Source organism: Triticum aestivum, chromosome 2B, assembly GCF_018294505.1.
Source record: "Triticum aestivum cultivar Chinese Spring chromosome 2B, IWGSC CS RefSeq v2.1, whole genome shotgun sequence".
NCBI lineage: Eukaryota > Viridiplantae > Streptophyta > Magnoliopsida > Poales > Poaceae > Triticum > Triticum aestivum.
The window spans coordinates 38,319,716-38,389,160 of NC_057798.1; the positions used below are offsets into that span (position 1 = coordinate 38,319,716).

The 69,445-nt window shown below is 41.7% G+C and overlaps 3 protein-coding genes across 4 annotated transcripts; 2 read left to right on the top strand and 1 right to left on the bottom strand.

Annotated features, from left to right (window-relative positions):
• Positions 1-19,576: 19,576 nt before the first annotated feature.
• LOC123043332 (G-type lectin S-receptor-like serine/threonine-protein kinase LECRK2) lies at positions 19,577-22,251 on the bottom strand. The gene has a single exon (XM_044465750.1). It carries the CDS (start codon positions 22,249-22,251, stop codon positions 19,801-19,803), a length of 2,451 nt encoding a protein of 816 aa, XP_044321685.1. The 3' UTR covers positions 19,577-19,800.
• An 11-nt stretch (positions 22,252-22,262) lies between these two features.
• On the top strand, positions 22,263-23,763 carry LOC123043333 (uncharacterized). The gene is made up of 4 exons (XM_044465751.1): positions 22,263-22,536; positions 22,848-22,910; positions 23,051-23,136; positions 23,302-23,763. Exons 1-4 carry the CDS (start codon positions 22,421-22,423, stop codon positions 23,337-23,339), a joined length of 303 nt encoding a protein of 100 aa, XP_044321686.1. The 5' UTR covers positions 22,263-22,420; the 3' UTR covers positions 23,340-23,763.
• A 4,919-nt stretch (positions 23,764-28,682) lies between these two features.
• On the top strand, positions 28,683-31,717 carry LOC123043334 (peptidyl-prolyl cis-trans isomerase FKBP19, chloroplastic). 2 transcript variants are annotated; one of them, XM_044465752.1, is made up of 10 exons: positions 28,683-28,960; positions 29,619-29,729; positions 30,171-30,256; positions 30,342-30,392; positions 30,467-30,547; positions 30,674-30,718; positions 31,088-31,143; positions 31,227-31,302; positions 31,384-31,490; positions 31,576-31,717. In XM_044465752.1, the coding sequence occupies exons 1-9, from the start codon at positions 28,684-28,686 to the stop codon at positions 31,480-31,482; spliced, it is 882 nt and encodes a 293-aa protein (XP_044321687.1). In that variant the 5' UTR covers position 28,683; the 3' UTR covers positions 31,483-31,490; positions 31,576-31,717. The 2 variants fall into 2 exon arrangements, 1 of the variants encoding a protein (XP_044321687.1); XR_006419144.1 differs by lacking the exon at positions 31,227-31,302.
• Positions 31,718-69,445: the final 37,728 nt, after the last annotated feature.

Genomic DNA, 69,445 nt, shown 5'->3' on the forward strand with positions numbered 1-69,445 from the left:
TGAAGCTTTTTTGAACTACAATGGAAGCTTATTCTATGGACGTTTGGAACTGTTTTTGAGCAGTACCTGTTTGAAACTTTGTACATCTTCATGTTGAAGCTTTTTCCATCTAAGGTTGAAGATTCTTTTCGTAATGGTTGCAACTCTTTTCCTATTTGACAATGCTGGTTGAAGCTTTCCCTGTTGGCGGTTCAATGTTTTTGATCCAGGCTTGAAGCTTTTTTGTCAAAGGTTGCAACACTGTATGTGTTGGTTCCAGCATCGCGTCATCGGTCGCTTGCCAACGCTCGCCGGTGCCCGGTGGTTCCTACACAAACCTACAAATCCTTGGCATGTCGAGTCTCTGTTTCCAGCACACGACCTCAGTCGTTTGCAGCCAAAAACACCGCAGCTCACAGTTGGTTCCCCTGCATCTCCATTGTAGCAAAATATCAGCCGATTCCAGCCAAAAAAAAGTTGGTTCCAGCAAAAAAGTTGCTGTGGTCTCTAGGTTGCAGCAATTTAGATCATCGGTTCCAGCAAGTCCGAAAAATCAGCGGTCCAGCGATACCAACCTCCTGTCGTTGCAGCCCACTACGCGCAGTCGTCGCAGACATCGGTTTGTGCGGCGACCGAGGTTGCAACATCGCCGCAGCCGGCTTCAAGCACGTGAGGGTTGCGGTTGCAACTCCGCAGTTCCTGCTCAACGCATGTACGTAGCATGATGGCGCGGTTGGTTCCAGCAGCCAAAGCTCTGGTTATAGCAAATCGGTGGCCCGTCGCAAGGGGGTGGACGACAGCCATCAGCACGGCGACTCGATGCACAGCAGCTGAGAGGATTCAGGTTCGTGCACCCGACCAGTGGCCCACCGCGGGGGGAGGGGGGTGGGGGTGGATGGCAGCCATCAACACTGCGACTCGGTGCATGAGAGGAATCAGGCGCACACATGCTTCAGGGGAGAAGACGAGGGTGGCAAAAGCAACAAATTTGACCCGTAGACGAAAAGAATTCACAAAGTGAACTGTCACTGAAAATTTTCGCTCTGCTGACCCTTTCGTGTGGCGCTCGACAGCCAGGCACCACACTACACTATACAACGTCTGACTAGCAGGTGCTACACGCCTAACCAGTGTTGCACTCCGGGCTATCTAAAAATTGCTATGTTGTGTGCAACGCCTGAGAGCTAGACGCTACACTATACAGTATAACCTCTAGTGTCTAGGCCATGCACTAGTGTCTAGTGCAGTGTGCGACCCGATGCGCCATTCTTAGAGCATCTCCAGCCGCGCCCCCAAGAGGCCCTCCCCAGGCATTTTTTTCGCGCTGGCGCCGAAAAAATGCTCCAGTCGCGCCCCCAAGACGCTGAATTCCGCCGACTTGACCCGTTTTTGTGCCCGGTGATCGCAGGACGAACCCGGCACACTGGGGGGTGCTCGGGGGCTCTGGTGCAAGGGGAAAGCGCACCTGGGGCCACACTGCCAGGCAAAAAGTCAAGTCGGCCGTCCATATTCGCCTCCGACCGCCCCCTTCCCCCCTGCCCTCGGCCGCCACCCTGCCTATCCCGGAGCCGTCCACCACCCACCACAGCTAGATAGACCATTCCCCGCCAGAAAAAAGAAGAGGTTTCACCGAGGCAGCCTCTCCACCGCCGTCCGGGCAACTTTTCCGGTTTTCCGGCCGCGCAGGGCCTGTACACCGGCGAGTGTGCGCCCACCTCGCCCACAAGGTGTTCGGTGATTTGCCCGGCCCGGCGATGGACTTGGAAGACGAGGAGGCGCTCGCGGCGTTGCTGGAGGAGGAAGCCGAAGCCGACGTCCAGGAGCAGGAGCATCTCATGGTGCTCGCCGCCCTCGCTGGCCTACTCGCGAGTAGTGAAAAGCCGCGGCGAGGTGGCTCGGCACCGCGGCGGGTGAAAGCAAAGAATCGGCATCGTCTAGAAGGCTACTGCATGCTCTACTCCGACTACTTCGCCGACGCTCCATTGCACGGCGAGAAAACATTTCGGTGCTATTATCGGATGAGGCGAAAGCTTTTACTCAGGATTGTGAATTCCATCCGAGAGTTCGACGGCTACTTCAAGTTCAAGAAGGATTGCATCGGCACACTTGGATTCACCTCAATCAAGAAGTGCATGGCAACTATGAGGATGCTTGCATACGGAGCTCCCGGTGATTCACTCAACGACTATGGGCGCACGGTCAAGCCCACCACCATTTAGTGTTTCTACAAGTTCTGCAGGGCAGTGGTGGGAGTGTTTGGACTGCAATACTTGCGAACACCCAATGCGGAGGACACTGCTCGGATCCTAGCACAGAATGTAGCAAGAGGATTTCCTGGGATGCTTGGAAGCATCGACTGCATGCATTGGAAATGAAAGAACTGTCCATTTGCTTGGCAGGGGTTGTACAAAGGCGCCAAAGGCGGTTGCAGTGTGGTACTTAAGGTAGTGGCCACAAAGGACCTCTGAATTTGGCACTCTTACTTTGGGATGCCAGGAACTCACAATGACATCAATGACCTGCAGTGCTCCCCTGTCTTTGCCAAGCTTGTTGAAGGTCATTCTCCTCCGGTGAACTTCGAGGTCAATGAGCGGCACTAGAACAAGGGGTACTACCTAGCTGATGGCATCTATCCGAGATGGTCGACATTTGTGAAGACTATCTCAAACCTTGTGCCAGGAGGCAAGAACGCCTTCTTTGCGAAGGTTCAGGAGGCTTGCAGGAAGGATATCAAGCGGGCATTTGGTGTGCTCCAATCTCGATTTGCTATTGTTCGGTTCCCTGCTCAGACCTGGTCGAAAGATCAAATGTGGGAGATCATAACTTGTTGTGTCATCTTGCACAACATGATCATTGAGAGCGAGCAGGAAGAGACAGTCACTAGTGCAGAACCGGGCAATAGCACCGGTTCGTAAGGCCCTTTAGTGCCGGTTCCATAACCGGCACTAAAGTGTGGGCACTAAAGCCCCCCCCCCTTTAGTACCGGTTCAGCACGAACCGGTGCTAAAGGGAAACCACGTGGCACGAGCCAGCTCCAGGGGCCTGGAGCCATTTAGTACCGGTTGGTAAGACCAACCGGTACTATAAGGTTTGGGGGTTTTTTAGTTTTATGATTTCATTTTCATTTAATTTTGTGTTTCCATTTTAATTCTTTTTCGTTTGCTGGTATTTTACGATACTACACATTGTACACGTTATGCATATATATATATATATATATATATATATATATATATATAGAATTTTTAGTAGAACCAATCATGCATATATATATCATGAATGTCTCACAAACCATCATATTAATTAATTCACACATACACACATGTATAGCTATATATAATTTCTCCTACATATGCATGTTGCCTTCGGAGCCAGTGGCATTAGCCTAATTGGTGCCTTCGGAACACGATGACAATTGGAAGTGGTTTTCATGGGGGCGGTAGCGAGCAAAAATCCCGCTATTTCCTCTTGAAGTGCTTCTACGCGCTCCGTTTCTAGGAGCTTCGCCCGCACCTCTCTGAACTGTTAAGAAAGAGATCAATATGCATGTGTATTAGTTATGTGACTAGATATCGATAATGGTGTAAAAATTGTGAATAGTGTTTTGACAAGTGTACCCATTCCTGTCTTTGAGATCTGTTCCTTTTGGACGCCATCATGCGAATGTTCTCGCAAACGCAGAATGCACACAGATCAGTCCTCTGCGCCTGCTTCAAGGCCTTTACGAGAATGGAATTTGATCAGATAATAATTAATCAAGCATGATAATTAAAGAGATGGCAGCTAGCTAGCTAGCTAGTACTACTTAATTACTTACCTTGGGTCTTCCCCATTTAAGCTTTTCTTTCCATTCGCCTTCCGTGACGCTGATGAACCTTGCCCAAGCCCTGCCCGCCGACAAAGAAAATGAATAAAGGGGTTAATAAATAGTTCATATCATGAAATGACGAACTAAATAGGCCGAGATATATAGTTAATAATGATTGAAATTACCTGTTGACTATCCCAAACAAGATGTTATAGTCAGTTTTTTCTTTGAGTAGTGAGTCCAGTATTTCAACTGTTCCGGCGTCAACTTTAATGATACACAAGACCCAGTGAAACCTGCATGCACACACGTTTGCATGTCTTAATTAAGCGGGCATATGTAAGCAAAAACATGTAGCTAGCTAGTAGGCAAAAATAGAGAATTTGTAGTACAAGACAGTGTGACTCACTGGAAGTTGTAAGGAAGTAGTATATCTTCATTGTATTTGAGGCGCTTCAAGAACTCTAGCATGCTGTCCTCTACGGCCTTTTGATGACGTGGATCTATTTTCCATGTGTATTCATTAACGGTGTTTGGGTCAATGAACCCAATGCCAAAGCGTCCAACTTTTCTCATTTCATTCATCTTCATCCTGCATATAATACCACAGAAAAGAATATAGTGAGGATAATTACAGGTAATGATTGATCAAAAGGATCACTACAACTATCTTGAGACTTAAATTACAGAAAGAAATCACTTACAGACAATAGCAACTGACGATAGATTTGTCGAGTGCGTCTTGATTGTATAACTGAAACAGTTCAGAATACTCAACGGACACAGCTTTCTCATGGTAGTAATGCTCCTCCTTGACATTCACCGTGAGGGACAATCGATCGAAAATCTTGGTAATGTTCATGTACCATTGATGCAATTCATACATTCTCATTGGGAGGTTCTTGACCTTGTCTAGCTTGACCAAAGGTTGTCCCTGGACATATTTCCGTTTTATTTCATCCTCTCTAAGCACAGGCATGGGCACGATCTCAGAGGAGTTGTCCAATAGTGATTTTGAGAATTTCAGCCTGCATTATATGGTCCACCGTTATTACCACATTGCCCACCTCAGGAACGTAAACTGTTTGCCCACAAAAATATTGGGCGCGCGTACTGTCACGTGTTGTTGGCACAACAAGCGAGGGGATCGATTGCGCCGCCTGTTCTCCCAGCTGGGGAATGGTTTTCCCGCATTTTTGACAGCTGCTTCTTGTTTGCTCGATCCCGAGCTCGCCTCCTTACGTAGACATGCTCGATTTAACTTCCTGATGTGGCGCTCATAGTCTGTGTCAACAGGCTTGGGAGCTGGTGGTTGAGCCATACGAATGAAGTGGTCAATCGTTTCCTCAGGCACTTTCTCCCTTGGCGGCGGTGGCGGTTTCGGTGCAAAATGGGCTTCCACCTCGGACTTCGATATGGCTGCGATTTCCTCCTCGGACCTGTCATAAGCCCTCTGCGGAAGAGGCATGAGGCTTGGACCATATTTATATCGCTTGCCTCCGCATGTACTTCCTGTACTACCTCGACTCGTACCGCTATGCACCATAGCTGCGGGGTGTCTCTTCTGCGATTGCTGAGGCGGCGGAGACGGCTGACGGGGCTGAGTTGGACGAGGAGGAGTGGCCGCCTGAAGCTGTGCCGGACTTGGAGGAGTGGCCTGAGGTTGTGCCGGACTTGGAGGAGGAGTGGACGTCTGACGATGTGGCGGACTTGGAGGAGGAAGAGTGGCCTGACACTTTGCCGGACTTGGAGGAGGAGTGGCCTGACACTTTGCCGGACTTGGTGGACTTGCAGGAGCGGGAGACTGCTGACTCGGTGGCGGACTTCGACGAGGAGTCGGCTGACGTGGTGTCGGTGGCCTTCGAAAGATGATGCAATCCTTTTTCCATAGGATGATACGATGGTTGGCGTCTCCGAGAAAGCGCTCGTCGTCACCTCCAGGAATGTCAAGCTCTAGCTCCGAATATGGGTCCACCGCCTCATCAACCAAGACACGAGCATAGCCCGCTGGAATCGGGTTGCAATGGAAGGTTGCCTCGGGGGGATTTGTAAAAGCAACGGCATCCGCCACCTTCATGGATATGTTCTTCATTTTGACGAGTAGCTCGCAGCTAGTGTTCTCCGTGATGTCATCCACGGGGTATCTACCCAGCATTGCACCGTCCGGGGCGGAACCCACGCTGCTTCTTGGCATGGATGGGGCGGTGCTATCCAATGTTGGATCATTCGCTAGCTGCTGCAGCTGCTGAGACCCCCTTTGCTGGGTAAGTGAGTCGATCTGCTCCTACTGCCGCTGGAATTTGACGACCAATTCCGCTTGACTTGCTTCTAGGCCTTGAAGGCGTTCATAGTCTCGCTTCCTCTGCTCCTCCTCCATCTTCCTCTTCTTCTCCTCCGCAATCTTCTTTCTCGCACGGGTTCTGTAGTCGGTGTTCCAGTCTGAAAACCCCTCATACCACGGAATAGCTCCCTTGCCTCGTGTTCTTCCCGGGTGTTCAGGGTTTCCAGGTCACGCGTAAGCTCGTCGTTCTCTCTGTTGGGCTGGAACACCCCCGATCGTGCCTCTTCTATTGCAACAAGTATCGCATCGTCGGCTCCCTTCAGACTTGCCCTCGTCGAAACATTGCCTGTCTTCGGGTCCAACTCCCCCCCATGCGCATAGAACCAAGTCCTGACCCTGGGGGGCCAACTCTTTCTCAGACTTATCCCACTTAGGCATTCCCACCGCATAGCCACCTGGCCCCAGCTTATGGAACTTATCCTTTTTTCGGCATTCTTCTTGTTTATTCTCGACCGTTCCTTAGCTAATTCCGAATCCTTGAATTTCACGAAATCGTCCCAATGAGCACGTTGGTTCTCTAGTGTTCCCTCGAATACTGGAGTCTTCCTTCCTCCCTTGACGTACTTGTCCCATTCACGATTCTTGTGGTTCTTGAATGCAACCGCCATCTTCCTAAGAGCAGCGTCCTTGACTTTCTGCACATCTACTTCTGTGAAATGATCTGGTAGGGTGAAATGTTCCATGAGAGTATCCCAAAGCAGATCTTTTTGATTCTTGTCGACAAAAGTAACATCTGGACGTGGAGCAGCGTCCTCTTTGCCCTTTTGTCTTTTGTCTTTTGCTGGCTCTCTCCATTCTTGAAGGGAGATCGGGAGTTGGTCCTTCACAAGAACTCCGCACTGACGAACGAACTTGTCCGCAATCTTCTTAGGCGCTAATGGTTCGCCATTAGGTCTGACTGCCTCGATATTGTACTTTACGCCCTCCTTCAACTTTTTGTTTGGGCCTCGTTTCGTCCTTTTGCCTGAAGATTTGCTCGATCCGGATGGCTGAAAGAACAAAGATCGATTCGTTAATATATCTTCAAGTCATTTAAAACATGTGATGATCACCAGATACCTGCTTATATAAATATATATACCTCGCCGGTCTTTGTTGTTTCAGGATCAACATGTTCTTCGTCATCGTCATAATCGTAGTTCATGACTTCATCAATTCGGTCGTCGCGATCGAATATCATATCACCCTCTCCGGTGTTGTTTAGAAATTCGGAGCCGTCATAATCTTCTTCATTCTGATCATCATCTGGCCCGCGTATCATATCGAACATGGTCTGTTCTCCCTCTCTGTCGGTATCGTCTGCCATAGCTTTTATTTAACTAATTCAAAAGAAATATAAAACAATTTAGTATTCAAATTACATCGTCTCGAATAATAGATATAATCTCGAATACTTCGTCTAGAATAATAGATATAATCTCGAATACATCGTCTCGAATAATATATAATATTGAATAGTACATCACTGGCTAGCTAATAAAAGATCGAATACTACAGAAGAATCTAGGACACTCGCGGTTCCTGCGGCGCGGGCGGTGGACACCCAAAGAGAAGGAACCCTCACACGATCATAGCTGAAGTGAGATCCCCGAAGATACTGCCAGGTATTGGAGAACCTGCCGCCCTCTAACGCAACCATGTAGCGATGGAGGTGCTCGTCCTCCTCCCTGACATGGCGACGTACCACCTCCGGCGGGGCCGGGTCCCTCCGCACCGAAACTGGCCCACGCGAACGCCACCAAACGAGATCAGGGTCGACGACGGGACCCGGGGCCGGGTTCCTCATCAAGCAGCTCGCCCCTCCAGGCAGCACCTCCCAGTGCCAGCCCGGCGGAGCCCAGTCCCGGACATGGGTCGGCTGGACGTCGTCGCGGACGGGTCGACGGTGAGGATGCGGGCCGGGCATCATCGAGAACAAATACTAGCTATATGCCCGTAAAAAGTAATATTTTTTTAATGATTGGATTTTGATAACTAAAATTTCTAACATTTCTACTATTTCAAAAATCTATATACTATTTCATACTAATTAATCTAAATTATATACTAATTAAACATAAAAAATTCCATACTAATTAAACACCAATTTCCATATAAAAAAATTTGATAACTAAAACAATAATAATCTAAATAATCTAAACTAATTAAACATACAAAATATGTATATACTAATATATACATGCATTAATTCATACATATGTGTGTGTGTGTTCCATATAAATTTTTTTTGATAACTAAAACAATAATAATCTAAATAATCTAAATTATATACTAATTCATGCTTGTGTGTGTGTGTGTTTTGATAACTAAAACAATAATAATCTAAATAATCTAAATTATATACTAATTCATGCTTGTGTGTGTGTGTGTGTGCTCGGGGCTGGGAGGGGCGGCGCCCATGGTGGCCGCCGGGGGCGAGGGAGAGAGGTTAGAGGGGGAGAGCTCACAGCGGGGCGACGGCGGCGACGGGGACGGGGGCAGCGACGAAGACGAGGGCGGCGACGGGGACGGTGGCGGCGACAGGGACGGGGGCGGGCCCGGGGCGGCGACGGAGACGACGACGGCGACGGGGACGGGGGCGGCGACGGAGACGAGGGCGGCGACGGCGACGAAGACGACGGAAACAGAGGATGAATGAAAATTTCGTAAGTCGAGTATATATAGAAGGCACCTTTAGTACCAGTTGGAGACACCAACCGGTACTAAAGGCCTGTTTTGGCCAGGCCAAGCGGCGGGAAGCGACCCCCTTTAGTACCGGGTGGTGGCACAAACCGGTACTAAAGGACCCCCCCCCCTTTAGTACCGGTTTGTGCCACGACCCGGTACTAAAGGGGTGGCGCTGCCACCCCAAAGTTTAGTCCCACCTCGCCGGGCGAAGGGCAGCCGCACTGGTTTATAAACCCAGCCATGGCTACCACTTCGAACTCCTCTATATAGCTAGCAGGCCTGTGGGCCTAAATTCTGCGCGCTGCCCTGTGAGTCTGCTGGGCCTTTAAGGCCTGTAATTACACACCTGTGGCCTATCAGGCCCACAGGGCAGCGCCCCAATTGTTTTTATAGTTTTTTTCTTTTCTGCTTTATTTTCTTCTATTTATTTTTGCGTAGTTTTTTGTATAGTTTTTTATTTTTTGTTATATTTATTTTCTTCTATTTATTTGTGAGTAGTTTTTCATCTAGTTTGCCAAAATTCAACATTTTCAGAGTTCATTTTGTAGTGATTTTCAATTTCACGGTCATTTTGTAAACGATTGAAAAATAGCAAATATAATTTTTTTCTTTTCTGCTTTATTTTTTCTTCTATTTATTTCTGGGTAGTTTTATTTTCTGCTATATTTATTTTCTTCTATTTATTTTTGAGTAGTTTTTTTATATAGTTTTTTTCTTTTCAGCTATAGTTTTTCTTTCTTTTCTGCTATTTTTTCTGTTAGTGCCCGTAGTTTTCAAATTTGAATAGTTTAAATTTTTAATTATTTGAAATTAGTGTGAATTTGTTTGCACATAAAATTTCTTCGCGTTTCAAATGCCAAAACACATAACTACCCTAACTATTACAGAGATTCTCCTCTCGGTGCGAAACACAGAAGAAAGTGATGATAGCTAGTGAAGCCGATCACATCCCAGTTCTTTGGGTGTGAAACTTTTTTTCGCGTGTGTCCCTTTGCGCCGTAACCATGGAAAATTTTCATCATTTAACGGGATGCTCGGGTCAATATTCACTGTGAATGGAGCAATTTCATCAAACTTTTCATAATCTTCTGACTTGTCTGTCTTGTCATCCACTCCCACGATGTTTCTCTTCCCAGAAAGAACTATGTGCCACTTTGACTCATCGTACGATGCATTCGCTTCCTTATCTTTTCTTTTTTTTGGCTTGGTAGACATGTCCTTCACATAGAAAATCTGTGCCACATCATTGGCTAGGACGAATGGTTCGTCTGCATACGCAAGATTGTTGAGATCCACTGTTGTCATTCCGTACTGCGGGTCTTCCGTTACCCCGCCTCGTGTCATATTGACCCATTTGCACCGAAACAAAGGGACCTTTAAACCACGTCGATAGTCAAGTTCCCATATGTCCTGTATATAACCATAATATGTTTCCTTTCCCATCTTGGTTTCTGCATCAAAGCGGACACCACTGTTTTGGTTGGTGCTGTTCTTATCTTGGGCGATCGTGTAAAATATATTACCATTTATCTCGTATCCTTTGAAAGTCATTATATTCGAAGATGGTAACTGGGACAGCAAGTACAGGTCATCTTCAATAGAGGTGTCATGCATGGTACGTGTCTGCAACCAGCTGGCGAAACTCCTGGTTTGTTCACGTGTAATCCAGTCATCAGACCGCTCCGGGTGTTTGGAGCGTAGCAAATTCTTGTGTTCATCCATATACGGAGCCACCAAGGCGGAATTCTGTAGAACTGTGTAGTGTGCTTCAGTGAGAGAATGTCCGTCCATACATATTATTTGTTCCCCTCCTAGCGTGCCTTTTCCATCCAGTCTGCCCTTATGCCGCGATTCAGGAACACCAATCGGCTTAAGGTCAGGAATAAAGTCAATACAAAACTCAATGACCTCCTCATTTTGATGTCCCTTGGAGATGCTTCTTTCTGGCCTAGCACGGTTATGAACATATTTCTTTAAGACTCCCATGAACCTCTCAAAGGGGAACATATTGTGTAGAAATACAGGACCCAAAACGTTAATCTCTTCGCATAGGTGAACTAGGACGTGCGTCATGATGTTGAAGAAGGATGGTGGGAACACCAACTCAAAACTGACAAGACATTGCACCAAATCATTCTGTAACCTTGGTATGATTTCTGGATCGATTACCTTCTGAGAGATTGCATTGAGAAATGCACATAGCTTCACAATGGCTAATCGAACATTTTCTGGTAGAAGCCCCCTCAATGCAACCGGAAGCAATTGCGTCATAATCACGTGGCAGTCATGAGACTTTAGGTTCTGGAACTTTTTCTCTGTCATGTTTATTATTCCCTTTATATTCGACGAGAAGCCAGACGGTACCTTCATACTGAGCAGGCATTCAAAGAAGATTTCCTTCTCTTATTTGGTAAGAGCGTAGCTTGCATGACCCTGATGTATGCCGTCTTCTCCGTGCATACGTTGCTGGTCCTCCCGTGCCTCAGGTGTATCTTTTGTCTTCCCATACACGCCCAAGAAGCCAAGCAGGGTCACGCAAAGATTCTTCGTCACGTGCATCACGTCGATTGCGGAGCGGACCTCTAGGTCTTTCCAATATGGCAGGTCCCAAAATATAGATTTCTTCTTCCACATGGGTGCGCGTCCGTCAGCGTCCTTTGGAACAGGTTGTCCGCCAGGACCCTTTCCAAATATCACCTTCAAATCCTTGACCATATCATGTACATCAGCACCAGTACGGTGGCGAGGCTTCGTCCGGTGATCCGCCTCACCTTTGAAATGCTTGCCTTTCTTTCTTACGGGATGCCTGCTCGGAAGAAATCGACGATGTCCCAGGTACACATTCTTCTTACAACTATTCAAATATATACTATCGGTATCATCCAAACAGTGCGTGCATCCGCGGTATCCCTTGTTTGTCTGTCCTGAAAGGTTACTGAGAGCAGGCCAATCATTGATGGTCATGAACAACAACGCCTTTAGGTCAAATTCTTCCCCCATGTGCTCATCCCACGCACGTACACCTGTTCCATTCCACAGTTGTAAGAGTTCTTCAACTAATGGCCTTAGGTACACATCAATGTCGTTGTCGGGTTGCTTAGGGCCTTGGATGAGCACTGGCATCATAATGAACTTCCGCTTCATGCACAACCAAGGAGGAAGGTTATACAAACATAGAGTCATAGGCCAGGTGCTATGGTTGCTGCTCTGCTCCCCAAAAGGATTAATGCCATCTGCGCTTAGACCAAACCATACGCTCCTTGCGTCATCTGCAAACTCCTTCCTGTACTTTCTTTCGATTTTTCTCCACTGCGACCCGTCAGCGGGTACTCTCAACTTTCCGTCTTTCTTACGGTCTTCTCTGTGCCATCGCATCGCCTTGGCATGCTCTTTGTTTTGGAACAAACATTTAAACCGTGGTATTATAGGAGAATACCACATCACCTTGGCAGGATTCTTCTTCCTGGGGTGCTCGCCCTCGACATCACCATGCTCATCGCGGCTGATCTTATAGCGCAATGCACCACATACCGGGCAAGCGTTCAAATCCTCGTACTCACCGCGGTAGAGGATGCAATCAATAGGGCATGCATGTATCTTCTGCACCTCTAACCCTAGAGGGCAGACAGCCTTCTTTGCTTCGTACGTACTCTCGGGCAATTCGTTGTCCTTTGGAAGCATATCCTTTATCATTACCAGCAACTTTCCAAATCCCTTGTCAGATACACCATTCTCTGCCTTCCATTGCAGCAATTCCAGTGTGGTGCCCAGCTTTTTCTTGTCACCTACGCAATTCGGGTACAACAATTTTTTGTGATCCTCTAACATGCGCTGCAACTTCTTCTTCTCCAAATCACTTGCGGAGTTTCTCTTTGCATCGGCAATGGCCCGACCTAGATCATCAACGGACTCATCTGATGCCTCTTCTTCAGCTTCTTCCCGCATTGTCGGCTCAGCTTCTTCCCGCATTACCGGCTCAGCTTCTTCCCCCATTGTTGTATCATCGTATTCAGGGAACTCATGGCCAGGATAGCTGTCGTCGTCCTCTTCTTCTTCATTGTCTTCCATCATAACCCCTCTTTCTCCATGCTTGGTCCAAACATTATAGTGGGGCATGAAACCAGACTCAAACAGGTGGACGTGAATGGTTCTTGACGTAGAGTAATTGCGATCATTCTTACAGCCAGCACATGGACAAGGCATAAAACCATCCGCCCGCTTGTTTGCCTCAGCCGCAAGCAGAAAAATATGCACGCCCTCAACGAACTGGGGAGAGCATCGGTCATCGTACATCCATTGCCGGCTCATCTTCATTACACAACACCGAATAGATCAAATTAATACAAGTTCATACATAAAGTTCATACAACACTTAAATGCAACAAATAAATAACTCTCTAGCTAAAGCATTTAAATGCAACAACAAATGCGATCAAGATCGCAACTAAGGTAATAATTGATCCAACAGCATAATGATACCAAGCCTCACTATCGATGGCATATTTTCTAATCTTTCTAATCTTCAAGCGCATTTTCTCCATCTTGATCTTGTGATCATCGACGACATCAGCAACATGCAACTCCAATTCCATCTTCTCCCCCTCAATTCTTTTCAATTTTTCTTTCAAGTACTTGTTTTCTCTTTCAACTAAATTTAACCTCTCGACAATAGGGTCGGTTGGAATTTCCGGTTCACATACCTCCTAGATAAAAATATCTTATCAACTTGATGGGCATAATTTGTCATAAACACGAAATGCAACAAATAGTTTTAAAAGAGAATATACCACATCCGAATCATAACAAGGACGAGGGCCGACGGGGACGGATATCAAAACCATGGCAGTATGTATAACAAACAACGTACGGGTAAGATAATTATTATACGAGTAATTATATATCCAAATCACACAAACATCATTTTTTTATATAAAATTTCATGAACAAGAGGCTCACCACAAGGTGGTGCCGGCGATGGGACGGTGCGGGCGATCGATGGTGGTTACGACGGAGATTTAGAAGGCACTAAGTAAACCACACCTACATATGCAAACTAAGTGTTATTTTAACCTCAAATTGCATATAAATCAAATACTAGCACATATAATTCCTCCCAAATTACTAAAACCCACAATTAATCACTATATAAACCAATGCAAGAGCTAATCTAGCAATGAGAGATGAAAGGACAAAGTTGCTAACCTTGGTGATCATTTGAATGGATGAGGGCCTGCAAATCTTGACAAATTTGGGGCAAATTTTGTGATGAACTCGAGAGGAAGAAGGGAAGAACAAAAGAGAGGGAGAGGGGAAAGGGGGAAGAACAGAGTGCGGGTGGACGAAGGATTTATATAGGACGACCTTTAGTACCGGTTCGTGCCACGAACCGGTACTAAAGGTGCTGGAAGGGCCCCACTCCGACAACATCCTGCCACCACTCTCATTAGTACCGGTTCGTGGCACGAACCGGTGCTAAAGGTTTGCCACGAACCGGTACTAAAGAGCTCCTCCCGGCTAGCCGTTGGAACCGGCACTAATGGACACATTAGTGCCGGTTCTGTTACAAACCGGGACTAATATGTCTCATATTTGACCCTTTTTCTACTAGTGAGTGTTTGACACAGAACCATATTACAGGCAGGGTCCTCTTGCCCAAATTGATCACCAGCTATCGGCAACCTGGATTGACTACCTCAATATGCGTCAGGAGATCCAAGACCCACAGGTGCATCAAGGACTGCAACACGATCTGGTGGAGCACCTATGGAGGCTCAAGGGCGACGCGGGGAATGACGTGTGATGAAATATGAGTTTTTATTTGTTAAACTATATAATTTGTATTGAACTATTTGATTTATATTGGTTTTCTGTGTTGAACTAAGGAGGCAAAAACACGCCGAAACACACCGAACTAATTGATTTCTATTTGTTCAGTTATTTATGGGAGAATTCACGCCGAAACACGCCAAACCGTGCCAAATATAGGCCGATTCACGCAGATATTGGGCCGTTTTTGGACGAAATTGAGCCGAATAATGGGCCGAAATCGGCGCTTGGGGGCGACGGCTAGATGCCCAACCGCCCCCAGAGCCGAGTTTGCCGCCGGCTCGTCCTCGGGTGGCGATTTTATTCCTACTGGGGGCCAACGGCTGAAGATGCTCTTATCGTGGTTCTTATCATGGTTTGATGGACTAGTTTTCCAGCCGACCGTCTCTGGTCTGGTCAGGTGTGTGACGCTGGGTAACTGCAATGGTAATAGCAAGTGCATGTTTTTCTTTTGTACTACAAAATCAAGCACTCTGTTCTGATCACTTCGATTGATGGAGCGATGAAAGGACAGGTGAAAAGGATCAGCCACCAGTCCTTATATGGGATTACGTGAAAGTTGACTTAATATTTATGTGGTAATATTTATCTGAGGAGAGTGGCGGTAGAAGATTTCAAGCGCAAACGAAGTGGCTGACACTAATCAGCTCGAAGGCGCAACCAGATCGTAGTCCTTACCAGCACGTACGCTCGCATGAGATGGGCCAAAGGTGGAGGTGGTATCCACCGCCATTTACATCATGAGATAATCAAACGACAATAAGAACGCTACGGGGCCACTAGTGCACGCTACATTACTGCATAGTGTAGCGTCTAGCCCTGAGCGTTGCACACTGACTTAAACAACTTTTAAATAGTTCGGAGTGCTACACTGATCAGGCGCTGCACAGTGTAATGTGGCGCCTACCTATCGGGCGCTCCACAAAGGGTCAGTCATATGAAATGTTTCTTGTCAACAGTTTATTTCGTGAATTCTTTTCGTTCACAGATCAAATTTGTCGTTTTTGCCGACAAGGGTATGGGGAGAAGACGATGTGCGAAGAAACGACCGAGGAAAACGAATCATGTGAAGAGATAAGGTTTGACCCATGGGGGCTGCTCCACAGGATTGGGTTGGATCCAACACAGCGCGACATACTAATAAAGGGATTGGTGCTTCTGCCTGCCTGTTATGAAATTATCGTTTTTGTTTTTTTCTTTTCCATTTTTGTTTTTGTCTACTTTAAATAAAATTGGGACTTCAAAAAAGTTTCAAAATTAAAAAAAATTCAGAATTTTGAAATAAAATGTTCAATGAATAATACAAGGATTGTAGATTCAAAGAATGTTCGTGATTTTTAAATATGTTCGTGAGTTTAAAGAAAAATATGGGAAATAAAAAAATTCAAGATTTTGAAAACAAATCGTGTATTAAAAAATGTTAATGAAATTGAACAAAATGTTCGCCAATTCAAAAACAAATTCATGAATTTTGAGAAATGTCCTAGAAAATCGACGATTGTTCGTGAATTTCAAAATAGTATATTGATTCATAAAATATTCGCTGATTCAAAACATGATCATGTATTTTAGAAAATGTTCGTTATAAGGAAAATAGTTAATTTAAAAACTTGTTCCACCAATTGCCGGTAAAATGTTCATCGACTCTAAAAATGTTCACGAATTCAAAATCAGTGTTTGCAATTTTATAAAATTATTTGCAAATAGTATTAAATGTTTTGAATTCAAAAAAGTGTTCATGATGTTAAAAATGTCTGCCATTTTATACAAAATTTCACGAATTCGAAAAATCTTCACGATTTTAGATATGTTCCTGAGTTTAAAACTTGCTCATGATTTTCAAAAAGAATTCAAGATTTCACCGAAATATTCACAAATTTGGAATCATGCTCACAATTACGAAAAGGAAGGAAAAAAGGAAGAAATAAAAATAAAAAATAAAACAGGAAAAAAGAAAAAAGAAAAAGGAAAAACATAAAAGAAAGACAAAAAGAAAAGAAAAAACAAAAGGAAAAAACTGGTTCAGGGAGGGGAGGTTCTAGAACCTTCTTAAAACTGGTTCGTAACAAATTCAAAAATGGGCGGCCAAAAAAAGGATCAAAGGCAGGACGGGGAACACGCTAGGTTGCTACATGCCAAATAAAAAAACCACACGCAGCAGCGGCTGGAAAAATATGTTTTAGTCAGGGGATCCCCCAACTGGGCCAGCCCACACGGGAGCGGCTGGAAAAATACGTTTGGGAATCCCTCACCTGGGCTGATACTCGCATTGAGAGAAAGAGTGATAATGTATCTCGATGATGCAGCAAAATATGATCATATTCATTGGTAATAATGTTATTTTCTTCCGCTACAACATGTGAGCTCTTTTGCTAGTAGTAAAATAAATAAATAAAAATGAAACTTTATCCAAACAAGCATTGTCTAGTGTATCATCCACGTGTAAAGTTTCACGACAAAGTGACATCGGTGATATCATTGAAAGAAAGACAAAATTGCAACTACAATACCAGGAAAGTCATTTCGTTACGACGAAATTTATACATGAATGATGACTAGACAATGCTTATTCCGACGAAGTTTCATACTTTTTTTTTCTACTTGTTATTTTGAAAGTCGGATGCGCCTAAACTATGTTTTCTCCACACAGTACAATTGAAGTCCCGCACATACATGGCCATACATCCTCCCCTATGAATGCAGTTTATCTTTGAAGTCTAATAATGTTTGGCCAGATTTTCAAAAAAATAAAACCTATGAACGCACACACACCCTACCTCTATAAGTATGTCAGTGATTTCTCACAATTGACGGAAACTTCCTGCCATCCAACAAACGTCGTCGAAAAGCCTAAAATAAGTGCATCGAAATGCGATCAACAATGTCAAAGTCTCTGAATTGAAACATGGTCGGATGCGGATATTGATATCCTCCTAATAACGATTAAAACCACAAGTTGTTCTGTATTTTTGTAAAAATAGTTGTAGATTCGTAGACTGTTCATTTTAGATCGAAAGTTTAAGATTTATTACTCTAGACTGAACTGGGTGGTGACATAGAAATAGAAGGCGGCGAGTGCAGCTAAAATATCGGATTTACGACGAAGAGGAAAAATCCACACATAATGAGAATAATCATCTAAAATCACCGAGTAGTATAGATAGCCCATGTTACTCGCAACGGGAGACGTCCAAACGTCACTATGAAGCAACTGAAATGGAAAAATGGAAACTGAAATAGACGCACTAAAGATTTTCATGGGCTCACACTGTCACATATACAAAGTGAGAGTTGATTCCAGAAGAACTAGTTGCATGAAAAGGAAAAAAAAACTCTCTCTATATATATTTCCTCCTCCAAGATACGACCTTCACGACTCCACCGATTTCATGATATTAATTGCCATTACTAGTTTAGCTATGGGACCTGAGATTTTAGAGAAAACAGAATTCCACTTCATCATGCTTCAGTTTACGTAACCGTCCGTTCACAATATGAGAAAAACAAGAAAAACGTTTTTTCAATTGGCTGCCCACGACCCACCTTCTTGGTCTTTAATCACGCACTGCGACAACGAACCTCTTGAGCTTTTTTTTTGCGGAAAAACCTTTCAATCTATTCATCTTCAATCAGGGTAATACAACGAACCTCTTGAGCCTAGTGTTCCCACAAGACTGTATCACATTCTCTGTTTCTAAAATATTACTGAATTCTAAAATAAACATGTAGGAGTATATTACTGAATCGGGCACTTTAGATTATTTTTTATTCGGTAGCTCATTTTCATGTTGGATCGGACGGCCGACATTTGCTCTGTACTCTAGCTAATTGATTGGTTGGGGAAAAAACAAACAAAAATCTCCAATCAAACGGCTCAGAATTGCTTTGGACTCCTCAGCTTAGAAATCCCACCCCCGTTTCTCGGCCGCTCCGCTCCCGCCGGTGGATGCGACCAGGCGGCGGCCGCGCGTCGCCGGGCTGCCCTGCCCTGCCTTGGGTACGTCTCTTCTCCCCATCTGTAGGACCGCCACCCTGCCGCTTCGCTCCTGAGTTCCGAGATCTTGCCATCTGTTTTTTCTTATTTCGATTTCTTGCGCCGTGTGTCGAGTGCGTGCCGGAGAATCAGAGGCGAAGCAGCTGCCGCTTCTGGCAGCTGAATCCCTCGATTTGGGCGTTGGGGCATTTTTACCCCCTAAAATTTTAGTGAAATTCAGTGAGTAATTTTAGTGAAATTTTTACCCCCCCTAATTTACTGCTGGTTGCTGGCAATCAGTCGGAAAGAAGGCGTTTGTTTGTTTGTTTGTTTTACTATAGGTAATGCACCAATGTAGCCGATTACTGTCTGAATCACCCTTCAGAAATATTACCCTGTGAATTTTGACAGTGCAGAGTATTTATTTTGCATATGCTTTTATAGAGAATAAATAGAGTGGTGTTCTGAAATTAGTCAAACTATGCTTGTAAAAACATTTTTCTTGATCCATCGCTTGCATATGAGCAAGGTTTTATGGGATTTTCCACACCAGCCCATACCTATTCAGATCTGACTATTCAGTTGATGGGAATGTTTGACTAAAATGGATTCATCAAACATATAATCAGGCATATGAATACAGATACATATGCATTTTCTGAAAAATAAAAAAGATAAACAACTATTATCGGTGCTATTCGTTGCAGCTAGACGTAAGTGCCTGAAATACAAGGTAGCCATTGTTCTTCAAACTATATATGAAAAAAAAAATTCTTGATTCACTGCTTACGTATCAACAGCACATTGAAGGATTGTTTCATGCCAGTGGCCCAGACCATGTAGATATAGAAAACATCTATTAGTTACTAACCTTATGTATTATGTATTCACCTCTACCCCTCTTCAAGGGTAGAGAATGATTTCTTTTTGTTTACAGAGGGAGTATTGTATAGAATGTATGACAAAAACAGATTCAGGGATATAAATAAGCATATAAATATGCATTACGGAAAGAAGATACATATGTTATGCAAAAAAAGAAAAGATACAGATGCATCAGCGATGCTATTTGTTCAGCTAAACACAAGTGCCTGAAATACTGCATTTACCATTAATTCTGAAGCTTCGGTAGAAAACAGTAGCAGATTATCCGTGTATTACATAATCTTGCTTCATGCTACAACTTATTTGTTAATAAGCAGGCCACTACGGAAGTGAACTGATGAAGGAAGAGGGATCCGGAGGCGTGGGGATCTGCACTGCTCCATCAAGCATTTGTGTCACTTTAAGCATGGTTGGCCGCATAGTCGGCTCCTCCTGGAGGCACCAAAGGGCGACAGCCACGAATCGCTCTGCCTTTTTGATGTTGAAGTTTGCCTCATCGTCGCCTTCTACCAGCAAGTCGATCCTCCCACATCTGTAACAATCGTTTGCCCAGTAAGTCAGTATTGAGCGTTCTTCATCTGCGATCTCTAGCTCCACATTCCTCCTGCAGCACACAAGCTCCAGCAGGATCACCCCAAAGCTGTAAACATCCACTTTGGAAGTGATCCCTATGTTCTTGAACCACTCTGGGGCAACGTAACCTCGAGTACCCCGGATGCCGGTGTATGTTTGTGTCTGATTGGCTCGAAGAAGCTTCGCCAGGCCAAAGTCTGCAATCTTCGCCATATAGTTGTCGTCGAGCAGGATGTTCTGTGGTTTTATGTCGCAGTGGATAATCTGTGTGCTGCACTCCTCGTGCAAGTAGAGCAGCCCTCGTGCCACTCCAAGTGCAACTTGCACACGGAGGCTCCAATGTGGCCGACCATCACCGAAAAGGAACTCGTTCAGCGAGCCGTTGGTCATGAACTCATATACTAGCAGCCTGTCAGTTCCCTCATTGCAGAAACCAAGCAGCCTGACCAAGTTCTTATGAAACGTCTGACCGATGGTTTGCACTTCCACCATGAATTCCTTTTCAGTCTCTTGCTGGAGCTTTCCAATTTTCTTGACGGCAATGCTTGTCGCATGCTCATCTTGCAGCTGTCCTTTGTACACGGTACCAGAGGCACCGCTGCCAAGCACCTCACGGAAATCACTAGTTGCCTTCTCCAGCTCATTGTAAGTGAAAATCTTTGGGGGCAAGATAGAACTACCTGATGATTGCAATGACATAAGTTTCTTCTTGGAGGTTATGGAGATACCGCAGTAAGTGCCGAAGAGCAGAATACTGCCAAGGAGAATGTTTACCAATACAGAACCCCCAAAAAACAAGGAACTCCCAAGAATCCAGTACTTCTTGTCTTTTTTCCATTTGGTGGAGCTGCTGCTAAGCTGGGACTCTGAATTGTTGCTCTTCGGCACCTTCATTAGAACCGTCCTGTCTACATCTGCCGCCATATTCCCATTTGATAAAGGGAGCTTTTTCTTCCAGCAGGTATTTGTGCTTGTGTGGAAGACGGCTGTGGCACAGAAGCAATCAATCACACAGAGTCTCCGGCATTCAGTCTCATCTATGGGGTTGTACTCCTCATAGTCGGCTAGAGGCCAGTCAACACCATTGATGGGAGTCATCTCAAACTTGGCCGCCGCTGATGCCTCATCCAGGTCACAGCTTTGTGGTTCAAAGTTTGGCCTGCAACCTTTGTATTTTCTCTCCTCGTCGAAGAACTTGTAATGTTCTGGGCATTGGCATATTGTTGTTTGATTCTGGGTGCCATCGAAGCTGCAGTAACTGTTGAAACCACATGCCCCACTGCCAGCATTTGTTTCCCTTATCACCTGGCAGATGTTCTGGGGAATTGAGCTCACCACCCTCCATTTCAAGCCCCATACTATTACGGCATGTCTGCTCTTTGGGTAGACATATTGCCGAAATACACCGTCTGTGTCAAGTGTGGCACGATTGAAGAAATCACCCATTGAGACCCCCCCTGCTGAAGTGATATTGACCTGTGTCCCATTTGTCGTTGTGAAGTATATCCTTCCAGTTTCATTGAACACCAACTGTGAGCCGTTCCCAACTGTATTGGATGCCCAGTATGCATCGTACCGTTTTGTGGTAGGCTCAGCAATTGGATAGAATACAAGATTACCATCAGATTGCACAGCTAAGAGAAACCGGCCATTGGCGTAGTCCTTAGGGATGAGACGGCTTCTAAGTACCTTTTCCTGCTGACCCACAGGAAGCACTTGTGTGGGAAGGATGGTATCAGCCGGGACGTCAAAGGTCTCCCACTTTGGTTTGCCATCTGCACCGACAAGCCTGAAGTTGCCTGTGTCGAGCAATCTGGCGTAGGCCGCACCAGGGGCCCCGGGACTCCAGACTTCATCGTCCGATGGGTTGCGAAGCAAGAGCAACCCAGCAGCCGTGAGCCGCAGCACAGAGCTGGATGGCACTTGCACTGGTGTGTCTTGACTGCTCTTGGCATACCAAGCGACAGTTTTTTCAGGGATCTTGTTGAACCAGACTGCAAGGAGGTACGAGGAGGTGTTACCTTCCATTGGCAAGAAACCGAATGCGAAGTCGCCGGAGGGCGAGAGCCATGAGCTGTTTGGCCCCTGGGGCGTCAAGGAGGAGCCCAGGGTGATGTTCACCTGTGCTCCAGCAGCAGATGAAACCCCCAGCAGCAGTAGCAAGAACTGGAGGAAGCGCCATGGGTGGTGAGGTGCCATTGCTTTTGCTTTGGTTGGTGCCCCTACTGGTGAGAGCAAGCTTATGCCCCTTGGAGTATGGCACTTAACAGTGGCTAGTCATCACGCGTCTTCTTCGTGGAATAGTTTGGCGTCAGTACGGCACGGTGGAAAATAATGTCCATGAATTGGATTTTGTGTGGAACAGTCTATGAGGCTGGGCTTGAATTGGTCAATTCCTCTCCCTATCAGTGACATTTTTGTTGTCATGCACAGAAAGGTATTCCTGCTGACTGTTAAACTTGAAGCAAAACAAAGCAGAAAAAGGTATTCCTGAATGCTTTTTCCTCTACTGCTACTGTTCTGAGCTTTCTAGAATGATTGTTTTGTCTTTACCAAATTGCCATCAACGCACGTTTCGAATGGAAAGTGCCAGTCTGGTTCCAGAAATATTTGTGCAGAGGAACTGAGAAAACACTGTCTGCAATTTATTTGTCTCTTGATACAGAAGGCGTCTTCCGTCAGTCTAAACTCTAAATCCTGATAAAAGTTCCATCAATTATGACTATTTTTCTCGCTTACGCATCTCATGGCATTCAAAGATTTCCATTGACTTGACTTGACTTGGCATGTGACAGCTGGTCATCGGCCAAACACTGTAATGAGGACAGGAACAGTAGGGTAATGTCTACCACCAACAGGTCAGTGGCATTGAACTGCTCAGCTGTGACCAATGGCATCTGATTCCTTTTCTATGACGGGGAGGATGCATCTGACTGTGACGTGTTGCATCTTTTGGCATCGAGTCCTTTTCTAAGCTGTAATTGGTGTTTCCGTGAAGGCAGGGGCACAAGGATTGGACCCATTGGTCTACCGGAATAATGGAAATTATTGTTGGAGTAACTGTCAACACGGCACATGGCTACGGTTAGTGGAACATGGTAGACCACTCAATTCCCCTTGTCCACGCCTGAATTCCTGAAGAACGGATTTAATTTCTAGTAATAATTTATGGTTAGTCAGATTTCACCTTTTTTTAGGGAAACTCGGATTTCATCTTTGTTTGAGGCAAACTCGGATTCATTTTTGTAGGGAAATTTGGATTTTGTATGGAGATGTATAGTCTATGAGGCTGGGATTGAATCGGTCAATTGCTGTTACAAGCTTGTGAAGATGTATGGTTCATCCTCTGATCCTCTCTTGTGCTGACTGTTACACTTAAAGCAAGACAAAGCAGCAAAAAGGTATTCCTGATTGCTATTTCCATCCTCTACCCCTGCTGGCCTGTCAAGTCTTGGTTCAGAAAAATAGCTATGGCCTATCAAACTTCAACCTGGCTATGGGCATGAAAATCTTCCTGTGAGCAAGAAATTTGTTCAGATTTACAGAAACTGCTAGTTGCTACTGTTCTGAGTTTTCTAGAATATCTGTTTCACCTTTACCGAATTACCATTATCGTGCAATTTAATTAAATGAAAAGTGCCAATCTGGTTCCAGAAATATTGTATTTGTTTAGAGGAATTAAGAAAACACTGAAATTTATTTGTCCCTTGATACAGACGAACTCTGGATCCTGGAGAAAATTTCACACAATTATGGCTCTCATTTCATGCATCCGAAAATCATGATGTTTTATTGATTTCGCTTCTCACTGCATCCAAGAGCTTCCGTTGACTTGACTTGACTTGGCATGGCACAGCTGGGCACCTGTCAAGCACTTTATGAGGAACAAGAACAGAAGGCTGATGTCTGACTGTTCTTCTGTATACCACTAGAAAATTTGACCAGTGGGATCACCGCCAGAGGCGCGTCGAGTCCTTTTCTATGACTGGGAGGATGGCTGTGGCTGTGGCTGTGACGTGTTTACACTGCATTGGCGCTTCCGTGAAGGCAGGGGCACAATGACTCGACCCCATTGGTCTACCGGAATAATGGGGCAGTAACTGTCAACACGGCTACGGTTAGTAGGGCACTGTAGAGTGTAGACCACTCAAATCCGGTGCTCCACGTTTGAGTTTTTGAAAAATGGATATAAACTGAACCGTAAAAGATGTCTTATCTTTAGTTAAGGAGGTACTCCCTCCGTAAAGAAATATAAGAGCTTTTAGATCACTAGAGTTGTAATCTAAACACTCTTATATTTCTTTACAGAGGGAGTAGTAGATAACAGGTGTGTAAACAGTACTCCCTTCTTTCTTAGATACAAGTCTTTCTAGAGATTCCAATATGGACTACATGCGGAACATAATGAGTGAATCTATACTCACATTTGTATGTAGTCCATATTGGAATCTCTAAAAAAAGACTTACACACACACACACACACACACACACACACACACACACACACACACACGGAGGGAGTATGTTAGATTCGTGATTTATCTTCATCGACGGCGGTTGCTGTTCTGGTGCGTTGGTCCTATGAGGCCTTAGCACGATAACTTTTCGACTATGTACTATAACAAGTTGTGCCCGGCTCCGATGAGGGAGAGGTGATGACGGCGGCGTGCTTTGGCTTGCTTCGGTGCTTGTAGTCGTCGCTAGGTGGTCTACAAATTGGACGTACTAAAGAAAATACTTGAAGGAAAATCGGTGAAAAGTACCAGAGATTTGAGATTTGAGGGGGGGGGGACCAAAACCTGGAAAGTATCAGAGATTTGTGGTTATTTAAAAAAACATTTTTTTTCATTCAGAATTCATATTTTTTGGGAGAACATTCAGTTTTCATTTGAGCTTGTGGACGGTGGCCATAGGCCCACCGCATCACCTACGAAAATAAAAGTATTATATTCGCACAAGGCCCAAGGCCTCTGTAAGGGCCACAGCCATAACCGAGACATGTAAGTCCAAATCACTAAAAACAGTACCTCTTGGCCCTTGCAAATGTCACTCTCATCTTCCTTGGTAGTAAGTGACACACTACATGTGTGATACTTGTAGTTTTGTATTTTTTCTTGTAGATTTTTTTTTCAAAATGTTTTATCTCTTAAATCGTACATTCAAATCATGAGTCATTTTCATCATTGTGTTTCTTGCGTCAAGATCTTTGAAAGTAGATCCCATGTTAAGGTTAATACCATGCGTTCAGATCACGAGTCGTTTTCACAGTTGCGTTTCTCGCGTCGAGGTATTCTTTTTTTTGCGGGGTATCACGTCGAGATATTCAAAACTAAATCCTAAGTTATTTGATTTGGACAGACTATTTTAAAAAACAGAAACCAAAACAAAACTAAAAAAATTAGGAAATAAAAAATCAAAAACTTCAAAAAAGATAATAAAAAACCCGTAAACACATTTTGTGCCTTTTCACTTTTCGGCCGTGAAGCACGACTTTGTTTTCACTTTTTACGAAACACACCTGTACTGAGCACAATTGTGCTTTTTCACGTTGGGGAAACAAAGTTGTGCTTCACCGAAGCACAACCGTGCTTTTCATTTTTGTCAGAAGCATAGTTGTGCTTCACACGAAAGCACAACTATACTTCACCAAGAAGTACAACTAGGGGAAAACACCGTGTACTTCACGAGAGAAAAACACCTTTTAAAAACAAAACTAGGGGAAAACCATGCAAAATTTGAAAATCCAAAGAACACAAAAAATGTGTGCAAAAAAAAAAAACATGCGCTTGTGTGTGAGTCCAGCATGCAACATGTGGTGACGCTGGGACCCACCATGTCGCACGCTGGCACGCTCCTTGTTCCGTGAAGGGGTATCCGTCAATTAGTTGCTCTCCACATGACTGGGTACGTTAAATCTAGCACCAAGGTGCAACTCGAGTGACAAGCTGTAATAGGCCGACCCATTAGCCTCCACCCTCTTCCTGTTTTGTGAAGTTTCCGAAAGTTTCTGGCCATTTTTCTTTTCTCGTTTTGTGTTTTTGCCAGGTTGATTTACTCAGTTTTTGTGTTAAAAAATCATCAGTATTTTTAATTACTTTGCATTTTTCCCAATTTGTATCATTTTTAAATTCATGAATATTTTAAACTTTTGCAGTTTTTAAAAATCCGGATTTTTTTCTTAAAATCTACAAACATTTTCTGAGGTTACAAGTTTTTTGAGGTTGATTTTTCCTTGAACCAGTAGATGCTAGTATTCCCTGAATTGCAAGCGAGGCAGGCCAAGCGAAGCAATAACTTGGGTCGTGTCCCGCTAGGATTGCGTGCGAGCACTACTGCCCCACTCGACGCTTGCCCAAATCCTATTTGGTATCCTTAGCACCAGTTATATGCAAATCCGCAAAACGGAGCACACCCCCTCCACCTTGGGCAAAGCCAATTAATTTTATTTTATTTTACTTCTTGACAGCGCATCCATCACATGTTCAAATGTGATTCATGAAATTTTGTTGAATTCATTGGGTGTTGTATAACATTTTTTTTTCATTTTCTTAATTTCGCGATTTTTTTCACATGTGTGAACTTTTGCTCAATTTCATGAAATTTCCAAATCCATGACCATTTTTCAAATCCAAAACTTTTTTAATGCATAAACCTTTTTCAGATTCGTGATTTTTTCATATCTCTGAACTTTTTTGAATACACAATTTTTTTTAAATCAAGGATTTTTTCCAATTCCAGTAATATGTTTTGAATCCATGTTTTTTTTAAATCCATGAACTTTTTTCAAACCATGTACAAGTTTCTGGAACGTGTGAACTTCTTTCAAATCTACCAACTTTATTTGAATTCAGAAACATTTTTCATGTTCACGGATTTTTTTTTTTGAATTCATGAGCATTTTTATATTTTTCCAAACTTGAAACTTTTTGAATCCTGTGAAATTTTCATAAAATTCAATCATCAAATGGTCAAGCGGTGAACGGTTGACCGGTTCTTTCAAATGGTCGAACCAGTGGGAGGGGTCGAACATGCAAGCCGATGTGTGTTGAGCGATCAAGCGATGTTCTAGGAGCAATTTAAATTGGTCGACCCATTTGACGATAGCGTGAGCGCTGGCTAGCGATCTAGCTCTTAATGCGCGGAATAGAGGCTCTGTCGAAGCTAAAGGCGCCAAATAGGAAGTCCCACTCGAAGACGTCCTATTCGGCACTTCAGGTGCCGAAAAGGGCAACACACGCTTGGTAGGCTAGTTTGTGGGCCGCGACTCAATTCCCTCTCCGCCCTCTCACTCGTCCGCCATCTTTGCAGTTTTTGCTCGCTATACTTACTATACTAAGGACCTGTTCTGATCTCCTCCAGCTACACGCTTCACAAACTCCACGGATGAAATTGTCCTGGATGTTTGGACTTCGAGAAGCTGGCTTCTCAAAGCTACGCTCAATGGTAGTGCAAAATCGTGAAGCAGCCTTGGCCCAGCTCCACCTATATGGAAAGCTGGAGTTAGTCAATATTACAACTGAACTGCCACCACCAAGTCAAGCCATCGAACTAGTACGCTCGTGCGAATCAACCTGTGGTTGAGTTGGTTAGGTGGACAGTGGTATCCCCAACCCACCAGGGTTCAAATCCTGATGCTCGCATTATTCCTGAATTTATTTCAGAATTTTCGGCGATGCGCTTTCAGTGGGAAGAGACGTTCCCGTTGACGACGAGGCGCCTACGGTGACTTCGTAAATTTCAAGATGATATGCCGGCTCAGTCTCTCGGAGGTGCTCATAGGGGTAGGGTGTGCGTGTGTGCGTTCATAGGGGTGAGTGTATGCGCGTGTATATGAGCGCTTGTGTCTGTACTGATGCTCAAAAAAAAATAACTAGTACGCTCGCTGGGACATATCCTCCTCGTTCCCTGGCTCGTGATCCCTCGTTGTTGCTGTAGGTGGCCCAATTTGGACTGCCTTTAGTCGGCCCAACTAGCCCGAACAGGCCACAACCTTGCCAGCTGGGCTGTATCGCTGGGAAAAGCTGCAAACCGAGCCGAACATATTTTTCCATCACTGCTTAGAGTTAGAAGCTACTGTGAGAAGCCATATTTGTGAAGCTTTGGGAAGCTAAAGGAGATCAGAACAAAACCTAACATAATTCATGCAGTAGAAAAAGATAACAAATTCGTAGAACCAGGCATTTTGAAAAAAGTCTGAAAAATCTGTTGACCATTCACTGTCGAAAAGGAAAAAAAATCATGAATTTGGGAAAAACGTTCAGTTGTGGGAAAATATTCAAAATTAATTCATAATTTTCAAAAAAAATCACCAATTTTGGGAAAAAATCTTAAATTAAAAAAATTCATAAATTTGATAAATGCACATGAATTTTTAAAACAAGTTCGAAAATTTGAAAAATGTTCAGAAATTTTGAACAAAAAAATTTGAAAACGAAATTTGCAAAATAAAATATTGCAGGAATTATGAAAAGTTCAGGAATTTGATTTTTTTTGCAATTTTTAAAAAAGAGCACACATTTAGGAAAAATAAAAAAAGGAAAAGGGAAAATAAAAATAAAAATAAAACCAAAAAAATGTGTTTTAGAGGAAAATTACCATGACTAAGGTCCACGGTTCTTTGGCGGCCGTCGGATGCCACACTGCAAAACTGCAGAGTTTCTTGTAGCTGCAACCTCTTATCCCACCACGACCGTTCTGTGGCTCCCCGCGTCCGTCCCCATGTCATCCCCGGCGTGCCGTCCCGGCCTCCCGGCGCCTCGCCGGCAGGCGACGCTCCTCCCCCGCCCAGCCGCTCCGCCGTCCGTCTCGAAGCGGGCTGTTCATCGGACAAGACCTGCTCACTCCACCTTCGAGTTCTCCTCCTCTCCTGGCCGCCGCCGCCGTGCTCGGGTCATCTCTTCTTGCCACGGTAAGCAGCTCTAGCTTGCTTCGATGGACATTTGCAGATTGTTTGAGGCACTTGTCGATCCTAGTTTAGATGATTTGCTAGCACTGCTGTCTACAAAGATTAGTGGTCGAACTGAAGCGCATTGCCCGTGTTGAGTGCGGTGCGCCCCTTGTCAAGGACTGTGAAGTTTCTGTAAGATGTGATTGTTAATACGGCCAGTAGGATTTAGAAGCAGAATGTAGTTTGTCCGAATGTTGAAAATACAGAACTGTAAACTGTATTTTGGAATCAGGGTACCTGTTACATTTGTATGGATGGAAAAACTCTGAATAAAACAATCCGGAACTGAATAGCAAATGACCATCCAACTTGCGTGGAACCAAAATATGTCGTTAAGAAACATATGTATATGTCCTCTGAAACCCAAAATTGTCATTTGTGGCCTCTTTAGGCAGCATCATTTGGGGCTCCTGATCTTGTACTTTGAAGCTTGATCTCTAGCCGCCGAAGAGCAGAGACGCCTTTTGATAAGACGATTCTCGTGGTCTTCAACGACCCTGGGATAATTTCAGGACACGGATTCTTTTGGAAACTAAATTTAGTTTTATTAATTCTACTGATTTGACAATATTTCAAATGGTACTGACCTTGGCTTTGTTCTTTTACTACCTTTTTACAGGTGGTATGCTAGAAAGAAGGAGACTACTGTTGATTCCTGCAATTAGTCTCACCATTGGCTCCCTTCAGTACAGTCTGGAGAAGGGAGCAGCAAAAGCTGAATTTACTGACAGTGAGTTTTCAATCAATATCCTCCCATCTGAAAATAGACAGGTTTTTCTCTACTATAACACATCCTTTGAAGTTTCAACCTGTATTTGTAAACCTCATAGGTATCAGGTATCATCAATGCTTGTTTACTGAAATCTGCTACAATGACATTGTAGAAGAGACATTACTTGTTAGACTAAAAATAATTTTACCTTAAGTCCGTGATCTGTCATACCTTGTTTTTCACATGTTTATTAGACATTATTTTGTTGGTTTGTCTCTTGGTACTACAGAAAAATCTTTCAACTTAAGAAGGTACTGGGGGCTGACATATATAGCTAACTGCTGCTAAATGAGCTTCTATTTAAAAGTTTAAGTTGTCTAGTTTTCCGTTCAAAACTCATATAGGTGTTCATAAGTAAAATGTGCAATCAAGCGTAACTCTTTGATGTTGCAATTATAGTGCCAGCGCTTCGTGGGAAGGATTATGGGAAGACGAAAATGAGTTACCCAGATTACACTGAAACAGAATCAGGCCTCCAATACAAGGTGCTTACACTGCCATTCGATGGTTCCTGCATAATACTCAAAAGTTCAGATTTTTTAGGTTCACAATTCTCACGAGGAATTACAGGACTTGCGGGTTGGAGAGGGCCCATCCCCAAAGAAGGGAGAGACAGTAGTGGTGAGTATTTTGCATGTATGTTCTTCAGCTTTATTTGTCCACGATGTTGACTTGGGTTTGTGAATGCCCATCAGATTGATTGGGATGGGTACACAATTGGATACTACGGGCGCATTTTTGAAGCTCGAAACAAGACCAAAGGTGGTTCGTTTGAGGTACAAATGCTGCCTGAAGATGAACCAAAAAAGATTCGCAGCTTCCTTGGCATATATATTTGTTGAAGTACAAACTGAGTTATTCCTTCAGTTCGATCAATGCCCCCGTTTTGCATTTCAATGTAGGGTGGTGATAAAGAATTCTTCAAGTTCAAGTTTGGATCAGGACAGGTGATTTACTAATAAGCACTGAGTACTACTCAAATACTCCCTCTGGTTCCTAATAGTTACCTTTTTGGACGTCTGCATGATCTCCAACATACAACTTTGACAAATAACTTCTGTAATCATATATATTTGTAAATACCACAAAATTATATATTCGAAAACTTGCCAGTATCCAATCTAAACGCTTCAAATATATTGGTAGTTACTATTTTCAAAGTAACTTTGTCTGTGATCAAAACAACAACTTCATTAAAACTCGGGTGAGTAGTTCGCCTACACTTAATTACAATTAGAAGTTTGCGCTCCATTGTGTAGTCTGATTCTACTATTTGTTACTTGCTGACAACTAGCATTCTTAATAACATGAATTAGGTAATACCAGCCTTTGAGGAGGCTATGACAGGCATGCGGCCAGGTGGAGTTAGAAGGTCAGTCCCACATTTCTGTAACCACAATTTCTAAACGTATGAACACAACTTTTAACCATATTATTGATGCCCACACACTCCAGGATAATAGTATCACCGGATATTGGATACCCAGATAATGACTTGAACAAGTTAGGCCCAAAACCAACAACATTTTCGGTAATATATTTCCCATAAAATAGAATTTTTTTTCTATAATTTTGATGATTACATAACAAAGGCACCTTATTTTTCCTACAGGGACAAAGAGCTCTAGATTTCGTTCTAAGGAATCAAGGATTAATAGATAAAACTCTCCTGTTTGACATTGAGCTTATCAGAATAATTCCAAGTCAATAGTATACGAGGTTCCTCCCTTTCCCCAAAGTAAATCTTACTTGTCATTTTGTCTTGTTCAACTGAATAAAAAGTTAGAAGCTTGGGCTATTGCAGGGTAATTTCGATAACCATTGGGAGGAAAGGAGCATACTGTTTGAGCATGCAATCAAATCCTTTGATGGCCATCGGATATGTAAATGTACTGTATATACTATATACTTGAGTATCAACAAAAAACATTCATATCGCGGACCCATTTTGTTGTTACTGGAAAATAACACCACGGTCCCAAAATAAGTGTGTCAACCTTAGTGCAAATTTAAAACACTTATTTTGGGACGGAGGGAGTACTAAGAAGAATTTTAAAGTGCAACCAGATAGATCCTATCTATTCTTGAATTAGACAACTTTTTCACACTCCCTAGATTGGGTTAATAGATAAATACTTACATCACACAACTTACGCCACACGAAAAATTATGTAATATTCCAAAAAGGATGCAGCATTTCCTGCCTTTTTTTGTACACTACTTAGATTAATGTTAAAGCCTATATCTTAGGGTTAGAGAGGGAACCACATATCCATAATACACTCAAGAGAGAACATGAGCAACTAACAACATATGCTTCAATGGTTTTGCTCTTAATTTTTCGCCATGTCTAGGAGCTGAAAGCCTCAGCCTCTGTGGCATGACCATAATCTGTAATCAAATTTGACCGGACACTGTCTCGAATTGTGTTTATTTTGAATTATAATTTCATGAATCAAGCATACGGAGTGGATTTTCCCTGATATTTTCTCCAGTGTGTATTTTTTTATCTGCCAAATTAATGCAGCAAGTATAGTGCAAAATTTATCTCATAGTCATTTGTTCTTCTGTGTTTTATCCTGTTTTATTTTATGTCCCTTATGTGTGCATGTCTTACGCTCGAATCTGAAGATACGTTTTTCCCAAATTTGTGTGCGAAATCATGCTGTTTCATGAGACATTGTTGCAGAATTTCTGTGTTCGAACCAAATCATTTAACTCTGTCAATGAGAGGACTGGATTTCTAGATACCAAATTTCGCCGGCAACCAACATTTGATCCTTTGAGCTGAATTTTCAGTTTTCCCGCTTTAAGTTTTCTTCCAGATATATTGTGATAGTAGGTTTGACCTTCTCTAACTTTAATGATCTTGATTTGGAGCTTCCAAACCTCGTGTCATTTGATCTAAGGTCCTATTCATTCTAGGTCATCTTTGTGCCAACCTGTGAAGTTTTTACTTGTTGTGTTTATACTTAGTCACACATTTGTTCATGTTTGGGCCCCTCACTCATTAAATTTCTATGAATGAGATTTTTAGTAACTCCTTGTATCAACTTCGCTTTAGAACATTGCATTCATCAATGAACACAAAACACTATAATACCATGATGTACATGTGTTACCAAAGATAGCATTAGCCTGGTGTGTTTGTCGCACCCATGACTCGTGCACATTACTATTCTTATTTGAATTTGTGGTCTAAACAGCATATATCATATACCTATTTTTTAAAATAAAGGAAATTTCATTGAATTGATATATCGAGGTGATACAACCAAATCAAAAAAATGCCTGGCCTTTGCATAGCGAGATGCACAAAACCAACAAGTCCGACAGACCCAAAAATAATCATCGTTTTACAGTAAAAATAAGTCAATCCAACCTAGGGTGCGGCAGTTCCTATCCAGAGATTACACCGCCATCCATGGAGGGAGAAAAACTCCCTGTCCGTATGCTCCAGCCGTGTAGACGCCATTATAAAAATGTCTCTGTCCTCTGGCCTTGGCAGGATACACTAAGTACGGAGCCATCACATACATGCATGAATAACCTTTGAAGTCAAGGTTGCGGGCTGCCGTCCTATGCACGGCCTTGACCAGAGAGTCCTCGTCAGTTGCTGTTGTACCATCAACACCGATGGAGTGACGACCGCTATGTCTCAGCGGTGAGGGAGTGAAGTCGGCAGCAACAATTTTTGTGGAGCCAATACAATTGACTATAGTTGTGTTGTAAGAACATGGCTTTCTTTTGGCGCCGAATACCATGGAAATTTCGCAGTGTGGCTTGAGTTCTCATGGGTAGGGGGCATTGGATAACTGTTCGTGTATTCTCTTGAGATGGGTGACCTCAGTTTTGACCTTCCCGGGTTTAAATATTTTTGGGTTATAGCTTTGGAACCTTTTCACTTGGTCCACATATGGCCCTACTCATGAGTACGTGATCCTTTTGCCTGAATGGTGAAGTTGTTAATTAGTGTCTTAATTTTAAGGTAATTCGCACATTTGTTCACACTTGATTTCACGCTTTCAATTTTAATACATGTGTTTTTATACACATAGCAAATACCTTTCCAGGAACTCCTCCTACTGACTCACTGAGAGCCACCACTGAACACAAGCACAACACTCCAGTACCATAATGACCATGTGCTACTCAAGATACATCAGCCTGTCATATTTATGAGTCAAGCACATTACTCTTCTAATTTAGAGACGTGGCCTACATTGTATGTGGCATATCAATATATATGCCACACTTTTTCCAATGGTGCTAGCGCAATACTCTATGCTTGTTACTCCTACAAGATGAACAAGGACTTGGTATTCTATCGAAGCATACTATGGGGTTGGGAAGGATCAGGAAAAGTAGCAGCACATCGGCTATTTTTGTAGCTAGGAACTACTTGATGACTTGCCCACGGTTCACCTTTCAAACTCCCATGTCATATTCTGCTTCCAGAAAATGTTATCTCCACATCTTGTAGGGGTGAGATGTGGGGCGGATTTCTTTCTGAATTGTGGCCCTTTCTATTAGGTTCATCCGATTGAAATTGTGGCAAAGCTGTCACAGGTTCGCAAGCAGAGATTCAGCGGGCAGCCTGTGTCTGCTTTTTTTATAGATGAAACAGTGCGACTTTATTATGTAGTATCAAAGTTTACAGGGACACACAAATTTTCTGCAGGAGAATTTAGCCACACGTATCATCCCACATGAAGGGAGAACACATTATTGCTAATCTCTGTGCTTCCCTGTTGCTTTTGCACTGCTTGTGGTGGAAGTTGCATGACCCGAAAGAGTTACTCATTTCCTTGATGTCATGCAGAACCATGTAGTGACCTCCGAAGTTCTTTGGCAACTCAAGTTCCCGGATGATTCTCGGACAGTCTGATGATATGTGAATCTTATAAAGGCCTAGGTCGTCTTCCAAAGAAACGGCTTCCCGGCATGTGATAACCTCTAGTAGTTTAGGGTGCGTGATCCCAGCATACGTTACCGTTGATGCTCCTTGGTACGTGCCATGCTCATCACGACAAACAACCCTTACCGCCCCTTGGTTTATCGTCTTTGCCACTACTCCATCGACGTTTAGTTTCATGAACCCCTGTGGCCGAGGAATCCATCGTGGCGTTGCCCGGTGTCTGATCGGTGTTGGCCCCTGCATAGCCGTTCCGAGTGTGGTAATCTGTTCAATGTATCTGGTTATGAATGTGTGGTTTGAGAGTGGAGTCTGGTATTCATTCTCATGTATAATGCGCCTCCGAGCCTACCAAATAGCCCACAGAGTAACTAGGATTTCGATGAACTTCTCACTCTCAGCGTCTCACTCTACTTGGAGAGCCATAATTTTGCATCTGGTGTTGTATCTCCATAGATCAGCAATGAAGAATCATCATCTCTCAATCCACAAACACTTGCCACCATGTTACAGTCGAGGAGTGAATGACTCCAAGTATCATTGGCTCCATATTTTGGTGAGCTCGCACCTCGTCCGTTGCTAGAGAAGACCGATAGAGTCTCCATGCGAACATGGGGATTTGCGGCGGAACCTTTGTTTTCCAAAGACGCTTCCACCCCCTCTCCCGTAGCTCAAAGTTTGAGTTTTCCATTTCACCATTAATCCAAGCTTCGTGCTGAATTTTTGTGTCAACGAGCAACTTGTAACGTGATTGGACAGTGAAAAGGAGCCTGTCTTCTCATAGTGCCAAGCCCAAAGATCTCCACAATTTGAGTGACACAAACGAATCTGATGAATGATGTTTGTGTCCATTGGAAGGAGGTGTGGCTTTAGGGTTACCATTTTTGGACGTCTGCATGATCTCCAACATACAACTTTGACAAATAACTTCTGTAATTATATATTTCTACATACCACAAAATTATATATTTGAAAACTTGCCAGTATCCAATCTAAACGCTTCAAATATATTGGTAGTTACTGTTTTCAAAGTAACTTTGTCTGTGATCAAAACAACAACATTAAAACTCGGGTGAGTAGAACGCTTACACTTAATTACAATTAGAAGTTTGTGCTCCATTGTGTAGTCTAATTCTACTATTTGTTACTTGCTGACAAGTAGCATTCTTAATAACATGAATTAGGTAATACCAGCCTTTGAGGAGGCTATGACAGGCATGCGGCTAGGTGGAGTTAGAAGGTCAGTCCCACATTTCTGTAACCACAATTTCTAAACGTATGAACACAACTTTTAACCATATTATTGATGCCCACACACTCCAGGATAATAGTATCACCGGATATTGGATACCCAGATAATGATTTGAACAAGTTAGGCCCAAAACCAACAACATTTTCGGTAATATATTTCCCATAAAATAGATTTTTTTCTATAATTTTGATGATTACATAACAAAGGCACCTTATTTTTCCTACAGGGACAAAGAGCCCTAGATTTCGTTCTAAGGAATCAAGGATTAATAGATAAAACTCTCCTGTTTGACATTGAGCTTATCAGAATAATTCCAAGTCAATAGTATACGAGGTTCCTCCGTTTCCCCATAGTAAATCTTACTTGTCATTTTGTCTTGTTCAACTGAATAAAAAGTTAGAAGCTTGGGCTATTGCAGGGTAATTTCGATAACCATTGGGAGGAAAGGAGCATACTGTTTGAGCATGCAATCAAATCCTTTGATGGCCATTGGATATGTAAATGTACTGTATATACCATATACTTGAGTATCAACAAAAAACATTGATATCGCGGACCCATTTTGTTGTTACTGAAAAATAGCACCTCCGTCCCAAAATAAGTGTCTCAACCTTAGTGCAAATTTAAAACACTTATTTTGGGACTGAGGGAGTACTAAGAAGAATTTTTAAGTGCAACCAGATAGATCCTATCATTCTTGAACTAGACAACTTTTTCACACTCCCTAGATTGGGTTAATAGATAAATACTTACATCACATAACTTACGCCACACGAAAAATTATGTAATATTCCAAAAAGGATGCAGCATTTTCCTGCCTTTTTTGCACACTACTTAGATTAATGTTAAAGCCTATATCTTAGGGTTAGAGAGGGAACCACATATCCATAATACACTCAAGAGAGAACATGAGCAACTAACAACATAAGCTTCAATACTTTTGCTCTTAATTTTTCGCCATGTCTAGGAGCTGAAAGCCTCAGCCTCTGTGGCATGACCATAATCTGTAATCAAATTTGACTGGACACTGTCTCGAATTGTGTTTATTTTGAATTATAATTTCATGAATCAAGCATACGGAGTGGATTTTCCCTGATATTTTCTCCAGTGTGTATTTTTTTATCTGCCAAATTAACGCAGCAAGTATAGTGCAAAATTTATCTCATAGTCATTTGTTCTTCTGTGTTTTATCCTGTTTTATTTTATCTCCCTTATGTGTGCATGTCTTACGCTCGAATCTGAAGATACGTTTTCCCCAAATTTGTGTGCGAAATCATGCTGTTTCATGAGACATTGTTGCAGAATTTCTGTGTTCGAACCATATCATTTAACTCTGTCAATGAGAGGACTGGATTTCTAGATACCAAATTTCGCCGGCAACCAACATTTGATCCTTTGTGCTGAATTTTCAGTTTTCCCGCTTTAAGTTTTCTTCCAAATATATTGTGATAGTAGGTTTGACCTTCTCTAACTTTAATGATCTTGATTCAGAGCTTCCAAACCTCGTGTCATTTGATCTAAGGTCCTATTCATTCTAGGTCATCTTTGTGCCAACCTGTGAAGTTTTTACTTGTTGTGTTTATACTTAGTCACACATTTGTTCATGTTTGGGCCCCTCACTCATTAAATTTCTATGAATGAGATTTTTAGTAACTCCTTGTATCAACTTCGCTTTAGAACATTGCATTCATCAATGAACACAAAACACTACAATACTATGATGTACATGTGTTACCAAAGATAGCATTAGCCTGGTGTGTTTGTCGCACCCATGACTCGTGCACATTACTATTCTTATTTGAATTTGTGGTCTAAACAGCATATATCATATACCTATTTTTTAAAATAAAGGACATTTCATTGAATTGATATATCGAGGTCATACAACCAAATCGAAAAAATGCCTGGCCTTTGCATAGAGAGATGCACACAGCCAACAAGTCCAACAGACCCAAAAATAAATATCGTTTTATAGTAAAAATAAGTCAATCCAACCTAGGGTGCGGCAGTTCCTATCCAGAGATTACACCGCCATCCATGGAGGGAGAAAAACTCCCTGTCCGTATGCTCCAGCCGTATAGACGCCATTATAAAAATGTCTCTGTCCTTTGGCCTTGGCAGGATACACTAAGTATGGAGCCATCGCGTACATGCATGAATAACCTTTGAAGTCAAGGTTGCGGGCTGCCGTCCTATGCATGGACTTGGACATAGAGTCCTCGTCAGTTGCCGTTGTACCATCAACACCGACGGAGTGACGACCGCTGTGTCTCAGCAGTGAGGGAGTGAAGTCGGCAGCAACAATTTTTGTGGAGCCAATACAATTGACTATAGTTGTGTTGTAAGAACATGGCTTTCTTTTGGCGCCGAATACCATGGAAATTTCGCAGTGTGGCTTGAGTTCTCATGGGTAGGGGGCATTGGATAACTGTTCGTGTATTCTCTTGAGATGGGTGACCTTAGTTTTGACCTTCCTGGGTTTAAATATTTTTGGGTTATAGCTTTGGAACCTTTTCACTTGGTCCACATATGGCCCTACTCATGAGTAGGTGATCCTTTTGCCTGAATGGTGAAGTTGTTAATTAGTGTCTTAATTTTAAGGTAATTTGCACATTTGTTCACACTTGTTTCACGCTTTCAATTTTAATACATGTGTTTTTATACACATAGCAAATACCTTTCCAGGAACTCCTCCTACTGACTCACTGAGAGCCACCACTGAACACAAGCACAACACTCCAGTACCATAATGACCATGTGCTACTCAAGATACATCAGCCTGTCATATTTATGAGTCAAGCACATTACTCTTCTAATTTAGAGACGTGGCCTACATTGTATGTGGCATATCAATATATATGCCACACTTTTTCCAATGGTGCCAGCGCAATACTCTATGCTTGTTACTCCTACAAGATGAACAAGGACTTGGTATTCTATCGAAGCATACTATGGGGTTGGGAAGGATCAGGAAAAGTAGCAGCACATCGGCTATTTTTGTAGCTAGGAACTACTTGATGACTTGCCCACGGTTCACCTTTCAAACTCCCATGTCATATTCTGCTTCCAGAAAATGTTATCTCCACATCTTGTAGGGGTGAGATGTGGGGCGGATTTCTTTCTGAATTGTGGCCCTTTCTATTAGGTTCATCCGATTGAAATTGTAGCAAAGCTGTCACAGGTTCGTAAGCAGAGATTCAGCGGGCAGCCTGTGTCTGCTTTTTTTATAGATGAAACAATGCGACTTTATTATGTAGTATCAAAGTTTACAGGGATACACACATTTTCTGGAGGAGATTTTAGCCAAACGTATCATCCCACATGAAGGGAGAACACATTATTGCTAATCTCTGTGCTTCCGTGTTGCTGTTGCAGTGCTTGTGGTGGAAGTTGCATGACCCGAAAGAGTTACTCATTTCCTTGATGTCATGCAGAACCATGTAGTGACCTCCGAAGTTCTTTGGCAACTCAAGTTCCCGGATGACTCTCGGACAGTCTGATGATATGTCAATCTTATAAAGGCCTAGGTCGTCTTCCAAAGAAACGGCTTCCCATGTGACCTCTAGTAGTTTAGGGTGCGTGATCCCAGCATACGTTACCGTTGATGCTCGTTGGAACGTGCCATGCTCATCACGACAAACGACCCTTACTGCCCCTTGGTTTATCTTGTTTGCCACTACTCCATCGACGTTTAGTTTCATGAACCCCTGTAACCGAGGAATCCATCGTGGCGTTGCCCGGTGTCTGATCGGTGTTGGCCCCTGCATAGCCGTTCCGAGTGTGGTAATCTGTTCACTGTATCTGGTTATGAATGTGTGGTTCGAGAGTGGAGTCTGGTATTCATTCTCATATATAATGCGCCTCCGAGCCTACCAAATAGCCCACAGAGTAACTAGGATTTCGATGAACTTCTCACTCTCAGCGTCTCACTCTACCTGGAGAGCCATAATTTTGCATCTGGTGTTGTATCTCCATAGATCGGCAATGAAGAATCATCATCTCTCAATCCCCAAACACTTTCCACCATGTTACAGTCGAGGAGTGAATGACTCCAAGTATCATTAGCAATATTACAGATTGTATAGGCCGGAGATGGCTTCATATTTTGGTGAGCTCACACCTCGTCCGTCGCTAGAGAAGACCGAGAGAGTCTCCATGCGAACATGGGGATTTGCAGCGGAACCTTTGTTTTCCAAAGACGCTTCCACCCCCTCTCCCGTAGCTCAAAGCTTGAGTTTTCTATTTCACCATTAATCCAAGCTTCGTGCTGAATTTTTGTGTCAACGAGCAACTTGTAACATGATCTGACAGTGAAAAGGAGCATGTCTTCTCATAGTGCCAAGCCCAATGATCTACACAATTTGAGAGACACAAACGAATCTGATGAATGATGTTTGTGTCCATTGGCAAGAGGCGTGGCTTTAGGGTTACCATTTTTGGACGTCTGTATGATCTCCAACATACAACTTTGACAAATAACTTCTGTAATTATATATTTCTAAATACCACAAAATTATATATTCGAAAACTTGCTAGTATCCAATCTAAACGCTTCAAATATATTGGTAGTTACTATTTTCAAAGTAACTTTGTCTGTGATCAAAACAGCAACTTCATTAAAACTCGGGTGAGTAGTACGCTTACACTTAATTACAATTAGAAGTTTGCGCTCATTGTGTAGTCTGATTCTACTATTTGTTACTTGTTGACAAGTTGCATTCTTAATAACATGAATTAGGTAATACCAGCCTTTGAGGAGGCTATGAAAGGCATGCTGCCAGGTGGAGTTAGAAGGTCAGTCCCATATTTCTGTAACCACGATTTCTAAACGTATGAACACAACTTTTAACCATATTATTGATGCTCACACACTCCAGGATGATAGTATAACCGGATATTGGATACCCAGATAATGACTTGAACAAGTTAGGCCCAAAACCAACAACATTTTCGGTAATATATTTCCCAGAAAATAGATTTTTTTTCTATAATTTTGATGATTACATAACAAAAGCACCTTATTTTTCCTACAGGGACAAAGAGCTCTATATTTCGTTCTAAGGAATCAAGGATTAATAGATAAAACTCTCCCGTTTGACATTGAGCTTATCAGAATAATTCCAAGTCAATAGTATACGAGGTTCCTCCCTTTCCCCAAAGTGAGTCTTACTTGTCATTTTGTCTCGTTCAACTGAATAAAAAGTTAGAAGCTTGGGCTATTGCAGGGCAATTTTGATAACCATTGGGAGGAAAGAAGCATACTATTTGAGCATGCAATCAAATCCTTTGATGGCCATTGAATATGTAAATGTACTGTATATACTATATACTTGAGTATCAACAAAAACATTGATATCGCAAACCCATTTTGTTGTTACTAAAAAATAACACCCCCTTCCCAAAATAAGTGTCTCAATCTTAGTACAACTTTGTACTAAAGTTAGTACAAATTTAAAACACTTATTTTGGGACGGAGGGAGTACTAAGATGAATTTTAAAGTGCAACTAGATAGATCCTATTTATTCTTGAACTAGGCAACTTTTTCATACACTCCCTAGATTGGGTTAATAGATAAATACGTACATCACACAACTTACACCACACGAAAAATTATGTAATATTCCAAAAAGGATGCAGCATTTCCTGCCTTTTTTTGTACACTACCTAGATTAATGTTAAAGCCTATATCTTAGGGTTAGAGAGGGAACTAAACATCCATAATACACTCAAGGGAGAACATGAGCAACTAACAACATATGCTTCAATAGTTTTGCTCTTAATTTTTCGCCATGTATAGGAGCTGAAAGCCTCAGCCTCTGTGGCTTGACCATAACCTGTAATCGAATTTGACTGGACATTTGTCTCGAATTGTGTTTATTTTGAATTATAATTGTTCATGTATTCTCTTGAGATGAGTGACCTTAGTTTTGACTATCCTGGGATTAAATATTTTTGGGTTATAGCTTTGGAACCTTTTTCACTTGGTCCACATATGGCCCTACTCATGAGTAGATCATCGTTTTGCCTGATTGGTGAAGTTGTTAATTGATATCTTAATTTTATTCTAATTTGCATTTTTGTTCACACTTGATTCCACGCTTTCAATTTTAATACATGTGTTTTTTATACACATAGCAAATAGCTTTCCAGGAACTCCTTCTACTGACTCACTGAGAGCTACACCATTGAACACATGCGCAACACTCCAGTACCATAATGACCATGTGCTACTCAAGACACATCAGCCTATCCTATTTATGAGTAGAGCACATTACTCTTCTAATTTAAAGACGTGGCCTACATTGCATATGGCATATCAATATATATGCCAGAGTTTTTTCAATGGTGCTAGCGCAATACTCTATGCTTGTTACGCCTACAAGATGACAAGGACATCACGTGGTATTTCTATCAAAACATACTATGGGGTTGGGAAGCATCAGGAAAAGTAGTAGCACAACGGCTATTGTTGTAGCTAGGAGCCACTTGACGACTTGCCCATGGTTCACCTTCCAAACTCCCATGTCATATATTGTTTCCAGAAAATGTTACATCCACATCACATAGGGGAGAGATGGGAGGCGAATTTCTCTCTGAATTGTGGTGATTTCTATTTGGTTCATCCGATTAAAATTGTGTCAAAGCCGTCACAAGTTCCCACGGAGTCGGTAGCCTTTTCTTTTTGTTAGCAGGGATTCAGCGGGCAGCCTATGTCTAGCTTTTTTAGATGAAACAATGCGACTTTATTATGTAGTACCAAAGTTTATAGGGATACAGAAATTTTCCCGAGGAGAATTTAGCCAAATGTATCGTCCCGCATGAAGGGAGGAAGTATTATTGCTAATCCCCGTGCTTCCCGGTTGCTGTTGCGCTGCTTGTGGCGAAAGTTGCATGACCCGAAAGAGTTACTCCTTTCGTTGATGTCATGCAGAATCATGTATGAATTCCGAAGTTCTTTGGCAACTCAACTTCCCAGACGACTCTTAGACAGTCCGATGCTACAGGAATCTTATACAGGCCCAGGTCCTCTGCCAAAGAAACAGCTTCCCAGCATGTGATAGCCTCTAGTAGTTTGGGGTGCATGATCCCGACATACGTTACCGTTGATGCTCCTTGGAATGTGCGAGGCTAATCATGACAAATGACCCCTACCGCCCCTTGGTTTATCGTCTTTGCCACTCTCCGCCGACATTTAGTTTCACGAACCCCTGTGACAGAGGAATCAATCGCGGGGTTGCTCAGCGTCTGATCGGTCTTGGCCCCTACATAGCCATTCCGAGTGTGGTAATCTATTCAATGTATCTTGTTATGAATGTGTGTGTTTGACAGTGGACTCTGGTATTCATTCTCATGCATAATGCGTCTCCGAGCATACCAAAATAGCCCACAGAGTAACTAGGATTTCGATGAACTTGTCACTCTTAGTGTCTCACTCAACCTGAAGAGCCATAACTTTGCATCTGGTGTTGTATCTCCATATATCAGCAAGGAGGAATCATCATCTCTCAACGCCCAAACGCTTCTCACAATGTTACAGTCGAGGAGTGAATGCCTCCAAGTATCATTAACAATATTGCAGATAGGATAGAGCAGAGATGGCTTCATTTTCCCGTGAGCTCGCACCTACCTCATCGACAGAAAAGATCGAGCGAGTCTCCATGCAAACATGGGGATTTGCGGCGGAACCTTTGTTTTCCAAAGTCGCCTCCATCCCCTCTCTCGCAGCTCAATGTTTGAGTTTCCCATTTTACCATTAATCCAAGCTTTGCACTGAATTTTTTGCCAACGAGCAACTTGCAACATGATCGGACAGTGAAAAGGAGCCTATCTTCTCATAGAGTCAAGCCCAAAGATCTTCACAATTTGAGTGACACAAACGAAACTGACGGATGATGTCCGCGTCAATTGGCAGGTGTTGCTGTAGGGCTACCTCATCCAATTCTCTCGTAACCGTGCACATGAGATCACACACCTGCTCAGGTGGATTAGCAGATATTGCATACACTGGCTTGAGTTTAACGTCTCATGGTAACAAGTTGTCTGCCCAAATACTAGTGCTCCTCCCATCTTCTATCCTTTAAACCATGCCATGTTTCAAAACTACTTTCCCTTTGCAGGTCAGATGACAAACCTGTGAGGGCTTGTTTCCAACTTTAGCCGAATCTGACAGGGGAAAACAAACATCCTTCAGTAATCAAGCACTAAGGGAGTTTTGGTCTTGAATACTTCTCCATGCCTAGCGCATAAGCAAGGAGTGATTAAACAATTCCATGTTCCGGAACCCCAAACCGCCTGTGTATTTAGGCATCTTCATCATGTCCCATGAAACCCATGATGTTTTATGTTCGCCTGCCTTCCCAACAAAAGTTTCCGCACCATCACTGTTATACTCTGGCACGATCTTTTTGATAGCTTTAAAATAGACATCAAATATGTTGGTACAGCCTGAACCATTGATTTATGAGCACCTCCTTACCACTGCATGCAAGCATCTTGTCCATCCACCCCTGCAATCTCTTTCACATGCGCTCCTTGATATACTGAAAACGCCATTTTTCTCACGACCTATGTCAGATGGTAGGCTCAGACATCCATTGTTTCCGTTTGTATATTCAAAACACCCTTGATCATATCTCTAACCATGGAGGTGCACCCTTTCGCAAAATATATCGGAGACTTCTGGTTATTTATTGTTGTCCAGAAGCTTGGCAATACAGATGAAGTACATCATGCAATGCCTATGTATGGTTTAAGTAGCCCAGCGATCACATGCCCTTTGGCCCATTGCTCATCATGCAGTTGTAGTGGGAGGCATTTGTGTTTACTTTGTCCCAAGATGGGTATGCCACATTTGTCGTTTGAATCCAACATAACTGAGTCGAGATGGCGACTTGTTAACACTATATCGCTCTTGTATGTTGTGTATTGTATTCCAGAGAGATAAAGTGTGCTTGGTGATCATACTCTAGCTGGTTGCTTCACACCATCTTTGCTACGAAGGATGGATTGAGATTGAGATATACTAAGAATTTTCTTGATGGAAGAAGTCAGAACGTGTGTACCTACGAGAGCTATGCAGATTATGGAATCCATCTGTTCTTGCCCGTTACTGTAGGGATCTAGTTACTCATGTAAAATCCCCACAAAATAACAAGTTCCAATTGAAGCATTGAATCACACATTCAGATCGGATGACCCATGAGATAACAAAGTTTGTCTATTTTCACCTAGCAATTAACATTTGAAGTTTGTTTTTTGAAATGGAAGCTTTTTATTGAATTTCCATTCCTTTTCCAATATCCATATGTTATACTAGATATATGGGTAATTTTAGGTTTGACTTTACCCAACTTTAATGTTTCTGATTTTTAGCTTTGAAACCGTGATGACTTGATTACATTGTACAACGCTAAGATCGAGGGATGTGAGTGACAATATATCAAAAAATCCAAAATGTTGCTTGATCGATACTGCTGAGGAACATTGCATGGAAAACAAAAAAATTTCTACGCACACGCAAGATCTATCCATGGAGATGCATAGCAACGAGAGGGGAGAGTGTGTCTACGTACCCTCGTAGACTGTAAGCGAAAGCGTTTAGTAACGCAGTTGATGTAGTCGAACTTCTTCGCGCTCCAACCGATCTAGTACCGAACGTACGGCACCTCCGCGTTCAGCACACGTTCAGCTCTGTGACATCCTCGCCTTCTTGATCCAGCAAGACGAGCAAAGTAGTGGATGAGTTCCGGCAGGACGACAGCATGGTGACGGTGATGGTGATGCTATCTCCGCAGGCTTCGCCTAAGCACTACGAAAATATGACCGAGGGACAAAACTATGGAGAGGGGCGCCGCACATGGCTAAGACAATGTCATGGGTTGTGTGGCACCCCCTCCCTCTCATATATATAGGTGGGAGGGGAGGGGAGGCAGCCAGGCACGCCCTAGGGATGGCCAGCCGGCCTCTAGGGCTCCTGCCCTGCTTGCGCCCCCTGCCATGTTTCCCCCAAGGGGGAAGGAAATGGGAGGAGATGAAGGCAGGGGGAGGCTAACTCCACCCTTTCCTTTCCCTCCTCATAGGGCCGACCACTATAGGGAGCGCACCAGCCCCTTGTGGGCTGGTGTGTTCCCTCACTTCACTCATAAGGCCCATAACTTTGCCGGGGATGCCCGGAACCCCTTTCAATGACCCGATTAGTACCCGGTATCACCCGAAACACTTCCGGTGTCCAAATACCATCGTCCTATATATCAATCTTTACCTCCGTACCATTCCAGAGCTCCTCTTCATGTCCGTGATCTCATCCAGGACTCCGAACTACATTTGGTCACCAAATCACATAACTCACTAACACGATATCGTCATCGAACGTTAAGCGTGCGGACCCTACGGGTTCAAGAACTATGTAGACATGACCGAGAAACTTCTCCGGTCAATAACCAATAACGGAACCTGGATGCCCATATTGGTTCCTACATATTCCATGAAGATCTTTATCGGTCGAACTGCTATGACAACCTACATAATTCTCCTTGTCCGTCGGTATGTTACTTGCCCGAGATTCGATCGTCGGTATCTCCATACCTAGTTCAATCTTGTTACCGGCAAGTCTCTTTACTCGCTTCGTAATACATCATCTCCCAACTAACTCATTAGTCACTTTGCTTGCAAGCTTCTTATGATGATGTATTACTAAGAGGGCCCAAAGAAACCTCTCCGTCACATGGAGTGACAAATCCCAGTCTCGATCCATGCCAACCCAATAGACACCTTCGAAGGTACCTGTAGAGCATCTTTATGACCGCCCAATTACGTTGTGATGTTTGATAGCACAAAAGGTATTCCTCCGGTTTCCGGGAGTTGCATCTCATAGTCGAAGGAACATGTATTTGACATTCAAGAAAGCAGTAGCAATAAACTCAACGATCATATGCTAAGCTAACGGATGGGACAAGCATTAAGCATAACAAAGTCCCTAGTAACAAGCATTAAGAAAAGCAAAGTCATAGCAACATCAATCTCCGAACATAGTGGATACTAGGGATCAAGCCCTAACAAATTGACTCGATTACGTGATAAATCTCATCGAACTCCATCACCGTCTAGCAAGCCTACGAAGAAATTATCCCCGTGGTGAGCATCATGAAATTGGCGGTGCAGATGAGTTGGTGATGACGAAGGGCGACGGATTCCACCCTCCGCAGCCTCAAACAGGCTTTAGACCAGCCCTCTCGATGAAGAACAGGAGGTGGTGGCAGCTCCGTATCATAAAATGCGATGAATGTTTCTCTCTAATTTTTTCTTGGCAAATAGGTGTAGATGGAGTTGGAGTTCGGGTTGCCGGAGGTCTAGGGGGCCCACAAGCTCGCTAGGCGCGCCCTAGGGGGGCGGTAAGCGCGCCCCTGAGCTTGTGGCTCCTGGGTGGCCCCCCTCTGATAAATATTTCCGCTAGTATTTTTATATATTCCATAAAAATTCTCCGTAAATTTTCAGGTCAATCCGACAACTTTTATTAATGCACAAAAACAACACCATGACAATTCCGTTGAAAAAAGCGCCAGTCCGGGTTAGTTCCATTAAAATCATGCAAATTAGAGTCCAAAACAAGAGCAAAGGTGTTTGAAAATGTAGAATACGTCAGGACGTATCAACTCACCCAAGCTTATCATTGCTTGTTCTCAAGCAATCCAGTTGACAAACTGAAAGTGATAAAGAAGAACTTTTCCAAACTCTGTTTGATCTTTTTGTTGTATATATGCTTAACCAATGTTTAGGTTTTCAGTAAAGATTATGAATTAACCATATTCACGATAATACTTAGGTCTCAAAATTACTCATATTAATGACATAACCAACTAGCGAGCAATAATAAGATATCTCGGATGACAAAACTTTTTTGAAAACAATCATGATATAATATGACATAATGGTATTTCGCTAGCCCTTTATGAGACCGCAAAACATAAATGCAGAGCACCTCTGAAGTTCAAGCAACGACTAGACATTTTAATTGATGAAAGAGATCCAGTCATGCTCACACTCAACATTAACTAAACACAATGCCATATAGTCTTGAAGTTTGAAACTCCATCTCATTTCCACACCCCTCCCCTCCTCATCCTATCCCTTCTTGAAAACCCTGGAATCTCCAACACTGTACAAGGCCGATGGCAAAGGCAAACAGATCTAACGATGCTGGGTCGTGGATGAAGAAGAGAGGGAGATGCATGATGAGCTGAAGGAAGAGATACTGGTTTGGATTGAGAACGTGGATAACACTATGGGGACATACAAGACCATGCTCCCAGTAGATATCCTGCTCCTAGGTCATCGAATTTTGAAATTTACGCCTATATTGGCATGGGTTGTTGAAAATAGTCGATCCCTCCAGAAATTGCTGCATTGCTATTCACAGAAAAGCAATATCATTTTGCCCGAATCCTTTTCTGCTATGCTTCATTGTTGATGAGATGCATGTGGTTGTGCATAAGTTTTGTAATTTGTTAGGCTCAATACTGATGTAACTCAGACTAGTACTTCTTTCTTGTGAAGAGCTGATGGACAGAGCATGGGGATGGAGTAGGCTAGTGATCTTCGAGGAGTACCATACTAGTGTCAAGTTGCCCACCTTTGTGAAATATCTTACGACATTTGAATCACAAGTCGCTTGTTTTCCCACTATGGGTGCAGTAGCCAGTTACGGAAGTTCTTCTTGCTGCCTCTATGTAGCAATCAAATGTTGGCGCCCTGGCTTCACTTATTTTGATCGACCGCTTTGCTAATTAACTTCATCGCGCCTTTGAAATAATGGTATCAAAGTGTCTTGACACGTAGAAGTATCGCGCACTTCACACGATGGATCTCATTGCTGACTACATCAACCTGAGCGACGTTATAAACAGGCAAGCAATGCCCATGTCTATCAAATCAGATAAATCAGTCCACTATTTAATTTTTTCATTTTAGTTTTTGATGTTTACTAACTTCCTTGCATCAACTGTAAAACTCGGGCTTCAAGTGTATCACGGAGGAGGCCAAGCTAATGTCTGATTGGAAGGAAGACATGTTAAATTATTTGTCTGTCTTCTGCAATTATATCCGGCAGACTGCCTTGATTCTTACCTACTACCAAGGGTTTGAATCCAAGGTCATCTCTGCTGCTCTGCGGGTGTGTATGTCCATGCCTCTACTAGAAAAAATTGAAGCTTTGATTCTAACGAGTTTCACTAATTTTGTTGCTACAATGATTTGATCGAAGGGTATGTCAAAGGAGACCAGTTCCATGCGTTACTTGGCAAATCGAAGGCACACAAACATAAGTGTAGATGAAGCAGAGTGTGGATATGTCCGGGAGCATACTATGCCACTTCTGGCGAAATTTGAAGATTGCTTTATTCTTGCTGCAGCTATCTAGGTAGAGAATCCTGGAAGGTATTTGTTTATTTCTATTGTTGCACATATGGTTTTGGAAGTAACTAGTGTCATTCTTTTTGTGCTCTACCGTCACAAGGGACATCCCTGTTGGCCGTTGGGGTACTCAAATCTAGCAAATCACTAGGGACATCCTCTTGCTGGGGATGAAGTCTTATGTTTATGTTCTCTACTATATGGTGGAACTGAAATCTGACAAATCCAATGCAAACAAAAACTCAACGAATAGAAATGAGCATCTGTGAAAGAATGGAAAGAGGAAGGGAACTAAGAGCATCTCCAACAGCTGCCCTATTTTAAGGCACCAAAAGTTTGTGGAGTAAAAAATTTTGGGCATGAAAACTAGTTTTTTGGGCATGAGGAAGAGCCGCCAACAACAACCGTAAAATACGGCACCCAGAAAACTAGCTAGACATTAATTTATATTTCAAACAACACTACTTCGACCATAATTTATATTTCAAACATATTTCGAATACCAACTATAAACATAGTTGAAATACTACATGAAACTTAAACTACAGTTTGTCCCAGTCGGAACCATCCAACTCATCACTCTTGAAGTCGACCACTTTGTCGCCTCCACCATTCTTACTCTTCTTGCCCTATGACGAAAAAAGCACTGCCTCTTTGTCGTTCTTGTGCTTCTCGGCCTCCTTTTTCTAGTAGAATTCCTTCCTGGCTTACACATATTCCAGATGTGCCCGAGCAAATGCCACAATGCTCTCATCGTCGATCTCACGGATGTTATCACGCTCGCTGATAACAAAGAGAGGAGCACGGATCAGGCTCGACTCAATTGTCATTGCGGGCCGACGAGCTCCGCATCCTCACGAGTCTCAATTTCCTGGAAATTGAGCTTCGAGCGTGGCAGTCCGACCCTCCAAACGGCGATGTCGTACGCGCGGGTGGCGATGCCGGCCAACGTGCTAGAACTCTTGCCAGACGACCGCCAACGCACCCCTTTGTAGCCAGAGGAGTTTTTGTATGGATGGGCAATGGCGACAGGCCTAAGAGGAAGCGGCGACTCCGGGGCAGCTCCGAGAGGCGGCGACCCCGAGAAAAACAGGCGGTGGTGGGCCGGAGATGAAGCGCCGGCGGCAAAAAACCATCGGCGTCGATGGCAGATATGGGCGGCAATATGACGGAGGTGGCGCGATTCCTTGGACCGGCGGCGCGGGGCTTGGTGAGGAAGAGGATCCAGCCATCGGCAGGCTGCGGCGGGTGCGGAGCCATGGTTCTTACGCCAGCGGCGGGGTGTGTGTGGCTGTGAGTGGTGGGTGAGCGTGTAGCTGTGGGTTTATGGTAGCCATTTTATTTTGTGGCAGCCGGCTGTGTGCCGCTTATTTGCTACATGAGATGCCCCTTTTTAGGGCTTCCCAATATTTTTTGCATTTTTTCTTAAATTTGTCAGCTGTGGGAGGATGTTTTCGGCCCTCTTGTGCCCTAAAACGGCTTGTTGGGGGATATCTTAAGAAAATGATACACTTCCTCAGAGGAGATTTTAATATATTTTTGTTTCTTGTGTGGAAATCCGAGTTAATAAGCATTTATATTTTGGTCGGTAACTTCAATGGCATACTGACGTGGTCTTTGAACAGACACTTGTGCATCCATCTAAGCAACGGTGCTTAGTTCGAACAAAGATGAGGATTTTCTAGAATTAAGTCGACCTCCCAGTGTGGTTACCACTTCGTGACATCAAGCTTAAAGGTGTGAAGAAGAACATGATCACATGTCAATCCACCGCTACATGGGCCTTCTTTACTGGAGCGGGTGTAGAAAATGGACAGAGTAGCAAGAACGTGGACTTCATTTGATAATGCCGTTGAAAACTAGGATTGGAAACATTAGGATATGCATCTAGCTCAAACAACTTGGCTTTTTCCTACCATTAGATCATGGGGGGTGGTGTTGGATTCATGTTTTCTGGTTGCATGTACCTTTCCTTCTTTAGTTTCCACATTCTTCAGACATATTGTATACATGAAACATCATGGTTTGTATGTAACTTGCCAAGTAATTTGTAGAAACTCTTTGGAGTAAGTTTTTCTGATTTTTTATTTAGCATACTATCTTAGATCTACAGCGACTGTACTTTCAATATGAATGTGCACATTTAATGGCAAGATTGTGATTTAAATCTTGAGTCATTGCTTGGTACACGTAGTAGACATTTTGATTTCTTCTACTGCAACCTCTTTTCCGCCATAACACCCCATGCATGGGATACGGAAGGCAACATGGTTGCACATGCTTGCAAATTGGTAGACATGGTTGTTGCACTCTGTTGAATCAACACATCAATTCCCCTATTTAAGACCACAAAATTGAAACAAACACACTGCTCTCATTTTTTGGGGCCCAAAGTAATATCGGCATGGGCTTACCTCCTGCCTTTTAAGACCAAGATGTGACATGCTCTAGGACATTGTAGTAGCAGCCTACAATGTGTTCCTCTAGCAATGCCACTGAACACGACAGATCAATATGTTAGGATTAGGAAACAACGGGACTCAGTTTCATGCTCGAAGAGATATTTGAACGTCTAGTGGGGTTACCCCTTTGGCACATCAGGACACTCCAAGAGGCTGATCTGAAGCTTTCCTCACTGAAGCTACTTCTTCATCATCATCTGTATGACGACGACGGCCTTTATATTCTACAAACTCGGCTGCATCATGTTACACCAATGTCTGCTAAGTCTCCTCTGGGTTTAGTGGTGGAACTGAAGCGCATTGACCGTGTTGAGTGCGCCCCCTGTCAAGGACTGTAAAATTTCTGTAAGATATGATTATTGATACAGCTAGTAGGATTTAGAAGCTGAATCTATGTAGTTTGTCTGAATGTTGAAAATACAGATCCCTAATTAGTAGACTAAGAATACCTGTTACATTTTTTTAATGAATACCTAATGTTGGAAGTACACCAATGTCTGAATGTACGTAGTTCTTAGTTCTTGCTATATTTTTGAGTGAAGGTACCTGTTACATTTCTATGGATGGAAAACTGAGAATTAAACAATTCAGGTATTTGCTAACCTTCAACGACGCTACCCAGAGTTTCTGGGCACATATTTTTTAGTTGTGTTGTGCGTCATAAGACATGCTTATTATGCATCCGCAAATGGTACAACAACGCACCACCCCCAATCAGAAGAAATTACTGAAAGTCCGGTTAGACAATCCTACCCCAAAGTAGTTATTGATAACAGTATCATGATTCATAGAGTATATTGAGTTGATACCAAGGGACATAACTACATGTCTTCAGACCCCAAACAGCATGTGTATTACTGCAGTGAAATGAAAAATGTTTGAGATATGTGTATACAAAGCAATATCAGAGTGTGGTGCTAGGACAACATCTAAGAAGTTTGCAGGATTTATTATATTATCCTTTATTGGAACTGTTTTTCGACTGCAATTGCTTCCTTCCTAAGACTATATACATTCATTTCCAGATGACCATGTTTATTTTATTGGTCAATGTATGCTGCAAGATTATTAGCATTGGGTATCACTTCATACGCAATGAACCTCTTTCTTATTAATAATTATGATAATTTGATTAGATCTCAAATGTTACCGACCTTGGTTTAATTCATTCTTTTACTACTTGTTTACAGGTGGTATGGTAGAAAGGAGACTTCTGTTGACTCCAGTTACTAGTCTCACGATTGGCTCCATGCAGTATGGTGTAGAGAAGGGAGCAGCAAAAATTGAATTTACTGACAGTGTGTTTTCAATCGATATACCCCCATTTGAAAATTAGACAGGCTTTCCTCTACTATAACACATATGCTTTGAAGATTCAACCAATTAAGACTGTTTTTAAAAACCTGTAGGCATCCGTCGACATTGTAGACAAGTTTTGCTCTACTATAGCACATATGCTTTGAATGCTTAAATGACAGATAGGTGGAATGAAATCTTCTACGTTGACATTGTAGAAGAGACGCTAGTTGTTTGATTATATATTTTTTATCTTAAGGCCGTAATACCTCATTTATTGTGAGCACATTTTATAGACATTATTTAGTTCATTGGCCTCTTGGTACTTCGGGAAAAAAATTCAACTTAAGAAGCTGTTGCTAAATGAGCTTCTGCTGGGAAGTTTAAGTTATCTAGTTTTCTATTCAAAACTCATATAGGTGTTCATAAGTAAAAGTTGCAATAAGTGCCAGTGCTTCGTGGGAAAGATTATGGAAAGATGAAAACGAGTTATCCTCATTGCACTAAAACAAAATCAGGCCTCCGATACAAGGTGCTTGCACTGCCATTCGATGATCCCTGCAAAGTACACAAAAGGTCAGACTTGTTAGATTTACAATTCTCATGAGGAATTACATGACTTGCGGGTTGGATATGGCCCATCCCCAAAGAAGGGAGAGACATTAGTGGTGAGCAGCAAGCATCACATTTAAATTGGATTCGAGCTCATTTTGTATGTATGTTCTTCAGCTTTATTTGTTGAGGTGTGCAACCACGATATTGACTTGGGTTTGTGAATGCACATCAGATTGATTGGGATGGGTATACAAATTGTTTCTATAATACTATATTTGTAAATACCGCAAAATTATATATTGGGAAACTTTGTCTATATCCAATCAAAACACTTAAAAATATATTGTCAGTTACTATTTTGGAATTAACTTTGTCTACGGTCAAAACAACAAGTTCTCTAGAACTCGGGTTATAGTTCCCTTCCACTTCATTACATTTAGAGGTTTCACTCCATGTCGACCTCCCAGTGTGGTTACCACTTCGTGACATCAAGCTTAAAGGTGTGAAGAAGAACATGATCACATGTCAATCCACCGCTACATGGGCCTTCTTTACTGGAGCGGGTGTAGAAAATGGACAGAGTAGTAAGAACGTGGACTTCATTAGGATTGGAAACATTAGGATATGCATCTAGGATTAGAAACTAGGATTGGAAACATTAGGATATGCATCTAGCTCAAACAACTTGGCTTTTTCCTACCATTAGATCATGGGGGGTGGTGTTGGATTCATGTTTTCTGGTTGCATGTACCTTTCCTTCTTTAGTTTCCACATTCTTCAGACATCTTGTATACATGAAACATCATGGTTTGTATGTAACTTGCCAAGTAATTTCTAGAAACTCTTTGGAGTAAGTTTTTCTGATTTTTTATTTAGCATACTATCTTAGATCTACAGCGACTGTACTTTCAATATGAATGTGCACATTTAATGGCAAGATTGTGATTTAAATCTTGAGTCATTGCTTGGTACACGCAGTAGACATTTTGATTTCTGCTACTGCAACCTCTTTTCCGCCATAACACCCCATGCATAGGATACGGAAGGCAACATGGCTGCACATGCTTGCAAATTGGTAGACATGGTTGTTGCACTCTATTGAATCAACACATCAATTCCCCTATTTAAAACCACAACATTGAAACAAACACACTGCTCCCATTTTTAGGGCCCAAAGTAATATCGGCATGGGCTTACCTCCTGCCTTTTAAGACCAAGATGCGACATGCTCTAGGACATTGTAGTAGCAGCCTACAATGTGTTCCTCTAGCAATGCCACTGAACACGACATATCAATATGTTAGGATTAGGAAACAACGGGACTCAGTTTCATGCTCGAAGAGATATTTGAACGTCTAGTGGGGTTATCCCTTTGGCACATCTGGACAGTCCAAGATGCTGATCTAAAGCTTTCCTCACTGAAGCTATTTCTGCAAGTCCGCAACACCTCTTCATCATCATCAATATGACGACGACAGCCTTTATATTCTACAAACTCGGCTGCATCATGTTACACCAATGTCTGCTAAGTCTCCTCTGGGTTTAGTGGTGGAACTGAAGCGCATTGACCGTGTTGAGTGCGCCCCCTGTCAAGGACTGTAATATTTCTGTAAGATATGATTATTGATACAGCTAGTAGGATTTAGAAGCTGAATCTACGTAGTTTGTTTGAATGTTGAAAATACAAATCCCTAATTAGTAGACTAAGAATACCTGTTACATTTTTTTAATGAATACCTAATGTTGGAAGTACACCAATGTCTGAATGTACGTAGTTCTTAGTTCTTGCTATATTTTTGTGTGAAGGTACCTGTTACATTTCTATCGATGGAAAACTAAGAATAAAACAATTCAGGTATTTGCTAACCTTCAATGACCCTGCCCAGAGTTTCTGGGCAAAGATTTTTTAGTTGTGTTGTGCGTCATAAGACATGCTTATTATGCATCCACAAATGGTACAACAATGCACCACCCCCAATTGGAAGAAATTACTGAAAGTCCGGTTTGACAATCCTACCCCAAAGTAGTTATTGATAACAGTATCATGATTCATAGAGTATATTGAGTTGATACCAAGGGACATAACTACATGTTTTCAGACCCCAAACAGCATGTGTATTACTGCGGTGAAACGAAAAATGTTTGAGATATGTGTATGCAAAGCAATATCAGAGTGTGGTGCTAGGACAACATCTAAGAAGTTTGCAGGATTTATTATATTATCCTTTATTGGAACTGTTTGTTGACTGCAATTGCTTCCTTCTTAAGACTATATACATTCATTTCCAGATGACCATGTTTATTTTATTTGTCAATGTATGCTGCAAGATTGTTAGCATTGGGTATCACTTCATACGCAATGAACCTCTTTCTTATTAATAATTATGATAATTTGATTAGATCTCAAATGTTACCGACCTAGGTTTAATTCATTCTTTTACTTCTTGTTTACAGGTGGTATGGTAGAAAGGAGACTTTTGTTGACTCCAGTTACTAGTCTCACGATTGGCTCCATGCAGTATGGTGTAGAGAAGGGAGCAGTAAAAATTGAATTTACTGACAGTGAGTTTTCAATCGATATACCCCCATTTGAAAATTAGACAGGCTTTCCTCTACTATAACACATATGCTTTGAAGATTCAACCAATTAAGACTGTTTTTAAAAACCTGTAGGCATCAGTCGACATTGTAGACAAGTTTTGCTCTACTATAGCACATATGCTTTGAATGCTTAAATGACAGATAGGTGGAATGAAATCTTCTACGTTGACATTGTAGAAGAGATGCTAGTTGTTTGATTATATATTTTTTATCTTAAGGCCGTAATACCTCATTTATTGTGAGCACATTTTATAGATATTATTTAGTTCGTTGGCCTCTTGGTACTTCGGGAAAAAAATTCAACTTAAGAAGCTGTTGCTAAATGAGCTTCTGCTGGGAAGTTTAAGTTATCTAGTTTTCTATTCCAAACTCATATAGGTGTTCATAAGTAAAAGTTGCAATAAGTGCCAGTGCTTCGTGGGAAAGATTATGGAAAGATGAAAATGAGTTATCCTCATTGCACTAAAACAAAATCAGGCCTCCGATACAAGGTGCTTGCACTGCCATTCGATGATCCCTGCAAAGTACACAAAAGGTCAGATTTGTTACATTTACAATTCTCATGAGGAATTACAGGACTTGCGGGTTGGATATGGCCCATCCCCAAAGAAGGGAGAGACATTAGTGGTGAGCAGCAAGCATGACATTTAAATTGGATTCGAGCTCATTTTGTATGTATGTTCTTCAGCTTTATTTGTTGAGGTGTGCAACCACGATATTGACTTGGGTTTGTGAATGCACATCAGATTGATTGGGATGGGTATACAAATTGTTTCTATAATACGATATTTGTAAATACTGCAAAATTATATATTGGGAAACTTTGCCTATATCCAATCAAAACACTTAAAAATATATTGTCAGATACTATTTTGGAATTAACTTTCTCTATGATCAAAACAACAAGTTCTCTAGAACTCGGGTTATAGTTCCCTTCCACTTCATTACATTTAGAGGTTTCACTCCATTCTATATTCTGAAGCTACTATTGGGTAGTTGTTGACAAGTACGATTCTTAATAACGTCAATTAGGTAATACCAGCCTTTGAGGAGGCTATGACAGGCATGTGTCCCGCTGGAGTTAGAAGGTCAGTCCACATTTCCGTAACCACAATTTCAAAATTTATTAACACAAATTTTAACCTTATTACTGATGCCCATACACTTCAGAATAATAGTACCATAGGATATTGCATACCCATATAATGACTTGAACAAGTTAACCCCACACCGACAACATTTTCGGTAATATATTTCCTTGAATTTTGAAGTTTTCCATAATTTTGATGATTAGATAACAAAAGCACCATATTTTTCTTACAGGGAGAAAGAGCTCTAGATTTCGTTCTAAGGAATCAAGGATTAATAGAGAAAACTCTCCTGTTTGACATTGAGCTTATCAGGATAATTCTGAGTCAATAGTATACAAGGTTTCGCCCTTCCCCCAAAGTGAACCTTCTTTGTCCTTTAGTCTTGTTCACCCTGTTCAACTGAATAAAATGTGAGGAGCTTGGGATATTGCAGGGCAATTTTGATGACCAAGAAGCATACAGTTTGAGCATGGAATCATCAAATCCTTGGGTGGTCATGGGATATGTAAATATATATACTATATACTTGAGTATTAATAAAAAGGTTTGATATCATCCACCCATTTTATTGTTACCGAAAACATACTAATGATTTTAAAGTGCAACCAGGTAGATCCAATCTGCTCTTGAAATAGACAACATTCACACACTCCCTACATTGTGTTAATAGTTGGATAAATGCTTGCAGCATAAGACATACACAACATGAAAAATAATGCAATCTTCATGCACATTTCCTGCCTTTTATTTTATTTTAATTTTTGCACTACCTAGATTAATTTTAAAGCCCAAACCGTTCTATATTTCGAAACAGAGGTAGTACCTATAAGGGAGAACATGTGCAACTAAGAGCGTATGCTTCATTTGTTTGGCTCTTTTTTTTGCCATGTGTATGAGTTGAAAGCTTCAACCTCTGTGATCCTGCAAAAGGGAAGCTTCTGTAATCAAAATTTGACTGGACATCTGCAATCTGCCTTTCCTTTGAATTATATCACGAATTAAGCATATAGAGTGTATTTTATCTGATATTTTCCATAATATATATTTCTTTTATCTGCCCAAACTGTAGCAGTAAGTATAGATCAAAATTTATCTGATATTGTTATTTTATTCTGAAAATATGGTGATTCAAAAATTGTGTGTGAAATCGTGCTGTTTCTTGGAACATTCCTGTAGAACTTTTGTGTTTAAACCAAAGCATTTAACTTTCTCAACGGGAAAAGTGAATTAGTTGGTATCAAATTTTCCCCGCGACTAACATTTGATACTTTGGGCTGATTTTTCAATTTTTCCAATTTCAACTTTTTCTCTAAACATATGGATGGTAGACTGGTAGTATGTTTGACCTTCCCTAGCTTTAATGATATCGATTTCGAACTTCAGAACCTTGTTTCATTTGATCTAAGGTCCTCTTCATTCTACGTGATCTTTATACTTCCATGTGAGTTTTTTTGCTAGCTGTCTTTTCTAGTTAGCCATACATTTGTTCATGTTTGAGTAGCTCACTCATTAAATTTTTTATGAGTGCGATTATGCAGTGAGTAAATAGTCTTTTAGTAACTCCTTGTATCAATTTCACTTTCACATTCACCAATGAACACATAACACTTTTCGTCGCACCCCATGACTCACGTCTTTTTTGAAGCTATGGGCTAAACAACACGAATTCAAGTTGCACTACTAAGTTTCTTGATGCTTCATAACCCCACCAAGTCAATTGTGTGCTTCAATGGTATGCATTATAAAGGAAATTCATGCACTTACAGTTTACAAACATAACCTACTGTGCTAAGTTCCAATGGCTAGAGAGCATTGGATTTATTGTCCGGGTATCTTCTTGAAACTTCTTCCACTAAAGCACCCTGCAGTCTAGAGAAATTGGGCAGACAAAGACATTGATGAATAATCATTGGTGAATGGTGGCCATATTTAATACATAACCTGAGAAGATTAGTATTCCCTCCGTCTCATAATGTAAGACAAATTTTGACACTACACTAGTGTCAAAAAACGTCTTATATTATCGGATGGAGGGAGTAATTTTGTAAAATCTCTTGATCTAAACCATGTTCCGAGCGTGTATTCTGCCAATTTGTGATGTAATCTAGTAGTACATGCAAAAATCGTCGTTAAATTAATTCAATTGCAACAATGGAAGGGGAGATTTTTTGGACATCAAATTTCATTTCTAGTCATCCAGCAACAAAATTTTGAAGCTTTTGGGTTGAATTTTGAATTTATCCACACATCCATTTGTTTCAAATAGATGGGCTTTAATGTTTTTGAGTTATGGCTTCTTAATCTTGTTCACTTGGTCTACATATCACCATACTCATGTGTACTTCATCCTGTTTTCGGAATGGTTTTTGATTTGTGCTAGCACAATACCCAATGTTGTTACTCCTACAAGAAGAACATGGAGCTCTGGTGATATGCTATGGAAGCATACTATGGGGTTAGGAATCATCAGGAAAAGTAGCAGCAAGGCGTCGATTTTTGTAGCTAGTGAACACTAGAGGAATAGTCCGCAATTCAACTTTCAAATACCTATGGCATATTTTGTTTCCAAGAAATGTTAACTCTACACCTATTAAGGAGAGATGAGGGACGATTTTTTTACTGAATTTTCATGCTTTCATCCGATTGAAGTTGCTGAGGAATTGTTATAACTTGCAAGTTCGCTACTTGGGGGGCAGTTGATATCTACCTTAAGTAGCCTCGCGATTTGCATTATTTTCCAAAAAGGGGAGTACCTCGACCTCTGCATCACATGATGCACACAACCATACTACTAACCATGAAATAAGTTCAAGTCATGAGTGCTTGACAGTAAAAACAAATATATAGTAAACAGGACCCCAAGCGGTCAAACCTGGGATTACATAGCTCATCCACATAATCTATGAGCGGCTCATTAGCCAAATTGGTTAAACTAACTTTGCACAACCGTCTCCAGTCGGCTGCACCAAGAGGTCATAAGCGCCCGTACTGATTGAAGTTGTAGCTCTGTAGATAACCTGTAATAAATTTAGAGAAGATGATTTGTTAAAGACACAATCATTCTGGCAATTCCATATTGTCCAGAGAATAGGAAAAATCCCCACACAAATTTGACCGTTCACCTTATGATGAATACCACCTAACCAGTTTTCCAAAAAAGTGAAATCCTCATTTCTGGTGCTAAATTGGATGTAACATGAACCATGCTCCATATTAATGTAGTAAACGAACATGACAATAAATGATGAATTGTCTTGTCGTGATCATAAAAACAACATTTTGTGCTGCAATGCTAGCTACGCTTAGCAAGGTTATCTTTAGTAAGAACTACCTCCCTCTGCAAAAACCACATTAGAACTTTGATCTTGGAAGGAACCTTTATTTCCCAAATATGTATTTTTTCAAAAAATAGGTCCAGAATCCATAAGATCCTCATATACAGACTTCACAATGAAGGCACTATTAGATGTTCCATTTGACACCCAGTAATGCCTTGCAAAATTGGATGTTCGAAGGGCTATCCCGAAGAACAGAAGCCACTGAATCCTCTTTCTTGAAAACATTATTATACAGGGTTGGGTATTGAAGAGCTAATGAAGTGTCACCCAAGTAGGTATCTTCCTAAAAACTCATCACTTAGTCGTCGCCAATCTTAGAAAAGGATGACTTGACCTTCATCATGCCCCTCCAGAACGGTGAATCGGTAGGCTTGGCATCTATTTGGGATAACGTTTTGGAGTTTAGGTATTTGTTACTCAAGAACTCTTGCAAACACCTTCCTCGCTAAGTAGCTTATACAACCATTTTTTGAGTGTACGGTGTCGGACGTGTCACAACTTGCATACGCTATCGAAAGTCGTTCAAACCAGACATGGATGCCTACTATGGGCATGTCCACCTACTTGCAAAAGTTGGGGTCATTTCAAGGATGTCCAAAAAGAAAGCATGTTCAACGGAGGGCTCGAAGCATCAGTTTGCAAGCATGTGGTTTTTCAACAACCATCAAATGGCCCCAAAATTTTTCCGACGACTTCTATGACCAATTCAAGCCATCATGCCAAGTTATTTGGATTTTTGACAAGTTTTGCATTTTCTAAAGTTTTCTCATTGAAAAGGATCGATGAATGGCCAGACGTGTCGCAACATCCAAACGGTGTCGAAAATCGTCCAAACCTGACATGGAAGCCTCATATGTCTATGCTAGGCTGCTGCAAAAGCTGGGGTCATTTATACGATATTTAAGGCAATGATCATGAATATAGCCATCACGTCTGTGACAAGTAGACCGAAATGATTCTGCATCTACTAGTATTATTCCGCACATCGACTGACTCCTGCCTACATCTAGAGTATGAAGTTCATAAGAACAGAGTAAAGTCTTAAGAAAGATGACATGATGAGGAGGGATAAACTCAAGCAATATGACATAAACCCCATCTTTTTATCCTTAATGGCAACAATACAATACGTGCCTTGCTACCCCCACTGACTCTGGGTGACGACACCGCAAGATTGAACCCACACAAAGCACCTCTCCCATTGTAAGATAGATCAATCAAGTTGGCCAAATCAAATCAATAGATCAGAGAGAAATACAAAGCTATCTTAATCATGCATAAAAGAGTTTAGAGAACACTAAAGTAATATTCATAGATAATCTCATCATAAATCCACAATTCATTGGATCTCAACAAACGCACCGCAGAAGAAGATTAAATTGAATAGAACTCCAAGAACATCAAGGAGAACATAGTATTGAAGATGAAAGAGAGATAAGAAGACATCTAGCTACTAGCTATGGACCCGTAGGTCTGTGGTAAACTACTCACACATCATCGGAAGGGCAGCAAGGTTGGTGTAGAAGCCCTCCGCGATCCTCCGTGATCAAACCCCCCTCCGGCGGAGTACCAGAAAAGGCCCCAAGATGGGATCTCACGAGAACAGAAGCTTGCGGCAGCACAAAAGTATTTTTTTGGACTCTTCTGATGTACATGGAATATTTGGGTTTTTATGGAGCAAGAATTAGGGTTAGATGGTCAACGAGGGGCCTACAAGCCTAGGGGGCGCGCCCCTAGGGCTTGTGGCCGCCTCGTAGGTGTTCTGACCTCCTCTCCAAGTCTCCTGGGTTTCTTCTGGTCCAAGAAAATCATCGTAAATTTTATTCCATTTGGACTTCATTTGGTATTGATTTTCTGTAAAGACAAAAATGAGGAAAAACAATAACTGGCACTGGGCACTAGGTTAGTCCCAAAAAATGATATAAAATAGTACCATAATGCATACAAAACATCCAAATTGATAATATAATAGCATGGAACAATAAAAAATTATAGATACATTGGAGATGTATTAAGCCCCACTCCGGAACCTTCTAGAACCTTCTCGGTACAATACCAAAAAAACTAGAACTTTTTTTGGAACCCCAATAATAACTTTCCATATATGAATCTTTACCTCTAGACTATTCTGGACCTCCTCGTGATGTCCTGGATCCCATCCAGGTCTCTGAACAATTTTCGGACTTCACCATATTAATATCTCAATACTACCCTAGCGCTACAGAACGTTACGTGTGCGACCCTATGGATTTGAGAATCATGTAGACATGACCGAGACTCCTCTCCAGTCAATAAACAATAGTGTGACCTGGATGCCCATATTGGTCCCCACATCTTCCACAAAGATTTTTATCGGTTGAACTACGATGTCAAGGATTCAATTAATCCCATATACAATTCCCTTTGTCCGGCGATATGTTACTTGCCCGAGAGTCGTTTGTCGGTATCTCCATACATTGTTCAAACTTATTACCGGCAAGTCTCTTTACTCGTTCTTTAATAGAAGATCCCGTGACTAAACTCATTAGTCACATGCTTGCAAGCTTCTTTTGATGTTGTATTACCGAGGGGGCCCAGAGATATCTCTCCGTCACACGGAGCGACAAATCCCAGTCTCGATCCGTGCCAACCCAACAAACACCTTCAGAGATACCTGTAGAGCTCCTTTATGATCACCTAGTTATGAAGTGACGTTTGGATACACACTAAGTATTCCTCCAGTGCCAGGGAGTTGCATGATCTCATGGTCTAAGGAACATATACTTGACATGATGAAAGCTACTCCCTCCATTCCATTATATAAGGTGTATTTGTTTTTTGATAAAATTCCGCAATGTAAGGTGCATTTCTTCTAATTCCCTGTAATTCCATCGTTACCCCTTCAAAAAAGAAGAAGAGTATATCTCCCCTGATTCCATACATCTTTTCTTGTAAAGAGAAAAAAAGGAAAGTATCTCTCTCGTGATTGTGTTTTCTTTCCTTGCCTAATGATTTAGTTGCCGCTAATCAATGATTTTGCAGTTGGGTCTGATGCTAAGCTTACAGTTCGGTCTGTCCATCACATCATTCTCCTAATGATGTGACCCCGTTATCAAATGAAAACTCATGTCTATGGTTAAGAAACCTTAACCATCTTTGATCAACGAGCTAGTCTAGTAGAGGCTTACTAGGGACACGTTGTAGTTTATTTGTTCACACATGTATTTATGTTTTTGGTCAATACAATTCTAGCATGAATAATAAACATTTATCATGAACGGGAAATATGATAATAACCATTTTACTATTGCCTCTAGGGCATATTTCCAACATGAGGATGCCGCTGCAACCCACGAAGAGAATCCTAGAAGCTATATGTTTATTTCTATTGTTGGACATATGGTTTTGGTCGTAACAAGTGTGTCATTCTTTTGTTCTCTACAGTCACCAGGTACATCACTATCCGAGTATTCAAATATGACAAACCGATGTAGATTATCTAGTATATATGAAAAAGGTTGTATCATGCATATTGCCAAGGAGGAAGTGTTCCCTAAATGTTCTCTACTGTCAATAGGGAGAGTACCATGGTTGAACTGAAATCTGACAAATCCAAGACAAACAAATCCTCAAAGGATTGAAATAAACATCATGGAAAGAACAACCATGGGAAGAATAGAAAGATAATGACAACTAAGAAGATGGGACACATGAGGGATATCTTAAGAAAAGGACACACAAATTCAAAGAAGGGCTTTTTTATTAGTATGGAAGTCTGAGTTAACAAGCATTTTTGTTGTTGTTAGAAGGGCAAACTGAGGTAGTCTATGAACACACACTTCTGTAGCTATCTAAGCTGCGGTGGTTAATTCAAACGAAGATGAGGATTTTCTTGATTTCAAATTTTTATCAAGCTCCCTGTGAGGTAACCACTTCGTGACATCAAGGTCAAAGGTGGGGTGAGGTGGGGGTGGGGGTGGATTCATGCTTTTTTGTTGATAGTACCTTTCCTTTTTTTAGTTTCCTGATTCTTCAAACTTCTTGTATGTCTAAAACATCCATGCATTTGTATGCAGTTGGCCAAGTAATTTCTAAATACTCGCAGGAGTGAATTTCCCTAAACTTATTATTTAACATACCATTTTAGAGATCCACTGAGTCTACCTTCACTATGAATGTGCACATTTAAAGGTAATGTTGTGATCCAAGAATAGAGTGATTGCTTCGTACACATAGTAGATATTTTAATTTTGCCTACTACAACATGTTTTTCGCTATATCGCACATGGTTGTTCACAACCGAATACAACATGTCTGCACATAGTTGCAATTTGGTACACATGGTTTTTCCACTTTGTTGAATAAAACACATCAACTCTCCTAATGGTTCACCTTCCAAACTCCCATGTCATATAGTCGTCATGATTCATAGAGTATATTGAGTTGATACCAAGGGACATAACTACATGTCTTCAGACCCCAAACAGCATGTGTATTACTGCAGTGAAATGAAAAATGTTTGAGATATGTGTATACAAAGCAATATCAGAGTGTGGTGCTACGACAACATCTAAGAAGTTTGCAGGATTTATTATATTATCCTTTATTGGAACTGTTTTTCGACTGCAATTGCTTCCTTCCTAAGACTATATACATTCATTTCCAGATGACCATGTTTATTTTATTGGTCAATGTATGCTGCAAGATTGTTAGCATTGGGTATCACTTCATACGCAATGAACCTCTTTCTTATTAATAATTATGATAATTTGATTAGATCTCAAATGTTACCGACCTTGGTTTAATTCATTCTTTTACTACTTGTTTATAGGTGGTATGGTAGAAAGGAGACTTCTGTTGACTCCAGTTACTAGTCTCACGATTGGCTCCATGCAGTATGGTGTAGAGAAGGGAGCAGCAAAAATTGAATTTACTGACAGTGTGTTTTCAATCGATATACCCCCATTTGAAAATTAGACAGGCTTTCCTCTACTATAACACATATGCTTTGAAGATTCAACCAATTAAGACTGTTTTTAAAAACCTGTAGGCATCAGTCGACATTGTAGACAAGTTTTGCTCTACTATAGCACATATGCTTTGAATGCTTAAATGACAGATAGGTGGAATGAAATCTTCTACGTTGACATTGTAGAAGAGACGCTAGTTGTTTGATTATATATTTTTTATCTTAAGGCCGTAATACCTCATTTATTGTGAGCACATTTTATAGACATTATTTAGTTCATTGGCCTCTTGGTACTTCGGGAAAAAAATTCAACTTAAGAAGCTGTTGCTAAATGAGCTTCTGCTGGGAAGTTTAAGTTATCTAGTTTTCTATTCAAAACTCATATAGGTGTTCATAAGTAAAAGTTGCAATAAGTGCCAGTGCTTCGTGGGAAAGATTATGGAAAGATGAAAACGAGTTATCCTCATTGCACTAAAACAAAATCAGGCCTCCGATACAAGGTGCTTGCACTGCCATTCGATGATCCCTGCAAAGTACACAAAAGGTCAGACTTGTTAGATTTACAATTCTCATGAGGAATTACATGACTTGCGGGTTGGATATGGCCCATCCCCAAAGAAGGGAGAGACATTAGTGGTGAGCAGCAAGCATCACATTTAAATTGGATTCGAGCTCATTTTGTATGTATGTTCTTCAGCTTTATTTGTTGAGGTGTGCAACCACGATATTGACTTGGGTTTGTGAATGCACATCAGATTGATTGGGATGGGTATACAAATTGTTTCTATAATACTATATTTGTAAATACCGCAAAATTATATATTGGGAAACTTTGTCTATATCCAATCAAAACACTTAAAAATATATTGTCAGTTACTATTTTGGAATTAACTTTGTCTACGATCAAAACAACAAGTTCTCTAGAACTCGGGTTATAGTTCCCTTCCACTTCATTACATTTAGAGGTTTCACTCCATGTCGACCTCCCAGTGTGGTTACCACTTCGTGACATCAAGCTTAAAGGTGTGAAGAAGAACATGATCACATGTCAATCCACCGCTACATGGGCCTTCTTTACTGGAGCGGGTGTAGAAAATGGACAGAGTAGTAAGAACGTGGACTTCATTAGGATTGGAAACATTAGGATATGCATCTAGGATTAGAAACTAGGATTGGAAACATTAGGATATGCATCTAGCTCAAACAACTTGGCTTTTTCCTACCATTAGATCATGGGGGGTGGTGTTGGATTCATGTTTTCTGGTTGCATGTACCTTTCCTTCTTTAGTTTCCACATTCTTCAGACATCTTGTATACATGAAACATCATGGTTTGTATGTAACTTGCCAAGTAATTTCTAGAAACTCTTTGGAGTAAGTTTTTCTGATTTTTTATTTAGCATACTATCTTAGATCTACAGCGACTGTACTTTCAATATGAATGTGCACATTTAATGGCAAGATTGTGATTTAAATCTTGAGTCATTGCTTGGTACACGCAGTAGACATTTTGATTTCTGCTACTGCAACCTCTTTTCCGCCATAACACCCCATACATAGGATACGGAAGGCAACATGGCTGCACATGCTTGCAAATTGGTAGACATGGTTGTTGCACTCTATTGAATCAACACATCAATTCCCCTATTTAAAACCACAACATTGAAACAAACACACTGCTCCCATTTTTAGGGCCCAAAGTAATATCGGCATTGGCTTACCTCCTGCCTTTTAAGACCAAGATGCGACATGCTCTAGGACATTGTAGTAGCAGCCTACAATGTGTTCCTCTAGCAATGCCACTGAACACGACATATCAATATGTTAGGATTAGGAAACAACGGGACTCAGTTTCATGCTCGAAGAGATATTTGAACGTCTAGTGGGGTTATCCCTTTGGCACATCTGGACACTCCAAGATGCTGATCTGAAGCTTTCCTCACTGAAGCTATTTCTGCAAGTCCGCAACACCTCTTCATCATCATCAATATGACGACGACAGCCTTTATATTCTACAAACTCGGCTGCATCATGTTACACCAATGTCTGCTAAGTCTCCTCTGGGTTTAGTGGTGGAACTGAAGCGCATTGACCGTGTTGAGTGCGCCCCCTGTCAAGGACTGTAATATTTCTGTAAGATATGATTATTGATACAGCTAGTAGGATTTAGAAGCTGAATCTACGTAGTTTGTCTGAATGTTGAAAATACAAATCCCTAATTAGTAGACTAAGAATACCTGTTACATTTTTTAATGAATACCTAATGTTGGAAGTACACCAATGTCTGAATGTACGTAGTTCTTAGTTCTTGCTATATTTTTGTGTGAAGGTACCTGTTACATTTCTATCGATGGAAAACTAAGAATAAAACAATTCAGGTATTTGCTAACCTTCAATGACCCTGCCCAGAGTTTCTGGGCAAAGATTTTTTAGTTGTGTTGTGCGTCATAAGACATGCTTATTATGCATCCACAAATGGTACAACAATGCACCACCCCCAATTGGAAGAAATTACTGAAAGTCCGGTTTGACAATCCTACCCCAAAGTAGTTATTGATAACAGTATCATGATTCATAGTGTATATTGAGTTGATACCAAGGGACATAACTACATGTTTTCAGACCCCAAACAGCATGTGTATTACTGCGGTGAAACGAAAAATGTTTGAGATATGTGTATGCAAAGCAATATCAGAGTGTGGTGCTAGGACAACATCTAAGAAGTTTGCAGGATTTATTATATTATCCTTTATTGGAACTGTTTGTTGACTGCAATTGCTTCCTTCTTAAGACTATATACATTCATTTCCAGATGACCATGTTTATTTTATTTGTCAATGTATGCTGCAAGATTGTTAGCATTGGGTATCACTTCATACGCAATGAACCTCTTTCTTATTAATAATTATGATAATTTGATTAGATCTCAAATGTTACCGACCTAGGTTTAATTCATTCTTTTACTTCTTGTTTACAGGTGGTATGGTAGAAAGGAGACTTTTGTTGACTCGAGTTACTAGTCTCACGATTGGCTCCATGCAGTATGGTGTAGAGAAGGGAGCAGTAAAAATTGAATTTACTGACAGTGAGTTTTCAATCGATATACCCCCATTTGAAAATTAGACAGGCTTTCCTCTACTATAACACATATGCTTTGAAGATTCAACCAATTAAGACTGTTTTTAAAAACCTGTAGGCATCAGTCGACATTGTAGACAAGTTTTGCTCTACTATAGCACATATGCTTTGAATGCTTAAATGACAGATAGGTGGAATGAAATCTTCTACGTTGACATTGTAGAAGAGACGCTAGTTGTTTGATTATATATTTTTTATCTTAAGGCCGTAATACCTCATTTATTGTGAGCACATTTTATAGACATTATTTAGTTCATTGGCCTCTTGGTACTTCGGGAAAAAAATTCAACTTAAGAAGCTGTTGCTAAATGAGCTTCTGCTGGGAAGTTTAAGTTATCTAGTTTTCTATTCAAAACTCATATAGGTGTTCATAAGTAAAAGTTGCAATAAGTGCCAGTGCTTCGTGGGAAAGATTATGGAAAGATGAAAACGAGTTATCCTCATTGCACTAAAACAAAATCAGGCCTCCGATACAAGGTGCTTGCACTGCCATTCGATGATCCCTGCAAAGTACACAAAAGGTCAGACTTGTTAGATTTACAATTCTCATGAGGAATTACATGACTTGCGGGTTGGATATGGCCCATCCCCAAAGAAGGGAGAGACATTAGTGGTGAGCAGCAAGCATCACATTTAAATTGGATTCGAGCTCATTTTGTATGTATGTTCTT

Excerpts from the sequence above, each read along its gene's own strand:
- LOC123043334 (XM_044465752.1), top strand. The coding sequence starts at position 28,684 with ATGCCACACTGCAAAACTGCAGAGTTTCTTGTAGCTGCAACCTCTTAT. Across the intron at positions 28,961-29,618 it reads GGTCATCTCTTCTTGCCACG|GTGGTATGCTAGAAAGAAGG; the intron begins GTAAGCAGCTCT and ends ACCTTTTTACAG. Across the intron at positions 30,393-30,466 it reads AGAAGGGAGAGACAGTAGTG|ATTGATTGGGATGGGTACAC; the intron begins GTGAGTATTTTG and ends AATGCCCATCAG.
- LOC123043333 (XM_044465751.1), top strand. The coding sequence starts at position 22,421 with ATGAGGCTGGGCTTGAATTGGTCAATTCCTCTCCCTATCAGTGACATT. Across the intron at positions 22,537-22,847 it reads GCAAAACAAAGCAGAAAAAG|CTGGTCATCGGCCAAACACT; the intron begins GTATTCCTGAAT and ends GGCATGTGACAG. Across the intron at positions 22,911-23,050 it reads GTAATGTCTACCACCAACAG|GCAGGGGCACAAGGATTGGA; the intron begins GTCAGTGGCATT and ends GTTTCCGTGAAG.
- LOC123043332 (XM_044465750.1), bottom strand. The coding sequence starts at position 22,251 with ATGGCACCTCACCACCCATGGCGCTTCCTCCAGTTCTTGCTACTGCTG.